Raw genomic sequence first — 72,089 nt, 5'->3', positions numbered from 1 at the left:
GCCATCAAACCTGAAGTAAATAATTGACAAAGCAACTCAAGCAACCACTTTCTCATCAGAATGCTCCAGTGCTGACCTTGGCAAGAAATCAAGAGGACCCATCCAGAATAATGCCTGTTTCACATGCACCATAGTTTGGAATCTACAAAGAAGCCGTGTCCTCTAACGCCTGTGCTGAGTTTTCATCTTTGAAGTGGAGCATTCAGTATTGTTCCCTCCTTTCCATGCCACAACTTCCCCTTAAAATGCAAAGATAGGATGGAAGAAAAGGCTTCCACGTGAAGGCTTGGCTCTAAAGATCACGCCTTCAGGAACAAATGTCCCTCAACAGAGGAGTCATACATACTGAGATGGAGAAGAGCTGTGTTAAGGCTGGAAGAGCACTTCAGAACGAAAGGTGGTACATTTAATGGGTTGGTTACTAAGAGCTCTTTCCCACTGCCTTGTTTGGAGTTTACTGGGCCTTTTGCATATGTGAGAAATGCGAGAATTGGATGTGGAGGTGTGTGCAGGCTGGTGGGTAGCATCCATCCAGGCTCTTCTGCAGTAGGATGCAAACCCAGGTGTGGAACTTTGCCCAACAGAAGGTGGGACAGCAGAGTCACTCTGCTGCTTCAAGGACACACGACCTCCTCCTGGCTGTCCGCTCAATCCAGCCTTCACATTAGTCACCTCTGCATTTGGTTCTTTACAGCTTGCAGAGATGACATTCACATATTTTGCAACTGCATTTTCTCAGAGAGACTGCAAAGCTTTTGTTTCATTAGCACTGTATCAATTGTCTCACACTTCTCTACTGCTCCTTTAATGAGCAGGGTTATCGGTGTTTCAACACTGTGAATTAACAGAATCAGAAAATTAAATGATTCAATATCCACAAATGTTTTTTCAGGCCCGTGGTAGTCGTGTTCATTCAAGTAAAGCCAATCCTGGAACATATTTGGGCAATGGCATTGCTACTGTAGCAGAATAATTACTGTAATTGTCACAAATTGTTAACTCAGTGGGTGACACAGTGAAGTGCAGTTCATTCAAAACGTACGTGAACCAAGCAGCCACAGAAAACAATATCCTCCTCTGAATAAATGTCACAGGAAGCTTTACACTTCATCCTGCTCACAGCACCTTCGAATGGTTTTAATTTCTACTCATTTGCATACAATTAGCAAGTCAGCCTCCTTGCTGCAGATGACTGTGCAGTCAGTCATCCTGTCTGCCACGCTGCTGAGATCTGGGCTGGAGCTACCTTTGCTTATGTGCTTTTACTGTATCTACATCTGTGCTCACTTAAGTACAGAAGCTGCTGAAAATGTCACTCAGGCTCTGCTATGATTGCTGTGCTCATCAGTGATGTCTTGATAATGCTGATAACCTTCCTTCCCCCGCTTTGTGTGTGCCTGCATCTCTATAATAGAGAACACCAGAACAGCTGTCACTACCTGCATTTCTCATTCGGTCAACTCATCTTATGCACTTCAAGATTGGTAAAGTCATTCAGCAAAACTAAATGAGAAGAAATCTGGAAACAAAATCTCTACATCTAAAAGCCTTTTCTCTAAGGAAGGTCAGACCTGAGCCTAGGCAGACAGAGCCCTTTTTCAGCAGAGTAGTAAATAGATAAGGATAGCAGCACATAGCTGACTTAACATCTGTGTGCACGTACCTAACAGTGAGCAAAGGATTTCCTGCAAACTCCTTCATCAGGCAGCTACAGAAGGTTGAAACTTGTCAAGGTGATTTTCCCAATCGTAAATGGTATATTTTTTTCCTCCTTAAGTAAGACATTTCCATTCTGATGGATATTTTCTCATTTTCTGATATCTTTCTTAGATACTGCTTTCTGCTGTTTCTGTCTTTTCTGTCTTCACTTTTTCCAAAAGGCGAAGGGGACGGAGGACTAAAACCAAATGAATCGTTCTTTTTATCTCACTGCCTACAAAAGGAAGATAATTTTCTGTCACTAAGATTTAATGCCCCTAAAGAAAAACAAACTTTTTTACCCCTAAAACATTATTGTTTTAACTGCTTCATACGACAAAGAGATCTTCAAAATAAACGTGACATGCAATGTGACACACAACTGAAAATCACCTTTCCCCCTTTTTTTCTCCTATGATGCCTCCAGAGCTGCAGACCTTTTGTTGCCAGGATTGCACAGGGATCACATGAGACAGAAGCCTATCTGCTCAGTGAGGCTGTAAGCCCTGTGCAGAATGCTGGAGCCAGTCAGAAAGGATTGGGGGGAAGGCAGCATAAGACTCAGCTCTAAGGCGGGGGGAATTCCTCCTCATCCTTTATAGCTTTGCTGGAAATAAGGCAATGCCCCTCCTCCAAAAGCAGTCTACTTTTAAGACAATAGGCTCATCAGAGCTAATCCTGTTCCACTGCACATGACAATCTAAAGGCCAAATTCTCACTCCTCTCATGCTGGGGTAAAAGGGTGGCATGCCATAGCCAGGCACTAATGAGACATAGCTCTGGGTTTGGGGCTTGCTTCAGGCGTCACCCGTAAGATTCTTACAGACACTCTGTCTGATAATTGTAGGGATGATGTTTTACAGTAATGATGAAATATTGCTTCTGAGAGTAGTGCTTTCAAAAATAACAGCAATTGCATTCAAAAGAGCAATTCAGAGGCTGGCTGTGCAGGTAAATTACCCGCAATACCTGTAAAGATAGTCAGATAAAATAACTGGAACGACACTAGGGCTAGTATGGTGCTCCAGAGGCAGCTAAAATACTTTTCCCATAAATCCTTTGAGTAAGACCAACCTAATAACTTCCTCAGGGAGTGACAGCCCTCCCCACAAGGATGCGTTCTTTAAATTTCTTAATGTGCAAAGGAAAACACTTGATTTCATTTGACAGTAGCAAGACAGATGTTTTACTTAAGGATGCGAGTGAGCCAGGTTCTTCCCTGCCTTCCTTGCAACCCATCCTTGGATACTGAACACAGAAGCACACACTTGGAGGTCAGTCTGGGGTTGAAGATAAAAGGAGTGCAACTGAAGCCTGTTTGAGCAGCTCTTCTCTCACGTTCCAGGCACTTTAGCGCATGAAAAGGAGTCAACACAAGATGTCCAAGGAAGAAGGATGAACTGTATGTAAACAGCTGAAAGCCTGTTTGATTTCTATTGCCCAAAGCTTCATTTCAATTGGCTGTAAGCCTTCAGAGCTGCCCAGCCACCACAAAATGAAATAAGGCTCCGGCCTTCCAGACTGGAACAGTTGCTTCCAGTGCTTGAAAGGTGTGACTGCATGAGCAGGGAGTACGGATGCTCTGCTTTTCAAAGAGAAGTAGAAAAGCAGTAGAAACATCAAGAAAAATGAAAGGTTAGGCACAGTATAACTGCTCCCTGTGCCCTGATGGGTGCACAGCAAACCTCGTGTGAGAGGACTTTACGGGTAAAATTCAGATGAAGTCTGTAATTAGTTTTTTACTTCTCAGTGTAGACTCTAAGAGAGCCTCTTCAGAGTAATAGAGTGTGGGCTGTCAGATGCATTTATGGGCAGATTTATGTAACACAGCTGCTTGCAACAGCTGGGGTTGGTCAGCACTACCCAGGACGACTCCTTTCGTCTTACTGCTTACTATGACAGTGGGAGGGAGCCCAGAGAGACTGTTTAAACACAGACTCTGGATCTTCTGTGATGATTTGCTTGGGGAACAGGCTGACAATTGCCTCTTTCACCTACATTTCTGAGATCAGAGGAAAATTAACAATGTCATTATAAAGACAGCAAAACAAAGACAAAGCAGTTATCAGCTACCTTTATTCTCTGTGCACTGCACTTCTTGCCTTATATTTGAGCCTACATGAGACACTCAAGACAGGGAGAGGTAATGGAGTCTCTGCTGTGCTCACGCTCAACTCTGTTTTTTCTTCCTGACTTATTCTTTTTCATTCAGGAGCAGAAAGAATTTGCGCTCTCTGCACATTTCTGGGACGTACACTTTGTTCAGACTGCAGCCACCCTCAAATACTGGTGCTCCCCCAAATCAGTGCTATTTTGGGAGAGAGTCCATTTTGGTTTGGACTTTGCTTTTGTTTCTCTTGGAGCTGCATGACATTGCACAGCTTTACTAAGGATAAGATCACAGACTGTGCACCGTGAAGATTAAGGGAGCTTGTTCATGGGGATACTGTGGTTTTGTTAATGGACAAAAAAGGAGATTTTTGTGAGCTCAACTTACATACAAAATAAATGTACATCACTCTGTTCTAATTGCAAATAGCTTGGCTGAAGCTTTAAAAGCCTTTCATTCCAAGTCCACTGTTTGTCAAATGTCTTTTAAAAACTAACCATGGTTATAAAGAGCACATTATTATTGTTAATACTTACAGGAGCCCTTTCAGCAATTGCCCTGCTCCCACTCAGTCCAGTACAAATACTCTCTCCTAGCACGGATTGGAAAGAACATGAATTAAAAGGGGCCCAGATAAGAGGAAAATATCTGGTTTCAAAGAGGCTGTGAAGCCTGACAAGACTCTTGAAAGGCTGAAGATCCAGAGCTGCTTAATCTGTATGCAGAGACCCCCTGCACCCCTTGAGCCAGCAGTACTGAGCTTAGAGAACTTCACTCTTGCCATGATTTCTCCCTCTCTGATCTGCTGTGTTGCGTACTTTGGGTTTAATTTCCCTAGGATGAACTAAACTTTTTCACTTCACTCACTGGGTTTCAGGCACCAGAACTGCAGGGGAGCATTTACCTTTTCAGTGCTGCCAGGGAAGCTCTGCCTCTCTCATTCTGGCCAAGGGTGGACAGATGAGCCTGGATGAGCATCTCACAGCTATCCTTTCCTGCCCACAGCAACACAGTGAAGCACAGAACCACCTTTAGCCTTGCTCTACGAGCCCCTGTGTGACTTGGACAGGGAGATCTCTACATTGAAACAGAAATCTGGATAACTGGAAGCATTTAAATTTCCATTGAAATCAGTGCAATTCAAATGTCTCTGCCTTTGAAAGATTAGGAGTTAGGACAATGAATCCCATTGATTTCCAGTGAGAATCCAGTGAACATCATCGACATCACTTTTGAAAGCACTCCCAAGTTGCTGCAGGACTTCATAGTTCAAGTGACTTCACCAAGGCTATAAGGAAAAACCTGCTACAGCTAGGCATTAGCTCAGGTCCTCTAAATCTGTGTAGTTCTGTTGGTTCTAAAGAGCCTGGTTAATTCCATGCCCCATGTAATTTTACAGCTCCTTACTTAAAGCCATGTTACACTTCACCCCACTAAGCCCATCTCTTTAAGAGGTATTTTACAGCAGCCAAGCAGTAACATGAAGGAAAAGAACAAATCCCCTTTGTTGTTATGTGGTTTAATTGGCTGTGAAACAATTGAATAAGAAGCCTCATTTAGACAAAGAACATTGATTAACAAATATTTACCTGGAGATAGCTGTGTGGACACAGGAGAAATAGTGGAGTTGGGGAGATACAAAGGATGAACTAGAAGCTATTCAGAGCACTACAAACACAGCAGACCACAGCCTCATTTGGTCATGTAACTCCACCACAGCAAGATTAGAAATTGAGTCAAAATTAAATATAAATCACATGTAATGCTATTCAGTAAGCACGATACAATGCAGTGTAATAGCCTGATATTGTATATTAGCCCTGGGAATTAGTAATTAAATTGCCCACACTGGCAAGCAAACAAATATCTGGCTGAGGGCTGAGAAGCCACATTTTTGCTATGCAGAGTCATAATCTGATCATTCTGTAAGCTACTTTGGAGATAAACAGTCCAGAAAAAAATGTCAGTCCTATCTACATACATTAAGTGCAATTTGCATAAATTATCATCCTGCAAAGGATCAATATGCGATGTTGTTCATGACTCATCTGTCATCTTCTTTCACCCCATGGAAGCTGGGGGGTGATCTGTGTGTCAACGCATGACCTTGTCTGATGCCAGCCCCCAACTCTGCTCCTGACAAAGACACTTTGAATGTGTGCTAATTGGCCAGGCTCCAATCTAGCCTTTTCCCTGGGCATTTAACACAATCTTCTAACCAAATTAAAAAGTATAAATTTCTGCTTATGCTACACTCAGACGCTGTGTCTGAAATCACTGCAGCTGACAATGTCAGCTGTGACCTCTTTCCTCAGCTGTACAAGGCCACTGAGAGCAGACTGAATTTTTAAGCTGTTTGGTTTAAGTTCGCATAAAAACAATTGTCTGGGAAATGTGAGATGTTGCAAGAAACTGTGTGATAAGATTATGAATGTCACAAACTGTTTACATGAAGCATTCGCAAGAAATTCTGCTTTATTGTTTCTCAGGCTGAGAATTCCTCCTAATTGGACATAGACTCTCCCAGGCTTGTCCAAACCCTAATGAGAACTGATGAATCCAACAGCAGCATGGGGAAATTTCCTCCTTTCACAGTAGCCTTATTCATAACCATAAGAAACTCTACCTTAAAGCATGTGAGGTTGTGAGTCCAGAGGGACTTCATACTTCCTTCTAGTCCTTAAAATGGACCACCTCATTTGTCTGAATATTTCTTGGCCCCTAGAGAGATGAATAAAACAGTAGCTTCGGATCTGCAACTCCTGGGCTGGCTACCACCGTGCCTCATTGCTGTAACAGCCATTGTGGAGATTGCATCTAGCTGTACCAGAACCAAACATCTTTCAGACACGTAGAGATGTCCTCTCCTTTCCACAAGGCATAAAACCCCTCCTCAGGACCTCATTTCCCTTGTTGAAGTATTGCAGCGTGGGCTCCCTCATTCACTTTCTTGACTGCTGGTCTAGTAACATGGGTCTCTTGTTTTACCCTTGGTTTTAATTCCTCCAGTCCCTTAAAAATATACCAAAAAAACAGATGGCACAGAAATGTCACTGCTAGTTTAATGGTAAATGTGACAAGTAAAACAGAAGAGGGAAAAGCAAAGAAATTTGTAAGCACTCCTCCTCCATCCAAAGCAACCCAAGGAAGCAGGCTCTCTGGAGTCATCATTCTCTTGGAATCGAACATATGGCAAATAGATTTTCTAATTTAAATTCACAAGTGAATGTTAGAACTTCAGAGCCAAAACCAATATACTATTTTTTTCCTCCCACTAAGCAGTAGTTAGGGTCCTGTACTGCGTTTTGCTTCAGAAACTGAAAGGCCCAAAAACCTCACTGAAATCAATGGCCAAAATCCTTCAAGTTTAACAGAGGCAGGATTTCAAGCTGACCCTGTCAGACTTTCACATGCAGGGTAGCAGCTCAGCATCAGCATCCAGAAAGCACCAGAAGCCTACATAAGCTCCTGATGACACTCTAAAATCCCATGTGCTCTGCTGGCAAGCAAGAAATGACAGGTTACTCTAATTTTAGAAGTTTGCTGAATGGCCATTCTTGGGCTTTGAGTACAAAATCTTCACACTTCTGGTAAAAACTCTCCTCCTGATCACCACACGTGATCCTCATCTGTGCTGTATTCCTAGTGTTTACCAAAAACACCTCATCACAGGCTTGTTTAGAGTAGCCACACTGCTAACATATCCCACAAACAGAACATCAGCAAAGTGCAGGGCCCTTCTTCTGTCCCAGAAGCCCAAGGAACTCAACCACGCTTCTTTTGCTTGAAGTTTTTCCTTCCCTTCAGACTTCTTCCAAGCTGGCTCCTATCACCTGGCTTCAAAATGTCAGGGGTGAGCTGCTGCTCTCTTTCCCAGCAGGAGCTGCACTTTGACCTCAGGAAAAGGCATTAACCTCTGCTGGTCTGAATCTGACAGAATTCTTACTAAAACTGCTAAGAATTTACCTGCTCTGAGGAGTGAGCTGGAAGTTATACTGCATTCCTGGGTCCTTAAGGAAGAGATGAGCATTTTAAACGTAGGACAGTGTTATTAATGATAAAGGAGGAATTATAGGATGTAAAATGCTGGAGACATCTACCTTCTGTTTCTTATACAGTGAGACACTCCTATGTGTTTCTGCACTTATCTACAGAGAATGTATTTCATTAGTAAACTGAAAAATCCATCTCTCCCAATCATTTATTATTTCTTATAGCTCCAGGTAACTGAGAAATTCAAAAATTGACTCAGTAAAACAACAGCTGGGGCTCCCAGAGAACAACTTCCCTCCTGTATGCCCGTTTCATTGCTGCAACAGCACTAAGACTTGGGCATGCTGTGACCTGAGAACATCCTGCTGTCAACCAAAATCTCAACCTTAATTTTGAAGCCACAGCAGAACGGCCACCTCAGCAAATCCCAGCCCTATGCAGGTGTCCCCTGAGCATGCTGCAAAGCTATTTCCAAGGAGGGCAGATGCTGATGAAGACAGAGGCAGGGTCAGGCTGATGTAGGGCACTGGGGACATGAGTTGGGTCGGTGCAACAGGAGCAAAATATTGCTGGCAGCTTTGGGTTAGAGAAAAGTAAGGAACTAGTGCCTGATCACACAAGATAACCATTTGCTTCTGACCAAGCAGTGAAGCAACAGGTCCAAACTGTGCCAGAAGATAACAGAAGCTTAATGATTTGTTTTTACTGCAAGAAAGAAATGAGCTAGTGGAGCAAGAGACAGAATTATGTTCCTCTATAACATTATGGACAGACAGCACAAAGTTCATTGCTAATGGGGTTAATCCTTCAATTGGGAAAAAAATCAGATGGTAGCACCTTTAAATTGGTTCTTGGCAAGTACTCAATTATTGTTAGACACCAATTAAATCAAAGCAGGGTCGTAATGTTTCAGAGTGGGGAGAAACAGTTCTCAGGCTCATCTGGCTGATCAGATGATGAGGTTAGGAGTCTGCAGTGACTGAAGTTCAAGTCAATACACTCCTTGTAATTAGATGAACTCTGGTGTTTTGTTGTCCTTACAATACATATAATTAAGTGGAAAAAGAAAAAAAAGAAATGTGAAAAGACAAGAACATCCCATGCAAGTAGGTATGAGGAAGGCACAGCACTGCACTTCATGCTGCTGCTTTCCCCAGGTCTCACCATGAGTCGCTGATGGTCTTATCTGGGAATGAGACTGGAGGCCCCTCTACCACATGAGAACCATTTAAATCCTCATGCTAAGGCTTTACAAAGGTTTTAAAGAATACAGTGATCTTTGGATTTCCTGCCTGCACTGGGGAATGCAATTGAGTCTTCCCTATGAGATGCATTCAAAGGCTGCCTGTTATTAAAGACTCACTAAAACCCTTAAACACTTGAGATAAAACGAAACCTAAGTAGGATTCTCATTACACTGAGAAACATGATTAACTGTCTATCTGTCTTTGGAGGAATTTAACTGCTGCTCATGGAAGTCTGCACCTGGGTCACTGTCTGGACAGGGTTGACTCACTATAATCAAAGTGCCAATGAGTTTTGCTCCAGATAAGGACAACTATAGACCATTGACTGGTGACACAGGGACTTGAGCATCAGTATGCTCAGGTCTCATCTCATACTTAAATACTTAAACAGTTGCAAGTGCATAACAAAAGAAGACCAAAACAGATCTCAAGCCTTTTGAGAATGGCTTGGTTTCATGTACTCTGAGTCAGACTTTCTACTTGCCCTCAGCGAGCTGAAACTACAGTCACCAATTGATTTGGATTTTATTCTCTAATAGCTCCAAAAGATTTCTCCTGCATTGACTTGACAAGAGCCTCTTCATCATGCCAGTTGGATCAATTGAATCTGGCTGATAACACTGTGGTCTTTGTTCCTTCTTTCATTCCTTACATCTTAGTGTAAAGAAAATGTGCAATAGGATGCTCTCATGATATTGGGAAGAAAGAGATAGCCACTATGAGTACGCCTAGATTTTATCACAGCATCTCTCCCTCATTCTTCATTTAGTACTTTAATACTTTTCCAGATCAAGTTGCATAATTACATAGATTCACTGTGTTGCAGATAATTTGATTGCACTAAAGAATATCACAGTCTGCCATCTCTATTTCTTTTAATATAAGTCCTCAACAAAAAAACACCACCCTTCAATAGTGGAGTGGTGCTCATATAGCCTGTGTAGGATTGTGAAGGAAAGGCAGTGGCAGAGAACCAGTTTTAAATCACCCAAAAAAGCAACAGTCACAACACCCAGTTAAAGAAGGAAAAAGTTGCTTACCTGTCCAAAGATCAGGGTTCACCAAGCACTCCAAAAAGAGAGACCTTCAGTTAAAGAACCTTCTCTTAAGGCAGCCAGCCCCTAAATGAGGCTTAGGGAGGGGTGAAACCAGCTTCCACCCCTTTTGGTCTCACAGGTGAATTGCTTCCACCTGGGCTGGCTGTGTTCCCTCACCAGGTGCTCATGCATTGGTTCAGGCCACAGCTTAGCAATTCCCATATAGACTGTTAAATATCTCTTATCCTATCAAAGATACTTGGAGTCAGTGTATATGCAATTCATAACTGTATGGAAAAGCAGGTAGTAGGAGACTCTCCATTTTCTGAACATAAATATAAATATGTATATATATAAATATATATGAATTTTAAACAAAGTGGCAAAAGATAAAATGATCTGAGACTTAGAAAGGCATTAGATAGCAGCTTTGTGATGGGAAGAGCCATACATACTTACATACCCAACATATTTTCAGGACAAATTCTACATGTTGTTTTAATAAATAGTTAATCAGTGATTGCCATTCGTATACACTTCTGAAGTAACATCACTGTTGCTTTCCACCTTTTTAACGTTTACTGCATCTTCATAGAATGATTTGTGATCTCCGGGTCTAAGGAGAAATAAGTCATTACGTGGATTTTGTTTGTTTGTTTGTTTGTCTGTTTTAATTTATGCAATTTATTTACCAACACTGAACATTTATTTCTGCTTATTATGTTTATTAAAACCCTGATATGACATACGACCTTCCTTGTTCTCTGCTCTCTTGCAGAACAGAAGTAAGGATGCATATCACATTTCTTGTTTCACTTTTCACTTGCAACAAAAAGCAGCAGCTTCTTGTTGGGCGTTTCTACCACCACCTTTCTAAAATGGCCTTCAGTGTTTGCAACCATTGACATGAACTGGTGACTTTCTACCAAAGATCGATTGGTACTGGCGCACTGTTCATTAGTGCAATGATAGTCACTCAACCAATCAATTCAAACTTGGACTTTCTGTTCCTTTTTTAAGAGATAATTTTTTTTTTTTTCATATACCCAAGGCAGGATGGCTCATCTGTGCATGCTGTCCCAACCTCCTGCCATTATAAGCCCTGTTTTGAGGCAATGACAGAGCAGCATATTGAGGTTACAGGCATCTCTAGTTTTTGAGTATTTGCCTAGTGTGATTATAATCTTTGAAATTAACTTTGGAGCCATCATGCTGCAGAGATGGTTTTAGGATTGTCTAGCCTTTCTGGCCTTTGGAACCAGATGCAAAGAGACAACAGCTCTTGGCAACAGATCACCCCACTGATGGCTACAATCTTCAACCCAGATGTACTCGAAGCAATTGAATGGGATTATGATGAAGTTAAATTGGCAAAGGCTTGTCCTCTATTTCATCAGAAGATGAGAATGCAAACAGCCATGCCTGGCATCACCCTGCACAATAACCTGGATCTTTCATGAGTTTTTCACTCCTGCAACCTGGAAATGTTTGTTTTGCTCAGACAAATAACCCTGTCAAACTACTGGTGGTAACAACCTAACAAGTTTTCTATGGCCATGTTTTCTCTGGAAGTTTTTTTCCCATGTTATCTGTGTTCTATAAATTTTAGTGGTCTCCATCAGGGGCTGCTCTGAGCCTCCCAAATCTTGGGCAGAGACAGCATGTCCCATGAGCTGTCTTTCTGTCTCACTGCTGCAGTTCCATTACAGATGAAGTGTTGATCTGTTTTAATATCTTCATCCCCATGCTCTTTTTTTTTTTTCTTACACTGCAAAGCTGTGTTCTTTAAGAACCAGAACAACTGGGCATGCTGTATCTGAGAGCTTTCATTTACCTTGGAAAATGTGCATATAGCTCTTTTGTATATCAGTGGGAGGTTGGAATGCATATGTAATACCAAAGGCTCGTATTTAAAAAACTGACTGATGATTCTTGCTGCCCAGCTTTGAGGCACATGAAAGGAACATGATTTGAAGCCGTGCTGTGCTCTGACAATCAGGCCAGCCAGTTACACACCCAGCACTTGTTTCTTTTTATAATCCCAGCTGAAAAATGCCAAAAAAAAAAAAAAAAGAAAAAAAAAAAAAAAGGGAAGCAAAAACACAGACTACTTGTTATCTATGTAATGTTTACAGTGGCAGTCCTCTGCTTTCCCTAATTTCTTTGCAATTTACATGTAAATGACACATTGTATCACTGGGTAGTTTTATTTCCCCAAAACATTGCCAAGTATGTTGACAAAATTTTAAAAGATTTAGATTAAATATTTGCACGAGTGCCATAGTTCTTCATTCAGCTTAAGAAGGAACTGATTTAAAGATGAATGCTTGCAGAGCAGGCAGCACCACAGAGCCCGAGCCTGGGACATTCCCACTGCAAGCACTGCCTGAGAGCAGTGGTAACCTTTCTCCATTGCTTCCCTAAATGTGAGAGAGCAGAGCCTCCTCTCTGATACAGTAATCCAGACAGGAGTCCTGTTGAGGTTTTGAAATGGAAGGACAAACTATTGCAGGGTCATTTGATGTTTGAAAGGTCCCAGGTGAAACCTGGGCTCTGCAGCAGTCCATGCCCAGCCCATGACTAAGCCAGGAGAAGGTAGCTTTGCCAGCTGCAGTACTAGTGGAGGCTAATTTAAAGCCATTTAGCATCTACTGCTTAGTGTTCAGTAACAAATGTTGCCATTTAGCTGCTATGTAACGAATGCAGGAAAAACAGCTCACTGCTACATCTCAAGGACGTCTTTGAGGTAACTTACATAAGATGAAGTTTTGTAGGACAAGATTCTTTTTAACAGCTGCAGATTGAATGCTTTCATGTTCTCTCTTTCACAGGCTTGCAGCTAGGGAGGTGAGCGGGGAAAGGCTGGCAAGGGGCTGTGTGTTGCTGTTGGTCTGTCTGTATCAGCTGTGCCTCTCCATCTCTCTGCCCTGATCGTTGCTCCTGCTGGAATTAGTCCCCTCCATCCGACATGGTGTTGTGACTGTGCTTCACATTCTTGAGATCATGGGCTGTGGGATCAGATCTTCCCTGTGTCCACAGAGGAGAGGAGTATCACCTCCAGGGCTGCTCTTCATGCGCAGTGGAACAGATGGAGACCATGCAAAAGAGTTACAGTCTGCCGAGGACCCAGCACATCCCTACACAGAGTACAGTAAATCCCTGTGTAATGCTTACTTGCAGAAGAAAGACTGTCAGATCATGCTTACGCTTTGAAGAGATCCTAAAACCAGAACACAACCAGCAGCATTTGCATTGTAGGCTTTGTTTTGATGCAGAGGATGTGCATCCAAGCAGACCGTTAGTCACCAAACCTTTCTGAGAGCTCCACAGGCAGAAGGAGGAACAAAGGAGCATGGGATCCATTAAAAGCAAATGATAGGAGAAAAGCAGTCAGTTGTGGTATTAATAAGGCATTGCTTGCCATCAAAGCTGGATTATTTCAACAGCTAATCAGCTTCTGAGCATAAAGAGACTCTGGAGCAAGTATGATTGATGACTCAGATTCTACTAGAGCTGTTGTAATGAGAAGGGAAATCTGTAATCCTTTTCTGTAGCGTTACCCTAAAGCTCAAAGGCAGTGGGAACAAGCTTGGACATATGGCAACTATGAATCTGAGCAACAGGCATCTCTGCTGACCTAAGGATCCTTTTATTTTGGTAGGATCTATGGATTTTTAAAGCATAAGTAATCCTCCAAAGCAATCCCTGCCAGGCAACACTATAACCCAGGAATGGGTACTGAACAGACAGATGCTTTCCAAATTCACACTGAGCTTCTATCACCAGTGCCTGCGTGGTTCAGAAATCCTACTCACAAACCTGCAGTAACATCACCTGCACTTATGCTGCCTAACTTCAGCCATCTGTAGCTCAAGTCTTTTTCTTGCTACTCATAAGTTTTTTCTTGTAGTCTTGAGTTACTTAAATGCTTTCCTTTCTGTGTACATAAATTTCCTGCTAGATGTCACAGAATGACAGCTATATTCAAACCAGAGGGACACAACAAAGTGTTAGAATGCACAGACAAGGCCACTAGCTGATGCATTCCGGCTGATTTATTACCTACAGTCAGATTTACACATTCAAAATTATGTTAAAACAATTTGCAGTGACACTTAGAGCTATGAAAGAGAAATCAGAGGTGCTCGGCCAAATCTATGTACCATCATCTATCAGTCTGATGCCATCAGTCATCTAACTTAATTCACTGCCTTTGTAAAGGCAACTGCTATCTTAAGGTCTAAATGTCACATCTGTGTAGACTTGATACCCATGCCTCAGTGTTTGACTGGCATGGGTAAGCAATTGCATGCCAGGAGGACTGGCTTTTCTTTTATTGGTGACACTATCATCTTCCATCAGTTTTTCATCTGAACTAATTGTAAATAAATTAGATCAGTGTACATAACATTTAGAGGGAGTGTGAGTCTGCAAGCCACTGCAAATTAAGCAAAAATACATACCAAGATAGAAAGTGTTTTTCCAGGCAGTCTGGTGGGAAATTATGCATACACGTATTAATAAATTGTGACTGTAGGCACCAAGCTATAACATGAGAGCTGGAATAGCTTAAATATTCACAGCTAAGCTTCCTGGGGCACAGAGATTCCACTCTTCGATGGAGTTTTGACAGAGAGGGAAAGGAAAGCATCTAATTTTATACAAATGAGGGCTCTGAAGTACTTCACTGGTGTTTGTTGCTTCATTACTGTGGATACACAGCAAATCACTGCCCAAATCAGGCCCCTTAAAATCCAGATTTGAACTGGTTTTACTTCTTGCACAATTATGGTTCCAGGGTACCTGACAAGAAGCAGGACCCTTGTGCTCAGTGCTGTCCATCCCCTAGCAGTTTGTGGCAGACACATTATCAGATCTCAAAATATTAGATTTGATGCACAGTTACCACGGAGAGATCCAGCTGAGTGCGAGGTATTGAAGATGTGCATGGCAGACCAATCCTTTCCATGAAGATTTCCTTGTCTAAATAGAGATGACGAAGAAGAAAACATAGAAAACATGTCCAAAAGGAAATGTGAATTAGCAGCAACAGAAAGAAGACCACATTGAAAATGCAGCTGCCCCTGAAAGCATGACTCCCTCATTCTTCACAGATGTCTCCACCCACACTGAGGAGGCAAAGCCTGACATTTTTAAGAAGTATTTTGTTGTATGTTTTTGCCAAAAACACTAGATCTGCCTGGAGAGGTAACAGGTAGAAAGGTCAACTGTTTTCAAAGGACTGGATTTGCTTGTCCTATCCAAAAATCAAAAAGGCCAAGGTGCAAACAAATATCACCTGGATTTCTTGGCAGCACTGAAGCTAGAATATGACATTCTTAATGGAACCCCATATGCTGCATCATCCCACCAAGACCAAAATGAAGGCTCATGTTTGTTCCTTGGGTATTTGCTGCATAGGCCCTATTCCAGCCTCCATTCCCAACCATGAGAAGGGCTCCTAGGCATGCACAAGGGAATTGCAACCAAGACTTGCAAGGATAATGCTGCCATTGTGCTCTTGCACTAGGAGAAAATACACAACACTTCACCAATGTTTTCCACCTGCTCATTATATCTTGACTAGCTTGCAATACTGTCTTTACAGCCCTTTGGTTGCTAGAGGGAATAGCTGGAGGATGTCAAATATTAACTCAATGCTACTTAGCAGCAGTGTCTGGCAAGAGCTTCAGGGCACCAAAGGAAAGCTGAGCTTTTTCAGAGCTCATGCAGTGCACTAAGTAATATTTTCAAAGTGTGATTTTTTTGGTTTTGTTTTTACATGTCCTGCATAGATATACGGCATTCATTTTAAAAGGATTCACTTTTTCTGGAAGATTTCCAAACATTTGTTGCTGGCTTTGTGAAGGTCAGCCATATTACATGGTATTGTAAGTAATCACTTTGGCCTAAAGTCCTGTGCTTAATCACAAAGCAGCAGGTGAACTGCATGGCCAGATGAGCATTTTTAACTAGGTGTTTCATTGCACCTAAACCACAGTCTTGGTAATGAAGCTTTATTTCCTTCCTCACTGCCTGGAGTGGTCTTGTATAGTTCTCCACCATCCCTGGATGCAAAGGCTGGGATGGACCGACTGTCCTTGGGCTTTTCAGGGATAAAGGCTGAGGAGCAAGGACTTACACCTTAGGGTTTCTGGGAAAAGCCCTGTATAATAGAGGAGAGATTTTTCTGAGTGCCTGTAAAGGAGAAGTCCCAAATTCTTCTAGATCATGAAGCGCAGGGGAAATTAGCTAGCATAAACTAATTGGACAGTGTTTGGCAACCTGAAGGCATGACACAGTCACAGAGTCATCCAAAAATTTGATGTGCCACATGCAGAAGAAATCCATAGCATAATAAAGACAGTGCTGACCTTCCTGGGCAGCTTAGCAGAGCCACTCTTGCAAGGCATATTCAGGCCCTGTGTAACTGTGGCCGATGGGAGCTCATGATCCACGCATGTGATTCAGAGAGGGCACTCAGCACAGCCACTGCTCCTGTTTGGCAAATGGTCAGGAATTGTACTTGATTTGATGTGGTGCCGGAGAGATAAATGTCCTTTTGCCTTTCAATACAGCCGTAGCAGATGCTGGTGTGCCAGGATCCCCAGCCCGGTGCCTTCCTGTTTGGAGCTGGGCTGAGCTATTGCTCGTGGTAATGCTCTGCTGAACAGGGGCTGTCACCTTTTCAGTCACTCTGTGTGGCTCGTGGCAGATATGCAAGGACAGGATCTGAGGAGCTGCTCTTCTTCGTGCCAGGAAACTAATGAAATTCACTGTGTTGAAATGATATCTTGCTGAGAGCTTTTTATTTCATCAGCTTTGTGCCACTATTTCCTGTAGATAGATGAATGCTAGTTGTCATAAAAATGCTCTCAGTTTATATTATCACCTCACATGCTAGCAGAAGACCTCCATAGGCCCCCAATTCATTTCCTTTCTCTCCTAAGACTGAAGGGGACCAATATTGGCATTGGACTGGACGATCTCTAGAGGTCCCTCCAGACCATAGCATTCTGTGACTCTGTGATGTGCAGCTCGTAGTCTTTGGTTCCTCAGACACAACACTGTGCAGAGTTTTCTACCATGATGCTTTATATATATGATACCTATTGAGGAAATAACTTGTCTGTTATTTCCATACATCGTCATTGTCTGTGCGTTAATGAGTGAAACTCCACTAGAACAATTTTGAAATGTCCAAAAAACAGTAAAGGTACTACTGCAATTTAATGCAAATAGATTACTCTTAGTTGCTTAGTTGCTTAGTTGCTGGTAATTATTATTTGTTGTAACAATTTCATGTTATAATCATAATAGTAGTATCTTTCATTTATTGAGAAACCTGCATAGCACAGCAAATATTCAGCTCCTCCATCACATGAATCCCCTTTGCCTTGCTGTAACTGTCAGTATTGCTGAATATCTGGCAACCATCTTCTTCCACAGCATCCCCTCTTTTGTGTTGTTACTTATTGAATGAGACATCCTGCACTAAGACTGCTGTGTCAGATACACCCAGGATGCTGGGTGAGTGCCGGGATGGATGTCATACTCACTAAGATGACTAAATTATCTTGTCAGGAACATTAAGGGATAAAGTTGAAGCCACAGTTTTGGGAATGCAGGATGCTTTGTAAGGCACTTCTGCAGGGTTACAACACCTTGTGTGTGCCTTTGTGCTTTCAGTTTGCACTTTCCTACAAGCCCACATGACCTCTAGGCAGGATGACTGCAAAGTGATGGCAGAACCAGATGCAAGCAATGGACACAGAAGGGCTGTGTGTCTGCATGGGTCGTTGAGCCCCAAGACCACTCTGATGGCACAGCTCAGCCCAACTGCACTTACAGTCATGCCCAGGGAACTGATTCGGTGATCTGGAGGCTTTAAGAGGATTTCAGAGACTATGAGAAATCTCCTCAGAGTGCTTGCCACAGTCATATTTGTGCACTTAAATATGTAGAAGGGTTTCCCTTGCTAATAATCTGGGGAGCTAATTTGCATATGCTGTTGGTTATGTCTTTAAAATATAATGAGGGTAAGAAAAGCAAAAGTCTTGTCTGGAATTTTAATTGAATAATTATCTGTCTCTCCTGTAACCTGCATCTGCTATCCTCATTTGGACAGGATTAAATCTATATCACTTAAGGAATCTGAACAGAAGTGGACTGGAAAGTAATAGCTGCTTACTTCCCAGCAGCTGATAGTTTCTCCCCCCAGAATTGACTGGCAGTGATTTGCAGTAGAGATCACACCCTGCTCCTTGGAAGTGATGGTGAACAACACGATGCTGCGTTATTGCCCTCCTGCAATAATGCAAGGACATGTCTAAATTGATCTCTGTTCACACCCATTTGAGAAAGTGCCTGATCCAACCCTGTAGAAGCTAGAGAAGCTGTCTGACTGCAGACTGACATGTTCCCGGTAAAAGAATTTACGCTGTAGACATGAATGCATTTTGCTAATGGAGATTACCCTTGAACATGAGTGAAATTGCAGCATATCTGAGTGTGGGCCAGCAGGTACAGCTGTCACCAACTGAGCTGTTTGGGGGAAAGTCGCTCATCACATGTCTCTTTAGAGCACTCTACCTGGTTACCTCTGTTAGCAGTGGTGTATTGCACTTCATTTGTGAACAGAATTAGATTTATGAGAGGTGTGCCAGAGACAAATTGGAGTCTGTACTGTCTAGCCAGGCATCAGCGTCCAGCCAGCATCAGACAGCAAAATAGTTGAAAGTGTCTAGTGGATGAAAACAGCCAACCAAACCTACTCTGCAGCTTCACTGGCACATGCCATGACCCTGCCCTCATCACACAGCCCATGCTGGCATCCCCAGAACTGATTCTGGAGCACACCTCATAGCAGGCAGTACGCAGATGGATCTGGAGAAAGGAGAGGGCTGATGGTGTCACAGAGGTGCTCATAAGGAGTGAGCATGGCTAAGTCAGACCTAAAGACTAGCAGCTGATGAGAAAATACCTCCTGTACTGTGGGCTCATTTCCATCCATCCTCACAGCAAAAGAAGCCTGCTGGAAGGACTGATGGATGGAGGGCTGGGTACCGGCTGCTTCTGCAGAGAGGACTGTGTGCTAAATGCATTTGGAAAGAGACACTGGAGAGGTGGTGTGAGCGCACACAGCTGGAGATGTGAGATTGCTGGAGGAGTTGTCTTTGAGATCATCTGAGCTTCAGATGGGTGGTTTGTCCACTCATTATTATTCAGTGTGACAATTGGACTTGATGATCTTAGCGGCCTTTTCCAACCACAATGATTTACATGAATAGGCACATGGGATGCAAGAGAAGAGGAGGAAGTGAAGCAGAAGTGGCTCCAAGCCACCATTGCTCCCTTTTGAGCTCTGAGCTCCCAGATCTGCCACAGAAATACAGGTGACACTTTTTTTTTGAAAATCCATGGGTTTTTTTTTTCCATTCCATGAGTTACGAGCTATGAGTTAAAGCATGTGGACTCTGGGCAGGATCAGAAATGGAAGAATGTGCACTGGCCTGACTCACTGCCTCTCCTCCTCACACTGAACTTTGGGGTGTACAGTGAGCATCTCTGTGCCTGCTCTGCAATGGGTCTGTATGTTCTACCTTGCCAACACTTCATTCTGCATTGCTCACAGCAGGGAACTTGCTGATTACTCTCCCCTAATTGAATTTGGGTAATGAAAGTCACTAAAATTGTCTTTCATGTCATATGTTGTCATACGTCTCATTAAACCATTAGGTTTGTTCAAGACCCCTTTCAAAAGAGGCCGGATGGAGAAAAAAAAAAAAAGCAATTTGCTAATATTTTTTAAACGTTTCCAGAGAAATGGCACAGCATAATTACAGCAGCTTTTGCATTATTTAACCTGCCTACACACCCCTGGGGCTTTGAAGAGAGAAAGTCAGGCAAGATCCCAAAAAGCTCTTTTGTCACATACAGGTATGGGGTTACGGGGTTACTGGAGGGGGCAGAGATGTCAGAAATGCTCACAAAGACAAGGTTCCCTGATTTAGCTCCATGCTGTCTGGGTATAGGATGGGGCAAAATGTGTCAACAACAAAATCAGAGCAGACTGAGACCCCTCCAAGGGGACACTGTATCCAGCTGTCCCCATAGAACTTCACTGCTTTCCCTAGCTCACCTTTCTCTCCACATTTTCCATCTTTCTGTGCTTCTGTTTGTAATTATGCTATTTACCATAAAAACTACTGTAGCAATGGAAGGGAGCCGATTTGTTAAGGAGGAAAGATGCTGCGTTGGACTTGGTGATCCTTATGGGTCCCTTCCAACTCAGGATATTCTGTGATTCTATGATTCCAGTGTCCACAACTACCCCCACCAGCCCACACAGGTGCTCTCTGCTGCTCAGACCCGTGCTTTCCCACAGCTGGAGAGCAGCACATCAGTTGTCTGCAATGTGACCTGCTTGGGTTGCAGCTATCCGGGATGCTCAGAGCCATCCAGCACTGCTGCAAAATGACTGCAGCTGAGACCAAGCCTGGGAGATGCATCCCAGATCTCTTCTGAGCTGAGCAGTGCTGGCTGCAGAGCAGGGATGTCAGGCTCATCCACAACCAGGGACAGCTTTCACAACCTCATTGCCGGGGCTGGCCCTTGGCTTTGGGAATCCCACATTGCCAGGCACTGTGCTGAGCTTCTGCAGGAAGCCCCCAAGACTCACAGCAGTGCTCTTCTGTGCACAGAACCCCAGCAGGAAGAAGCAGGAGAGTCTTTGGAATTTAACTTTCCCTAATATCACCCCATTTACTTTATGTCAGACTGTGTTTATCTTCCACTGCTCACATTTAAATGTCAGAGTATCAGCATGTCTAAATTCCTCTTCTCACAGATGGAAACTGTCGATTTTTGAACACAAAAGGCACTGGGGAATGAGATATACATATTACCCTGGCACAGAGTTTAACCTTTAGAGCCTGTTCGTTAAGAACCTGCTTTGGGATAAAGCCAATCACTTCAATAAAATGATAATTTGCTCCTATACAGCTCCTGGATCTTAAAGAAATCCTAAGTACTTTGCAAAGGATAAAAGCAGCATGGAGCAGGATCTTAATAATATTAATTAACGTGCAAGGTAACGGAGGACTGAAAGTTTATGCTTCCTTTGTGCCCCAGGGTCTTCCTGGCACAGGTACTACATGGCAATAAGCAGGAGGATGGCTCAGGCACCTAGGGGGTGGCCTGTGGCACTGCTGCTTTTCTCAAACTATGAAAAACATGTGTATGTAAAAGAAAAAAAAGCCCTCTGAGGGCACTTGCTGGAATGTGGCACCTCACCACCACTCTCTGGATGCTGCCCTTGCATCTGCAGTTCCTTTGGAGTCCCTCAGCTGGGAGAGGCACAGGGCAGAGCCAGAAAAGGTGGGAGCAGAACCACAGTGGGGAAAGTATTTCCACGCAGGTTTGGCCCTTGCTGCATTGCTGTGGGCTCACAGCCCTCCTTGCCAAGAAGCAAATACCAGGGATGTTTTGTCAGGCAGCTTCAGAGCGATTAAAAGCCAACGCTCAAAGGAACAAGGTTTCACTTGCTTGGACATGAGGTAGAAATCGATATGGATTCCTTTAATTTGGGTAATACCTTGCTTTCTTCTCTAGAAAAATGTGCCTCTCTTCTATTTCATGTTGGGAAAATCTCCCTCTTGCTTTCACTGATGGAGCCCAGGAGATATCTCCACCAATTACCTTGTTATTAGCTCTTTTAAAGGACAAAAACAAATGGGCAATTGAAGTGTGATTGCATTACAGAATAGTCTTTTTTTCCCCTCTGTTTATTTTTGTCAGCTAAGCCTAGGTAATACATTCCAGGAAATGAGACAGCAGTGCTATCCAGGGGCAAGTTTAGCCCACATGGGTCTGTACAGGCATTTTGTCTCAGCTCTGCCAATACCCTGCAGAGCTTCATCCTCAGCCCTAGTGGCTGCCCGACTCACCCCTGCTTCCATCTCTGCCAACGCCATCACGAAACTGTACTGAGATGCAATTTCCCAAGGTGTGGCAAAAGGGCTGCTCATAAGCAAGAGTGAAAATGAGGGCTGGGGTCAGTCCCAAGCTCTCTGCATTACAGTGGGCAAATAGCTTCAGTGTTTCAGCAATGTGGCTCCTGTCCTTATTGCTCCTGTGTAACTGTGGGTCTCAGAAAGCTGAAGGAAAGGCTGTGTTATCACCTGTGCTGCTGTATTTTATACAGGCTGAGGGATGCAGGGCATACCAATGCTCTTACAGACAAGCAGGTATTTGAGGCGAGACTGGCACAATCCATCCCTTGCAGATTTGTATGCTAATCCAGCATGCTGCCTTCTCCACTGATCCCTAAAAAGCATTCCCATAACTGTTCATTGATGTCTGCGTGTCACAAGGAACCGCTCAATTAAATCACAATGAAATGCTTGTTTGATACCCTTCATTAGAACAAAGCTATTTGGCAGGAAAAGGTGAAAAATGGGTAAAATACTCTACTAATTGCATTACATTTCATCCTCCGGCACTGTAACCTCCCCATTACAATTACAACAACTCTGAGGGTTTGTGGGATGAATGGGACGAGTAGCAGAGCGTAACAGTGCTGAGGAAGCAGTGAGTTGGTGGTGGAGTAGGACACGTGCCCAGGGTGGCACTGAAATGTGGCTGTCAGCACACAGAGCTCTGCCTGCACGCAGCTGCGGCCACCAGATGTGATGTAAGCTGATTTGCTGGGTAATTTTACGGCTCGTCTTTAAAATATGGCTGTTGGGCAGCGATAAGCCGACAACTTTATCTGCAAAAGAGAGTTGTTATTTATCTAGATTGATTGGATTATAAAGTCAAGACCTTTAATTAAAGAGTCCCGTAATCCAAAAGCAAAATAATACGAGTCGCTGCCCAGCAGCCGGGCTGGGTCCCCTTAAGCAGTTGGGCTCTGCCTGCTGCTGTCAGCCTGCTCCTGCAGGCAACAATTTCTGGTCAGCTCCATCCACTGACTGTGTTTTTAATAAGATCTATGATATTGAATTCACCAGCTCACAACCGATGTGCTCAGCTTCCTGAAGAAGCGATGGCAGCTGTTCCACCATTGCCAAGCATTTCCAGTTGGAAGTCACCCCCAAAAGAAGGATTCCCCCCTTGCTAAGTGCTTTCACATGCAGTGCAGCTGCACCCCAACACAAATTGAAGCTCACATCAGGATTTGAAATCTGGACTTTTCACAGCAAAGCACACCGTTGCCTTACTTTTCAAATGAGGAATATGAAGAAATTTTACCCTCTATTCCCCCTTTTTTTTTTTTGAGCAGCTGGAATGTTTTGGAGAAAATTTCAGGCTGATTACTTAAAGTCTGTTAAAGCAATAAAGGAGCTGAGAGCAGAGTATGAAAGCAGAATTCCTCAACTGCTGCTGAAACACTGTGAGGTCCCAACCGGAGGGAGCACTGCTGTGGGCTGAGCTGGCAGGGACAGGTCAGAGCTGTGCTGCAGAGATGAGCTGCAATCCGGGCTGAGGGCACTGCAAAGAACTCCGGCTTCCAGCACCACTAAGCAGTACAAAGCCCATGGAGCCCAGCTGATCCTGGCTGAAGAAACAGAGGTCCAAACCTCTTCTGTAAGATGCAGTCAGAACCCACTGCTCTGTCTGCCAGGCTGCAGTCTTTCCATCTCCCCCCATTTCACTTCTCTTTCAGCCCTAAGTTTTCTTTGCCTTTCCTCACTTTTTTTTTTCTTTTTTTTTTTTTTCTGTGGGTACAGGCTCTGGCAGAGGTGGTGCTGCCTTCCAGATGTGACACAAATTATTGCATTAACTCTGTGGCTGGAGATGGGGGACGCTGAGAATCCCCAGCCTTCTCCATTTGCAATTCATGAAGGGGCTGGAGCTATGGACTTAGTAGATTCAGTGGGATCTTGCAGCCATATTCTGTAGGCAATAAATCAATATACTACTTCTGATGTCTCTTGTTATCAAATGAAAAAAAGAAACATATGCCATATTACAGATACGTATATGTGCCAAGGGAAAAAAAATGCAGCAAGTGTGAGATGGTGGAGCCTTGCCAACAACAGCGTGCCAGCTTTGGGACTACTGCCTGTGAGCCAGGTGAGCGCAGTGCTCGTGGTGATGGAGAACAGCTCTCAGCCATATGGGACACCCCAGGCCCTGCAGGAGGTAGTGGCCAGGAGCTGGCTCTGTGCTCAGCCCCCACTGTGCTCCCTGCCTCCTCCAAGCCAAGAGGATACACAGGGCCCGTGCCTGTGACAAATGCAACAGCTGCACATGGGTAGCTGCCTGGCAATCGACGGAGGGCAAAACATTAAAGGTTTCAAGCAAGTGATGCTGCAAGGGAATCCAGGCAGAAGGACAAGCCTATCTGCATTGGCTCGGAGAAAATCAGGTTTCCTACACTCCTGTGTGCTGCAGCAGCCACCTTCAGCCTTTGTGCTTCACAGGACTTGGAAAGGACCCATGAGCAGCACAAGGAGCATCATTTCCATGTAAAGATCACACACCGTGGAGATCATGCACAGCAGAAGCCACTCTGCTGGTGCAGCATCTGAACAAAAGGAACATGAACGCGGTGATGTTTTCCTCCCCTCCTGATGAGCCACTGCCAGGCCATTGCCAGCCCTTGGGCATCACAAGTCTGCGAGCTGTTCTAGCTTGTAGAGCAGCCTGAGCCATTCCCAGGAAGTGTGAGCACCAGGAGACACCTTGAATCACACGGATGGTGAGAGCTTGATTACAGCTCAGTACTGGCAACGCTTTGCAGTTTTACACTGCATTTCCTCCACTAGAGGAGAGCGGTGAGATACCCTCTTGATACCTCTTTGTGGAACACAATTCTTCAGCGCTCTTCCTTTAGATACTTACGCCATTGCTAGGAAACACTAACAAATAACTACCTTTTCATAGCTCCAAATAGACGTATTCTTGTGGGAGGCAGACTCTTCTGAAGATGAAATACTTCCAGATGTAGTCTTTTGGCTTTCAAGGAGATGGGATGGACAGTGTCTCCTGGAGACAATAGTTTCTGTGTATCTGGAATTTAGCTGTAACGTGAACTTTATTGCCATACAATCCAGGGCAGAAGAGCTGACCTCTATTCCTACGAGCACACAAACAAAGGAGGCTGCACGAACAGCTTCCAGCCCCTCAAAGACAAAGCATTCAGTAGATACAGGTCCAGATACCTTGGATGTGTTTGTTCTGGGCTATGAATTGCATGGAACTGTGCTGATGGGGAAGCAGTTGGTTTCATAAAGTGACATCCTCACAGGCTGCTCACCAGCTCCTGAAATGCAAATTGCTGTTAGCAAAAAGCACCATCTTAAGCTTAGCTAACAATAAGAATGTGCATTTTTTACTTGTTCCTTGTCCTCAGTCTAGACAGATTGTTAAATGTCATTTTTTTTATTCTTGTATTTCTAGTATTGCCTATGTGGCAACATGAATCAACTGGCTATAAATAAAGATGGAAATCAGAAATGTAATTCTAGCCATCAGAGGCACGAGGTTTGGGAACAACCTCACAACGTGATTAACGAAGTAAAAATCTCACTAGTTTGAAGACAGAAGCTGATAAATATAAACGAGCTATGCGACACACTCACATATGGAGCATCCTGGGAGTCTCCTTCTGATCCAGTGCTGCTTTGTAATCAGTAAATACAGAGTTTGTGCAATACATTCAGGGAAGCCAATTGTTCAGGCTTGTTTTTTTTTTTTTAAATAAAGGAATTCTGCACAAGAACATATAAAACATGATATGGGGAGCAATGCTTATTCTGGCTCAGAGCTCCTCCAAAGAAAATTGGTTTTGGGGAACCAAGCTAATAGGTCTGGGACAACTGATGATGCCCTGGGAAAAGACTACCAGGTGCATTCCATGTGAGCTTCAGCTCTGCATCTTCCTAAGCACCTCTAAAACCCACACATCTCATGATAATTCCTGCTTTAAGTTTTGGCTGAGAGTGGGCAAAATTTGAATAGTATGAGATTTCTTGGGCACCCTTTGAAAATGTATTTCTCTTAACAATCCTCAGGGAACAGGTTTTGGCCAGAGAGCTGATCCCTAATAAGGATTTAAGGCTGCAAACTGAGTTGCTGCATCCTTACAAGAATGTTCTCCTCTTGGTGTTGTTTGGCAGCATTCTTCCTCCAAAATACTATGATATCAAACGATGTAATAACAGTTTGTGTTTGCTATCAAATTTTGTAAGGCTTTACCTTGCCCATGAACACCCATAAGCTATGGACTGACTGCAGGCAGGAGCACAACATGAGGCTACAGACCTCTCCTCCAACCATGCAGGCTCCCCCAGAGCAGAGGCAATCGCAGGAGGCGGACACAGCAGCTCATCAGCAATCAAGCACAAGATAAGAGAGTCCATGTAACACTTCTGTATGCCAAGGCAGAGATAGAAGAAGAAACAAAGAGTATCGGGGTCCCAGATGCAGGCAGAGGATGGTAGGCAAGAAGAAGGAAAGGTGGTGCAGCAGGCAGGGTTTGGGTGGCAGGCTGAGGTCTAGAGGCACAGTGTTGAGAATCCAATGAAAAAGATAAATTGGGCACACAAAGAGTTAAAGTGCCTTTCTTGCATGCACTTGACAACTAAAACCCAATTGCTACCTCCGACATGATCCAAGACCATTTTCCAATAAGTAAACTCAAGGCTTAGAAAAATGCACACACACAAAGCAGCAGAAACTTAAAAGCATTTTCCCAGCACAGATGTTGAAAAAAAGTGACCTTTAAAGAAAGCTCATCGGCAGCACAAATAAATAAATAAATAAATGATCTGCTGAGTTAATACAAAAAGCCCGACCTCCCAGGCAGTCTTCTGCCATGGTTTAGTATATTTTTTTTATTCATCGTTTCAGCATTTTTATTTTTATTTTCTCCAATGCTGGAATAAGTGGCAGTCAAGGGCTAAAGCATCCTCTTCTTTCCAGCCTCCCCCCAGTGGAGCACAGCCAGACCCAGTGGCTGCTCCTGGCCCTTTCTCTACAGTGATTTCCTTGCAGATGAAATCTCAGCTCTCACTGGCTTCCTGGGAGTATCACTGGAGAGGTGGAACCTTTCTCTCTCTCTCTCTCTTCCCTCTCCCAAATGTCAGCCCTGGAGATGAGAAAAGAGCATTAATTCTGTCCAGAAGTTATTTAAATTGGAAAAGAAATGCCTTTGCTAAATTGCTGAGAGCCCAGAGCTATGCTACATGCAGGGCAGTGCCCTGAGCACATGCTGAAGCATTACAGAGGGAAAATTCTCCATCTTTATTTCTTTCAGCATTGTTGATTAACTCAGCTTGAAATGCTTGAGCTGCCGGAAGCACCTCCTGCCCTGATGGTCCCATCATTAGAAAACAGCTGACCAAACCACTGCCACCTGACCAAAGCAGAAGAGAACACACAGCCCAGGTGAGTGATTGAGCTAGGAATCACACTCGTGTCACCTGATGGGACAGGAATTACAGCAGAGGAACCTAACCTCACACTGCTATGGGGAAAGCACAGGTTCCAAGTCCTGTCAGTGACTTCAGCCTGCATGTGCTTTAAATACAATCATCCTTGGTGTGCATTACAGGTTTTATTAACTTCAAAAGCTTTCTGATCTCTTTCAGTTAAGCTTTAATTACTGATCTTCCATTTCCAGCCATAGAAAGATTAAAACTAGTTTAAAGGAAGGGGCTTTTTATTCCTTACTAGTCCTGCTCTCTGCCTTCACCAGGGGTGACATTTCTCCATCACTCAGAAGAATGCACCACGCTCCCTGTGCCTGTGGCAGGGTGCCAGGTGCAGTAAATACTACTGTAGGGCTATGCAGTTGGTCCTCTGAGCTTTAGAGTCTCTAGCTGGAGGGAAAAAGAAACAACAAGAGAGCAGCTGGTGCAGTAACTCTAGTTTTCAAATGCTCATTATGCAACAGGCACGTACATGAATACAGATTGGACCTTCCATGCTTGGTGTGAAGGCCACTGCCACCCTCATCTCCAACAGCAAAAAGCAGCAGAAGGGCATCTGTGCAATCAGTGAATATACAAATGTTATAATTAAGAAATATACAGAATAGTTAGGCTGAAGAGGTTATCACACTAAAGAAGAATGGATGGAAAGTTTACCTTTGTCCTGGGCTCACTGAGAAAACTCCAAGAGGAGCAATCTCTAAAAGAGATCCTTCCCTCCTGGTAGTCAGTTCTTAGGAGAGCTGCATCCATGCTCCACCCCTTCCAGTAGCACAGGAGAATTTTCTTCACCTGTGCTCCCAGGGCTGAATTATTGCTTGCCTCAGGTGCTCAATCAGAGTTTCAGGCCATGATTCAGCAGTTCCCATACAGGTGCCCCAATGTGTGGACCTTTGTGCTTGCTTCACTTGAAATGCAGTACCATTTCAAAGGGTTGGGTTTGTCTTTGCATCTTCCTGCAGTCCATATATTCACCAGCTCTATGGAAACTCTGCCTGCCAGGAACTACTTGCTGCTGCCTGTGTTGGTCCCTGCCTCGCTGACCAACCAAGGTGACCCATAGTTATGGCTGTGGTACTTAAAGCCTGAGCACTAAACACAAAATCTAGCACCTTCCCAGTTTGCCTCACAAGCCATAACTTGGAGAAGTAATGTGCTGACCCACCAGCTTTCCCAGTCCTTACCAGTGCACCACAGTCCTTGCAGGGCACCACAACCAAAGGGCAACAGTCCCAACCATTTGCATGCATAAAATTGTGCAATGGGACTTTCAAATGTAGGAGCCTCAATTTACACTGATATCCATGAAGGTGAGGTGCCGTGCTACTTTTAAGTCAGGCCCATGCTGCCTGCATAGGGAACTAAATGATATTTTCTCTAATGGGATGTGGTTGCGGGTGCTGGAGGCTCTTATGTTACACCTTAGAAATGAAGGTTTTCCTGCTGGAGGATCAGTGCACGTTCATCACTCCTCCTTCTTCCCTTCTGAGGTTGGACAGTAAAATATGCAGAGCAAGAGCTACATTTCTCAAGTGTGATTTCCACAGTGACTTGTCTGGGATGCAGAAATTTTCTCTCTGTTCTTTGGCTGCCATAAGATCTCTTGACACGGAGTCACAACTCTCTCCTCTAGCTTTCACCTCAGTCCAACAACAACTGCAATAAAGGGAAAAACAAACAAGCTGAGAAGTGTTCTGAGCAGCCAGTGAACAAATGCAGGGGAAATATTTTTCACAGAAAGTCTAAGCAGTTTTGCAGAGCTCTTTTCAAGTGCATTTACTGAAATTTCCCCAGAGCCTTCCTAATGTAAGTACAGTTGGAAAGATCCTAACTAAGAGAAACAGCTCCTGCTGAGTGATAGTCCATAGCTTTATTAGTGGAGATCAAAGAGAATAAAACAATTACTATAATTTCCAAGGAGCTGTTTTTCCAGGGGCAGAGGAGATGAAGGCTATGAAAATGGGTCCGTGTGTGCTTAAGTAATGGGTAGGCATTTCAGCTTTTTATTTTTTTATCTGGCAGAGGGAGTCACCTCCACTATAAAGTTCACTGCTTCTATCTGGGGATGTACTAATGCAAAGATGAAGTAACATTCTGGGCTTTTGCAGAGTGCCCCTGGTTTTAGAGCTGTGTGCATGGGAGCACTGCGTGACCCCATGGTTCTGACGATGGACCAAAGGATGTGGGATGTGGGATGCAGCTCCAAAACAGCACTTGGTACCTCACAGCTTGGTGGGGACTGGACCCTCACATGTCTCTGGGTTGGGTCTGATTCAATATTGTGCTCATTTTTAGAGTCCTGAGTGACAAAGCCTCACAAATCGAACACTGCCACCAGTGAATTTGCTGGGTGAGAGCTGTGGCAGACCCTTCGGCTGGGCAGTGCATAGAAGTTTCTCTCCAGCAAAACAATTGTCCTTTATCCTATTATATCTTAACATGTGATTTAGAGATGATTCATCCCTTTTATTTGAGCCTGGACTTCGCTATTATCTTGCATTCCAGCCAAATATTATTAGGAATGTTGATGTGTCTGCACAGGGACATTTTCTGCAAAATTAATTAAAGAACTTTTAAAACGAATGAGCACACATCACATATTTCTTTGGAACAACAGCAACAAACGAACTTAATTTGGTTTATCTTAGTGCATTTTGGAGGCAAATCACAACAAAACAAATAAAGGTCTCTAATTCTGTTCACACAGAGGCTGAATGCAGTTTGACGAATCCACTTTAAGTTCAAGTCCTTAATTAGCACAGGTTAATTTGCCTGATTTTCCCATGTAAACATGCAATAGATTAAAAAACTCAAAAAGGGGCACTCATGGGCACAAATGGGCTCTCACTTCCACTTCCATCACTTGATCCAGTGCCGTCTGTCACTGGGCAAATCATGCAAGATGCTCAACCATGTCAATATATTCCCTATCCACTGTAAAAGGCATCAATTCTTTGGTAAGATGGAAGAGAATGCGACAATCAAGAAGAGAGTAAACTCATTGCAATGTTCTTTCACTAAAATTTCTCCTTTTGCATAAGCAAAAGTTTTCATGGAATGTGCTGGCAGTTCCCTGAATGTCAATTGTTATAGGACAATCAAGATCAAAAAAGAAGAGTTTGTCTGAGGGACAGTTAGCAAGGAAACATGGGTTTCTGTTATCAACAACCAAAGGTCTTGAAATTGTGTTTGCTGTATCTTTTTAAGAACGAAAGCTTGTTTGTTCATTATCTTCACAGTTAATTTCTATTAAATTTTAATTTCCCTCATATTCCCACTTATTGAGCCACTCTTGTGTAGTTTTTTGAGGGGTCAGGAGTCTCTCTCAACCATTTTCAGACAGAACATTCATTATTTAGCTGAGGGAACCGAGTGACCAAGCCTCCCCATCACGCCATGCCACACCACACCATGCAGGCACGCAGCTGGGAGCGATCCACACCGAACTCCCGGCGCCGCGGGGACAGGAACTGCCTTGGAAAGCAGAAGGGGAAATGAAAGTGATTGTAGGACAGTCTCCAGGGCACAATCACAGGATAAATAGGCTTTGTTTATGTAGACGGCTTTCTAAAAGTCAAACCATTGATAATGGGGGATCTTAACATCAAGCTGTTGTCTGGGAGAACCGCAGCCGACTCGCTGGGGACTGTGCTTGGAGGGTGTACAGCATGCTGTGTTTACACAAATACTCCAGCAGTCAAGATCAGAAGCAGTTTTGGACTCAGTCCTAGGAAAGGAGCCAGGTATGATAACTAAGATATATTCTGGGGAATATGTAAGGCCAGGGAATTACAGTGGTGGGCTTGGTGTCAGGCTGTCTCACACTGGGAGCACAGCCCATGTCTGTAAATCCCACAGCAGCACACTGGCCTCTCCAGAGCATCCAAGGCTTGGGTTCATTTTTTCTGCCACCCAAAACAGCTTCCTGAGCGGCCGAGCCAGCTTGAGACAGAGCCGGGTGTCATCAGCAGAGAGACAGAAGCAAACAGCCTCCTGCTAGGTTAGGTCATGGATGCGTGACTTGTTGTTTGAAAAAAAAAGAGACCTTGAGCTTTGCTGAACCCAATGTACTCATCTTTAATTTTCACTTTCCCAGCAGAGATACACCCACATTTCTCCAAAGAATTATAGTCAGTTTGGTCCAGGCATTTGTTGAATAACTTCACTTCTCATTGCCTCTGCTTTAGAGTGTCTGAGAGAATAAGCCAATTTTTTTTGTTTACTCTTTCCTAAGGGAATATTATATTACTAATTTTTTTGTCATATTTGGAAGTTACAGAAAATGTTCACCATCTACTGCCTTCAGGGCTTCTAGAACCAATGTTTTATCACCCAAAACAATGTGTCAGGAAGTCAACTGCTGAGCTGGTGTCTGACAGGGAACAGAGACAGTGTTGGCAATTTAGGGGACCGATCGGGCAATAAGAATAATAATAGGATGATATTAAGAGCAAATGATTCATGCAAAAAGAAATAAGATGATGCTGCTAAGTAAATATTTACCAACGACTAATAGCTTTGCAGGAGATCTGTTAGTGTCACATTTGCTATTAGTAAGAAGAGAGTAATATATACCATGCATATTACTCAAACGTACAGATTTGATTAAGTTAGCTCCTAAGACAAGGATATTACTTTTCCATTTTCTCCCTAGTTTATGAAGATTTACTCAGTGGCTGATACTGGGAGGCTGTCAGAACAGAACAACACTCCACAGCATCCATATCACTGTGAAATGCTGTACTTAATATCTCCTAGCAAGGGAAGCGTGTCCTGAAGAATCAGTAACCCTTGGCTCCTCAAAAGGAAACCTGGTTGTAGGCTTCCCTATGTATTAAAGACAGTCACATTCAGATCCTTTCTCATGTTCACATTCTGGATTTTAATTCTTCATTACTCATCCCTCTGCCCAGGCCTGGTTTTAGGGAACATCTGAGGGTTTCATTCCCTACACTGGTAAATGTTCATTTATATACATAATTTTTTCTCAGAAAGGGAGCACGAGCAGTTAAGAGCTCACAGAGCTGAGCTGCTTTGTTTAGTCCAAGTCCTGGATTGTGGAAAAAGCACTGGTCACAGCATGAAGCTGTGAGTTGGAAGGACCTTAAAGGTCATCTAGTCCAACTCCCCCGCAACAAAGAAGGAAAATGTCCTGTTGTAAGCATGCGATCAAATTTTCTATCGGTGTCATTTCATTGACCTACTGAACTAAACTAGTTTGCCAATGAACTGTGGCTCACCAAGAAGGTGTCACACAGGTGAGACAAACTTGCCCTCTCCCTCGTGTCTTCCCAGTGTTTTAATCAAACCTGCTGGCACAGAAATCCTGACCTTCTGACAAGGCTCCCATTCCCTGTGCTATAAAGAAACTGATTTGATTGATGTTGTCCCATCAAGATGGATTTCAGGAAGTGCAAACTCTCCAAGCTGGTGGGAAATAAAAATAAAAACAGTGTTGTCCTGGCACAGATAGCTGTCCCTCAAACAGCCTACCCGCTGTAAGGCTCTCATCAAACACAGGCTGCCTCCGAGATATCAGGCTGGGAAATGAAGCTTTAAATGGGGTTTTCATCCATGCTGGAATGGCTCCATTTACGCTTCATTTTGTTTGTAAAATAACTGCTTTTTAGAAGCAGTGCTAATACTGCTACAAATAATTAACGTTATCTGAAACTATCATATTATAGGAGGGGGTGATTAGGTTCAAATCAGCAGAGACACGTCAAATTTCAGCAATATGACATGGTATAAAAACAATGCCTATGTTCTTAGATAACCTTTGGTCTCCGTCTTTTGCTAAACATCAGTGCTCCCAAGGCTAGCACATGTTTATTTCTAGAGCTGAAATGTAATGTTTTGCCCATATGTTGATACTAAAACAAAAATTTCACTTCTGAACTCTTTCATCTTTTTATTCATGTGTTCTGTTGCTCTCAGGCAGAGATTGTGAGTACCAGACTCTGCCTTATGTAAAATAATTGACTGTATTTTCTCTCCTCTGAACTAATTCACCACATTGTCTTCCTATCTATCATCTAGACGAATGCACTATGCTCTCTATCCATCACCCTGCTATGGTACTCATCACTGGGGTATGCAGCCAGCAGATAAAAAGTATAATGATGCTATATTAAATAAAGAAAATCAATGTTCCACTCACAGTCAAACTGAGTCAAATTGTGACAAGTGGGTTGCCATGAGGAGAATTAGGCCCTGGCTCAAGCAGTGGGCTTTTCTGAAGCAGTGCTCCCAGCCCCCAGTATTTATAGACCTTGCCTTGCAATGCTGAGAAGGCATCTCCTGTCCTGCCTCTGCCGCACAAATCCTCACCAGTCCTAGGACTTCTAATCCTGGTCAGTGTACATGTGGAAAACCATCTGCTCAAGATGACTCAAGAAACTGGAGTGTTCAAACAGCAGCAAATGTGACAAGATTCAATGTAAATTGAAGAGGTTTTGTGAATGCCTGTCTGATTCACAGGATCCTTGGCTGCAGCATTTCATGTATGTAAAACAGTGAGCTGCTTACGGTCCTTGGTGTGAATTGTGATGTGGTGGTAGCACCAATACAAACAGCAGGACTGGGGTCTGGCATCAAGCAGGCAGTGAAAGCCACCTTTCATTGCTCTGCAGACAATTCAGCACAAGAATGTCCATTGTGAACACAAAAAGGGAGACTAAATTTTCAAGCCAGTCTGTCCTGAGAACAGGCAGCTCAGGTCAATGCGCCTTTAACATCCCATATGAACTTCAATGTACTAACCGTCCATCTCAGATATGTTTTTTTCTCCTCATTGCAAAATGCTGAATTACAGTTAAATGCTAGATGGTATTTCCTGACTGTGTGTGACTGATTGCTTGCCTTTGTGCATGACTGGTTATTTGTCAGCAGTGAGCACTTCAAAGCCCATCAGCCAGTCCAATTGCCCAGGGAAGCTGCTCAGCTTTCTTTGCCCACTCCACTACATTAGTTGAGAGGGGGTAAACACCTTCTGGCACTTCACAACAGAGATATGAAAGTGACGGTACTGCTTTTATGCAAAGGAACCACATCTCCCTGCCAACCACATTTTCTCTCCACAGGAATTGGGACAGAGCTGGGAGGGGATCTGCATCTCTCTCCTGAAGCACAGACACAGCTGGTGCTGGGTGCTGGGAGCAGAAAGCCCATTCCCAAGACAAAGGACACACTTGTAGACAGCACGGTATCTCTGCTGCCTCCCTAAAGCCTGCAAATCAAGGCTTTGCAATCCAGAATTTGTTGGCCCTGCATTCTTCTTTGCCTCAGCAGCAGTTTCCCCTGAGTTCTTTTGTCTGCCAAGGCAAAGCAACACACGCAGCTTTGCATCAGCTCAGATTTTGGTTCTACATTTCTTAGCAAATTATGTTTATGCCAGGAAAACAGTCTATAGCTTATATGCAGTAGATCTCTTTATAGCTGGCAAAGTAAAGGTTTGTGATGTGCTCTCCAATATTTAGCAAGGTTTCAGCATTGTACATGAGAACAAAGATCCTTCTCCCATGAAAACATATGGCAAAAGATGGAGGTGTGCTCTTGGTTTTGATTCTGATTTCTTTGCTGACATGACTGCATTAAATTAGCAATTAAACTTATTTACTCCAAGAAAGAGACCACGGTAAAGCCCCCATGTGCTGACATTCTGTTGCGTGAATAACAAAGGAAGTCGGGTTCTTCTCTTCAGCAGGTCCCCTGCACTCAAGGCGCTGATATTTGCAGAACAGATTCTGAGAAGCAGCCTCCAAAGCATCATCATCACTTGAAAATCAGATTTTCAGAATACTACATAATGTATTGGCCCCTGCTTGGAGAGGTGTGACAGTGGAAGTGGGTCACATTTTCAAGCTCTTCTGAATGCCTTTGCGAAGAAAAGGAAAGGATTCAGACCAACTTCCTTTGGACAAGTTATTTCTTCCATGCTGTAGACAAGAAATGAACTTCTCTGCTATTAGGATGCAAGGGAAATTTCCCTTCTGCATTTGCAAGAACTGTACTCCTCTCCCACTAATTTAATAAATCAAATAAACAAACAAACAAAAAAAGACAGGGAAAAGCAACAGCAGCAGTCAGCAAACCTCGTGAAGGGGAAACTGTTCCCCTTAGAAAGGATTCTGGCCAAGAGAAATCTTAATCTATTGCACATCAAAATATTTGAGCTGGAAAACATTCCCGTTCTTCTCTTCCAGTATATTTTGTCATCTTGTGATCCGGAAACATCTTGGATAACGGTTAATAATTTATATGTTACAGTGGCATACTAAATCACATGGCTGTTGAAGAGCCTTGAAACACAGGGTCCCTGGGTCTGCCCTGGATAATTATGGGAACACCTGAATCTGTCAGGTGCCAATAGGTTTTGCTTTTCTTTCTTGCAGTGATGTGATATACAGCCTGTTAGGACAAGATGTGTCTGTGAAGATTTGAAAGCAGGCTTGGACTGACAGAAAACAAGAAAACAAAAAACAAAACCAAAACAACAACAAAAACCTAGCCTGACAGTAACACTCTCCATTTCCATCTGTTCCTTGAAGCAGTGTCCATTTGGGATAACAACCATAAGACTGCTCACTGAAGTAATGCTTGCAGTGGATCAGGAAGAGTTTACTTTTTTTTTTTTTTTTTTTCCTTTATTTTTTTTTTATATGTGTACATTTGTGTTTCTCTGCTGTTGAAGATTAAAACTTACCAGTCACATCAAGTCACACAGCACAGTTTGCTGCTAAATTTCCAATCTTAGACACATCCCACTGTGGCCCTAGTGGGCAGTTCTGCAGAACTGCCTGGGTGACACTGAACGGGCTATGATCAAAAGCCACTAATAAAAGCTCCTTTGAAATCTTCAGAGAAAAACACTTTCTCATCTCTGCTGGAATTCAGTCTCCTTTACAACACTGCTGGATGGCAGGGAAGCTGTGCTATGGCCGTGCTGCCAGCCCACAGATGCACACTGTGTTTTGCCCACAGATGCACACTGTGTTTTCCAGATTCAAGCTCCCTATCAGAAGCAACCAACCAACTGACCTCTTTATAAAGAGCACAAGATCTTGTAGGAAGAATGACTGGATTTTCTGTGGGCTCAGAGCACACTCATCTGCTATTTTATGCAGCCGAGGTACAGTCCAGGCATCCCTCTCCTGGACTCCAAGGAGCCCGCTGGCCTGGGTGGCACTGGGCAGACCGCACGGCTTTTTCTTTTCTACTTTCTACCTCTAAAAGACATTGAAGGAGAGATGCGCCCAGCCCAAGGACGAGAGTGCCCTCTGTTGTCACGGCGCTCTCCAGCATCCTCCCATTGCACTGAGCCTTGCCTTCCCCTCCTGCTCAGTGATGGCAAACGCCCTGAAATTAAATTAAATTCGAGCATAAGCTGTCCGTGTGCCTTCAGGTGAGAATTACACGGGGGGCTGCCGCAGCAGACGGATTTCACAGCACCTGACATGGCCACCAACAGCCTCAGGGGTGAGCATTTGGGGTTGCAGTGATGCAGTAGGCCTGGAAGCAGATCTTTAAGGTCCCTTCTAATCCAAGCCATCCGACGACGCTAGGATTTGGGAATAAGCCCCCCTCCCACGGGCACCAAGGGCCAGAATCCTGTCAGGCTCCTCTCTTATTTCAAAAAAATCTCCATTGCACAGAGAAGTTCTTCAGCACAAAAAGAGGAGCCAGAAAGCAATGTGGACGTTTCAGCATATCTTTATTTTTACAAGCACGGGAAAGCTACAGCAGTTACACCGCACGGCCTACGCAGGGAAACCCTGCCACCGCCTCAGGGGCGCCGCCATGACACCAGCAGCTCTCCCCGCAGGCCTTGCTGCGTCCCGATTGGGTGTCCCCGTCACCACGGCAACAAGCAGCTTGGAGGCGGGGCCGGCCGGCGCTCACCCTATCGACGGGGCCCTCATGGCGAAGCGACGCTCTGATTGGCGGTTGGGGTAACAAGGGGCGGGCCGTTCTTCCGTCACCGCCTCGGGTTTCCCTTCGCAGTGGGGGGACCCGCCTCTTCATTGGCTGCTGTCGTTGCCATGGCAACGAGAGGACGCGGCGCGGCCTAGAGGAGACCCGGCCGCCATGGAGCATCCCGAGGGAAGCCCCAGCGGCCCGGCGCCCGCCCGGGTGCCGCTGACTAAAGAACCAGCACCGCAGTCAGTGCCCGCCACCCAGCTACCCATGAAGGTTTATGAGGCAGCGTTGAAGACGGGACCCGATTCCTCCAGCGGCCTAGCCACAGCCGGCTTCCGCACTGCCAAGTACCTGCCTCCGGAGTGGCACCAGAGCAACTACAACCTGTACCACAAGGCCTTCGCCAGCTGCGAGGAGTCCGAGCGCAACAGGGATGAAGCCAAAGAGCTGTCTGAGAGCACCGCAGCTGCCACCCAGCGTGCCCAGAAGGATTCCACGGCTGCCCTGGGCCAGCGGCTGCAGGACATCCACTTCTGGAAGACAGAGCTTCAGAAGGAGATTGAGGAGCTGGACGCAGAGACCAACCTGCTGGCAGCCCAGAAGCTGAGGTTGGAAAGGGCTCTCGATGCCACCGAGGTGCCCTATGCCATTGCAACTGATAATCTGCAGTGTCGGGAGAGGAGGCAGCCCCCAGACTTGGTCTGTGATGAGGTGGAGAGGGAGATGCTGAAGGTGAGAGCAAGGCTGAGGGTGTTGGTGGCCCTTTGGCAGTGCTGCCCTGATCTATGAGCAGCTTGGTTAGTAGATGGAAAGTGCAGCTCATGAAGGTGCTCTCTGGATATTAACAAAGGTCTGTTTCTACTTCTAGGCAGCCTGAACTCAGTCCTAAATTGAGGACGGATTACTTAAAAATTCTTCCTTCTTTAAAAAAAAAAAAAAGTTAAAAATCACATGAGTACACCCAGAGGAGACCAGGTCCCTTCCCTCAGACCAAATCCAAGCAAATTCAGAGCTTAAGTTCCCAATATGAGACTCAGCATTTTATTCTGGCATTGAACATTTTCCAGATTCTTATTGGATTGAAATCTCCTCATCTGTACAGGTTACATTTAAAAATGCAGTACCCCATGAGCAGCCTACTCAGAACCAGGGAAATGCTGCTTGCCCATTTTCCATGCTCAAGTGAGCAGTCTCTGCCTTTTACCTGTATTACAGTCTGAAGCTGTAGCCCTGCCAAGGCAGTGATCTAACATCGAACTTACTGTGTCTCAGCACAAGCCATCACTGTAATTGTACTGCAGAACAGCAGCATGGCTCTCTCCAAACAGTACAATATAGTTTTGTGACACCTGCATGAGATGACAGCTCCAGACACGCTGGGAGGCACAGACAGATGGTATTTCTGACAGCGTGACTTAAGCAAACCTTGTGCTTTCTTGAAATTTGCTTGATCCTTCCCTCCCCTAGAGGTCTCTACTCCAGCTGACACTTTGTTAACTGTCACCAAAATCCAGCACAGCATGTAGATTGCCTCCAAACTGATGTAATTATTCTGATTGCTTATGGTACGGGGAAGAGATTCTGGGTCATTTTTCATTCTTGAATGATACATTTTCTAGTGTCCCATCAATAAGTGAATGATCACTTATTGGCCTGCAGCTTCCATTATACTGTGGAAGTATATTCATGATTAGTTACTGATTAACACAGTTGATTAATGTTTGTTGTTAGAAAAATACTTAAGAGGATTACAGAGCTGATGAGGTGACAGTATCTAATAATATTTTTGATAGGAATAATGCTCAGTGGTGATCAATATTTGGAGGTTGTTCTAGTCAAAAATAGAAAAATGAGAGAATTAGTGTATAGAAGAACATTTTAGCAGCATACTGGTCTGCTTTGTGAATTGTAGTTACAAGATTCACATAACAAAAAAACAAACAAACAAACAAAAAAAAAACCAACAAAAAAAACCCACTATTTTCATCAGCTGCTGCTGTTTTAGAGAAATGTGTGAAATGTAAGACCTACCCCTCCAAAAATTCAACTTTCTGGAAGGATTTCTCTCCTGCATTTATTTTCTCCTGATCTCTGTGCCAGAGAATAGTTTGTTCATTGCTAAGAAGTCCATCTGCTGCTGCTAATTCTTCACCTGAAATTGTGGTTCTCTGCTTGTGACGGCAGTGTCCACAGCCAAGTGGGATGTCATCAAAAAAGAATGATGTGAGTTCAGCTGAGGCGTGTGTACCAGCAGCAGATGGACTCCTGAGAAATGAAGATTTTGTTGCCATGCCAATGACCTTTGCAGTACAGAAGGAAGAGGAGTATATAATATGAGAGGAAACCCTTCCCATTTTCACGGACGGATAGATTTTATGGCATAAATATTTGCAAATAGATTTTTTTTTTTTCAAGTGTACCCTCTGTGGTTTTGCTGGCTCTTTAAGCTACTGCTGTACTCTGTACCTCTTTCACTGCAAAAAAAGAATGCAGTACCTTTTATTTCTTACTGTCTTTAAAACTGAATTCTTCACACTTCAAGTTGCCCTTCCATGAATTCTGGCTGTTCACTGTGCAGATTTCAGAGTTAATGACTCACTTCACTGGTAGCTCTGTGTTCATTTGCTTACTTAGAGGAGCTAGGCAGATTTTATTACTAAAGTACTGACATACATTTATGAATCTTGCTTTCTTGTCCAGCCTTTTTCTAATCTTAACTTAAATGGTAATTAACTCACAGGAGATCAGGTGCCATTCACTCTCTTCCATGCAAAAAAAATGAGAAAAAGAAGAAACATTTTCCCTAAAGTCAGCTGTGTGAGGGAACAGACATTCTTCTCCTTCCACAAGGAATTTTAACTTCACAGTTAACTATATTATAACTATATTCTAGAGCATTTTCCTCTATTTGAAATTTTCCCTCCTCTACTAGTAGCCCAGGCTTATATTGGCTTCACTGGACAGCATCTTCACTGTGATCCTCCCAGCTCCTGCGGATAAGTGGAGAATCTGCATGCTCAGGGGAAGAACACCTCTGGACAAAGGATTGCCTTTCACATGGTCTTGGAAAAGCTTTGCACAGGTCATGGGTTTTGTTGCTGCTTTCAACTTTCTGCAGCAGTGTGGAATATTCTCAGAGCATCCTGCTGAGACAACCACCTTTCAGCAGCCCCTAGGCAGGTGACATTTAACGAGGGAACACCAAATGCACTAAACAAGCAGTTTTGAAACCCAGCATTTAATTGGACTTTCACTATCTGTTGAGCAGGAATCATTTCAGATGACTCACAAATAAAACAGAAATATCTCTGCTGAAAGTTTTGCATACCCATATAAGATTTCAGTTTTTCCTATTTCTTTGGCACACAGTCCATTTCTTTACAGCTTTCGGTTCTAGCTCATCTCTCCTATTTGTTCTGCAGGATAGAGTCATATTTAGATTACCTAGAGTGAGACATACCCCAATTAAATAGCAGCTGCTGGAATGAGGGATTAAGGTATTTAAGTGAAAGCGCCTCAGACGCATAATAAAATCATCTGTTACTCAGAACTTCATCGATTCCACTCAGCAGCATACTAATCTTTCCTCAATATAGTTCTGGTTAAGAAGAATCTGAAGGACAATTCTTTTCCCCGTAAAGAGTGATCTCTAGTGACTAAAAAGCTAACAAAATCTCTCAGTAGTTAGGAATAGTTATTTCTTTGAGCTGCAGCATTGGAAGTAGCAGAATTCAGTAAAAGCAATACATGCATCTGTTTTCCATGAGGTTTTTCCTTCCATAGCCCATATGATATCTCTGAAACCCCTTTGCATCAGTTTAATCATGGTGTAGTGTTTTTGTGTACACACATTTAATACTGACGTGGTATGCTCTAGCACAGGGCTTGCCACAGAGTGGTATACTGCCAATAAATCATGCTTCAGCTGCATTCATTCTGTGTTTCAAGGTTATTCCTGTATATCCAGTGTCCAGACTCATTAAGTGACTGCCAGATATGACTGTGGTCTAAGCAGATGCAGTTACATTTGGTGGGGTTTTTTTTGTTTGTTTTTTTTAATCCAAGGACTGTATTAGACTCAGAATGTTGATCAGTTGTCCATTTATTTCAATGATGAAATCAGCCCCAATATTCCCTGGTGCTAAAGACAAAGGCATTAGCCAAGATCCTGTCAGCTACATAAAATTAAAAAAGTGGAGGAATGATACAGTTGTGTGCATGCCTGCCAAATGCAATCATGGGGCAAGGAAATCAACAGAAACCTCTTTCCAAACAGCATTATCTGTAGCTTTGCCAAGCAAGCCAGCAGTCCTCCACATAGACAACTCCATAAAAGCAGTGTGTTTTGTTTCAATGTCTGCAGGCAGCAGATTCTCAGCTGACTCTGGCAGACCTGATATTTATGCAGAGTTGACCTGTGGCCTTCCTCCCATGAGCTAGCCACAGCTACACTTGTCAACTGGCTGGGTTGCTCTGTGATAGCTGGCAGCACAGCCAGGGCTGTATGACCTGCATCAATGGATCGCCACCTTCAGCACAGTGCCACAGCTCCTCTCAGCCATGCAGTAGGACTTTTCAACTGCTTTAAAAGCTAGGAGAAACCCTTGATTAGATAAGTTGAAAACTCATCATTGTTCACATCTGCTTATTCACTCCGAGTAGTCTTAGGTTGCCATTAATTATGAGAACAATACCTTGCTTGAGTGCATATCTCCTCAAAAGGAAATCTATTTCTTAATTTCATTTTAGGTCATTCAACAAGGGAGTTCTTTATTTTGAGGCTATTTCACTTTTCCCATATGAGAGGCCATAATTGCCAAAGGAAAGCTTTTCTCATTAAGATTGTGCATGTTACACACAGGAAAATGATTGCCTCTTTATTTACATGGAGACTGACTGCCCAACACAAACAGTATCAATTATTGTAAGAGTAATTTCAAGTGCTGGCTCTTTATAACACTTTAAAATCCTATTTTTTTTTTTTTCTTTTTGACAATTCAGCCACTGTAATAGTTCTTTTTTGCAGAAAGCAAGTCTTTGTGTTCTCAGTTTGTAAACTGATACCTTCAGCTATGTATTTATTTTAACTGTGCTCTTTCAGACCCTTAGAAATAATATTTTCTCCCCAGTCTCGGTTGCCCTTCTGTGTTTGGAATAAAATGATCTCTCCTACACTCCCCATTGGTTTCTTGTGATGGAGAAACTGACAATGCAGGGACACATGCACTCATTTGTTTGTCAAGAACACTGAGGATCAATGTGTGCCAGCAATGTTCTGGCTATAACTCATTAGTTAGTGTATACTCCCTTAATTGTCACTGGATGACTGTCACTAATACACACATTACATTAATTAGAAGCTCACCATATGAAAAAAAAGCTCTTTAAGATACCAATTTCAGGTATTAAATGCCTTTATGTAATAAACAAAACCATCCGTTGGTCTGGCCTTTATGCAGTGTATAACCACCAGTTCAGTAAAGTACTTCACAGAGCACTGATGGTTAATCCCTAAAGCAACACCATTGCCATCAAAGACGAGCACCACTACTTCTTGTTCTGTAAGAGAATATCACAAACAATGGTCTTTTTTGTCCTGATAGCGTTTATGCTGCAGTGAACATTCCTGCTACAAGCAGCACAAGCTCTAAGTTCAGACTTTGGATCTGTTCTCAAGGTGAGGCAGGGCTTTGTGCAATCACCTCTCATAGCTGAAGGCGTTTAGCCTCTCCAACCATGCTGCATAGCTCAGGTAATTCGGTAGTCCTCCATACTACCCCTCACCAGACACAAAAGCACTTGGTCTAATAGTAAGAGTCAAGCTGCAGGCATGTGTCACCAGGTTTACCTTGGGCTGGCTTTCCTGTACCTGCCAAAGTAGACAATAACTGCCTAAACTACAGAACAGTAACTGCTATTTTTAGTTAATGCAGAGCATTCAAAGCAAGGAGGCCAATGAAAGATTATGATACTGCCACTCCTTTAAGTAGCTCCTTATCACCACAATTCAGACAAATGGTATTTTTGGAGATCTGCTGGAAATGCACGAGGCAGCAGCTTCCAAGATAAGTGCTTGTTGCAGAGCAAGGCAGATTCCGGCTGCCAGCGTCCTGCCAGAGAAGCTGGTCTGCTGCATCACACCCTGCTGCAAGACAGCAGCTCCTGGCAGCAGAATTTATGCTGCCACTGTTCTGCCCAGCTCCAAAGTGACACCTTGGTTTCATGCAAGGCAGTGACTCACGCTGAGCACAGCGCTGCTGCCCTATCTGTTCCCTGTTTCAAGGCTGTGCAGGTAACTCAAGCGTTCTGTTTAATCTGACAGAACATATGCTTTCTCATAGAATACACATGCAATATAAAAATAGCGAATCCCCAGGCTTTAGAAGTACTTCAAATATTGCTGTCTTTGTAAACTTAAAGCTGAGCTACTCAGTGTTTGCTAACTCCAGAGAGGATCTTGTCTTCTAATAATATGGTAAGAGTAGGTAATGAGTGGGAGATTTAAGTATATATCCACAACCATTAAAATGGAATTGCTCTGCAGGATGGTATGTACTGCACTGAATATCATAGAAGTCTTCCTATTTTTATCTAGGAAGCTGAGCTTATCAGAAATATCCAGGAGCTTTTGAAAAGAACTTTGATGCAAGCTAGTAACCAGATGCGGTAAGAAAGTTCTTGTAATATCTCAATCATTATTAATATAGTCAAAAAAACCTGAGAAGAGGAACTCAGTGATGAAAGTTAAGGATTACCAGCTAAAGTAAGGCACAGGAAGAGCCATTCCCTTCCATAACTTCCAGTATGCGTATTCACTTCTCCAATTTCCCAATACTAAATGTAAATATTACAAAATATTATCTAGACATCACTGTCTTGTTACAGCATGTGATGTATTTGTACTGTAAGATCTTTTACAATTATTTACCTGATCAAATGGCCTTTTCAAGATGAGTTTCTTGCCACCAGATGTCAGTGTGAACTTGCAATACAATAACTGAGCTCTGCCTTCCCTGCCAATATGAACATCCATTGCTCTTCAAAAGGAATATTTGCCTTTAATTTATATCAAATCCTTTGGAAAGAAGTTATTATCCAAATCCTCGGGTTAACTCCATATCATGGAGTTAATTGCTAGAAACCTTGATACTTTGCTAATTAAAATAATAATAATAATAATAATTCAATTTGTTCTGTTCTACCAGATAAAATGAATTTATTTTTTTAAAAAAGAATGCTTATAGAGGCAGAAAAACTTAAGTTGCTCTGTTACATCAGTTACAATCTCAGAGGAATCTGTTGAATTTAACCTTTGCTTGTTATAACTGTTTCAAGATTGTTTTAAGTACTGTGGTTGGCCAGCAGGATCTTTTTTAATTCTTTAGCTAAGAGTGACATCTGGTGTCAGCAGTTGATAAAGGCACACTGTCTTTTGTACTCTGAAGTCATTCTAATTAATAATGTACAATACAATTCTGAAATTAAGAACAACATATCAGTTCCCACCCTGAATGGCATTCCTCCTGTATTTCCTGAGGAGGAATTACACTGCCTAAGTGTTACAGTCTAGCAAGGAGAGCTCACAGGATAATACAGGGTCACTTTTTGGAGGTCTTAGAGTCAGGTTCAGTGTGCTAGCACAAGAGAGGGTTAAGCATCCTGTAAGCAATGCTTGATGTCTTGGGAAGAATATTCTGTTGTTATACCCTCCACCTGAAGCTGCTATTGAAAAAAATCCATGTTGCTTTAGGATTGAGATATAAAATCCAAAGTCTAACAACTGCTTTGCCACAGGCTACAGAAACCTTAAGCCTTCAGTGGGCACAGAACAGTGCTGAACGTCTAGGGAAGTGGTTAACACATCAAGCTCACTGCCCTCACAGATGGCTGGGAGAGAAAATTCAGCTAGGCAAGTCTGCTTTCCCATTTTCATTTGACAGGCAAAGGATCAGAGTCTAATTTCATTAATGTTTGTGTCAGTTTTGCTGAGCTGTATTGTTTTTCACTACCCATATATGATAACAGTGATGAGCTTTCCAGATTAAATCGGGACCACAAAGAGGTTTGTGAAATGGACTGGTCAGACAAAGTTGAAACATACAACATTGATGACAAGTGTGGAAGATACAAGAACCAGAGCACCAACATTCAGTTCCATCCTAGTTCAGTGAAGTTTGAAGAGAGGTAAGCAGTTCTCATTATGCTCCATAATTACACTGTTAAAGTGCAATACATCCTTTGCATCACTGAAAGCTGCAGTGCTCCCGTGAATTAATGATGTTATTGCTGTTACTTTGAGTGGGAGACATCATACCTTCAAAAGCAGCTACTCCAAGAGTAAATGGTAGTGCTACCATCTCAGCATGCCATGCCACTGATGGCAAAGTAGATTACATACAAAGTAGGTTTGTTAAAGCTTTTCTCAGAAATAATTGCCTTTATACTTCTAAAGTCCTATCTAACTCCTATACATACTTCCTGTGAACACCATCAGACATGCCACTCTTTTGGGAAAGCTTCCTGTACACAAAGTGGCTTAATACAACTAATTGCAATAAATCTTGTAAGGTCCCCCTTTCAGATAACACTCAGATAATTTTCACATGGGTTACAGATACTGTATCAATAGAATTCACAGTAATAATAACAGCAAAGCAGCAAGGCCCTAGGCTGCAGCAAGCTTGCTCAAGTGCAACAATCAGATTCACAGAAATAAAGGGGAGGGAGAAAAAAAGAAAAAAAAAAAATCCAAAAAAAAACCCCAAACCAAATGAAAAAACTGCTTATCTTCAGAAGACCTCAAGTATACAGGGATCTCCAGTAACTCACCCTTACCTCCACTGCCAACCCTTAACTGAGGTCTGAAAAGGGATTGATCCTGGCTCCAACCCTTCTGGTCACTCAGGAGCATTGTATACACCTGAGTTTCCCTGGGTTGGCCCTAACTTCCTACCAGGTGCTCAATCACTGTTTCAAGTCATGACTTAGCATTTCTGCTACAGTGACCTAAGTACTGCAGTGTCTTCTGCTGCTCAACGTGGCAAAGTATAAGCAGACATCATGTTGTCTTTGTTTTGAAGTGTACAGAGTCTGCAGTGCATGCATATATTCATGTGTTTATTTGGTGGTGACTTAACTGCTTCTGCTTGCAATTACTGTGCAGAAGATTGCTGGCAAGTTGGTTTTTTTTTGGTCACACGTTATTCCCACAGAAGCAATGAAGTGGATGAGGGATTAATTTTATAAAGGACTCTTAATCTTCCTTGTTGGTAAGTCTAGACTGCATGCAACATAGCAAACACAAACAGAAGTATCCAAAGCTTTTGCAGGGGGAAAACCAATTTCAGATTGTATTTCTAAATGCAACCTGAACAAAGAGCAAGCTTCCAAGCCCTACAATTCTATGATTCTGTTTATATACTATTCCCTTCTTCCAGTGCATCAACACCAGAGACATGGGCCAAGTTCAGTCATGACAACATCTATAGGGCAGAACGAGAAAGATTGGCTTCAGTTAATCTTCGCACTTTGATTGATAATATTCTTCACGATGTATCTGAGGACCTGAGGATGCAATGTGCTGCTGTTAATGAGGCTTTTGCCAAACGTTGTTTGGAGCTGGATGATACAAAACACAAACTAGAGCATCATTTGAAAGGAGTAAGTGTCATTTTTTGAATGCTGGATACAGGCATGACAGCATCTTCTGAGAAGATCACAGTGGGCTTATCCTCTAGGAAAAAATTCTTAGTCCATGTCAGGTATAAAACACTGCTGTGTCAGCTGAGTATCTGATAAGAGTCTTCAGTGCTGGATTATGGCTCCAGTTCAGCTTGTGCTGCTGTCTGCAGTGCTTCTTCTGTAGTGTCTTCATTAAGCAGTTCCTGTCAAATGGAAAGAGTATCTTTGGCCTCTGCATCCTCGCCAATGTGGAGCAGGTCCTACTTCTGTATTAGGCCACTGGGTAGCATAGAAAGAACAAGTCATTCCTTAGTACTGGTGGGTAATGACAGCTGCCAGACTATTTTCTGCTTGTGTCTGTGGTTATGAGGGAGAAAGGATTCAGAATTTCCTGTCTTTTTCTATTTTCTTCACTAGAAATCTACACAGTTCCAAGCTGTGCAGCAGTTCTTAATTTCGCTCAAAATAAATCGAACTTTTCTGGGATAATTTACAGTAAAAAATTTACCATTAAAAGCAATTCAAGGGGGTGGGATGTGTTGTCAGGGAAGCTTTTAAACAGGCTACAGAATATTTTCTGCCTCTTTTTAGACCAGAGTTCAGATTCTCAGTGTAGAAGTAGAAATAAAGACGTCAAAACCACCTTTGCACTTTCATTTCTTCTATTTTCTGGCCAAATATGAGATCAAAACTGTGACTCAGTGGGACCATGAACAAATGTGTAGCATGCACAGAGACAATGTGCTTTTTTTCTTCTTCTTTTTTAATAAACAGTTTTTCTTGGGTATCTTTTTCAGACCCTTAAGGAAATAGGAGATCAAGAAGCTAACATTGTTGCTCTCAAACAAGCTATCAGAGACAAAGAAGCCCCAATGAAAGTGGCTCAAACCAGGCTGTATGACAGGTCTTTTAGGCCCAATGTTGAGCTCTGCAGAGATGCAGCACAATTCAGGTAAAAGCTGCTAAACAAGTCCTCCAAGGTGTCCATTCTATCCAAAGGTGATGTAAGACAGCATTTGCACCTTTTTTTTTTTTTTTAGAAATGTGTGGTCTTTCTCTTTTACTACTAGGTTTGATTCTGATATGTCAGAAATAATTCAATTGTCTGAAATCACTGCAAGGAAGACATTATTTTAATCTAATGTATTAGCAAATAGAAAATCCATGCACACCATTCTGCTATTTGTCTTTATGCTTTTTTCTCTGAACTGTGTGTTTTCATTTTTGATTTAGATGATCCAAAAAAAAAAAAAAAAAAAAAGTCTGACAACTTGTGAATAATTTGCAACCCTTTTGCTATTAGCAAAAGTTCACCACAAGGTGGACTCTGTGCTGAAAGAAATACGTTTCAAGCGCTGAGAATGTAAATGGGCTGCACATATCCATAGCCTGAGATATGTCCTTAGTACTCAGAAGAATTGGGCTGGTGGCATTTGATTTTCAGTAATAATCCATTTTAGAACTGGAGGTCAATAAATCCTTCCAATTTAAAGGTCTGAACATCGCATTTGTCACTTTTGATCTCATTATAAGCCTTGTAATTGATTTTCCTCCTTCACATGTTTCTGCCCTTAGGAGAAGTGGAGGATCAGCTTTTGCAGGCTTCCATGTACTTGCAGCAAAGATGCCTGCCATTCAAAGCTGATATGCTGTTCTTTATACAGCGAGGAAGAAATTACAGTTAATCTGAATGCTTTATGCCATTGCAGGCACAGTCATTGAAGTCCTGATTCAGCAAATAATTCTTGTGCAAGCCTCTCAGTGTGTAAATTGCCTTTAATGCGATTTAAGGAACATGCAAGCCCTTTGCTGAATCGGCATGTGTTTAATTGCCATGCTGACACTGTTTATATTTACTCAGTTCCCATAGCATACAGGGATTTTGTTGTCCCAGGAAGTAAACATGAGCAGACAGAGAGTGCAGAAGGAAGCTACCCACCGACATTCAGTTGAAGTGATGTGTTTTTTTAAAAATGGTTTACTGCTGTTCTGCCACTTAAAGTCATGCATTTAAAGATCGTTTCCTCATCTCTGGTACAAGTATCATCTTTAATACTTGAGCTTTATGCTAGTGAACAGACATCAAAATCCAGGCTTAAGGAAGTGCAGGTGCAATCAAACTGATGACTCATCCAACAAGTTTTGTCTGATGTTTCTTGGTACAAGTGTCCTACACAATGGGATACTTGTGAAGTGAGGATGGATAGTTCGTCTGCAGTGGCAAAAGACATTCTTAGTACTATCTAAATAAAGGGAAACTCGAATACAAAAGCTATGAGAGCGAGTTCCGTTTTTCACTAAGTGCACAGAACCATCAAGAGGATCAACATTTCTGAGTCTGTAGTCCACAGTCTCCAACACTTACCAGGTCCTCTTCAAAGTGTTGGGATCAATACCTCCTGCCCTTGTTGTTGAGTGTTATGCTTCTATAACCATTGATTTTTGTTCCTGTTACAGTTCGTGTGTCCTTAGGAACACACACAAGTTTCTGCTCACTTTAATATTGCTTATGTCATTCTGTTCAGGTTGATCGGCGAAGTTGAGGAACTAACAGAATCCATTGAATCTCTGAAGAAAAAACTGCGGGAAGCTGAACAGTCTCTGAGGAACTTGGAAGACACGCGGATGAATTTAGAAAAAGAAATAGCTGTGAAAACAAACAGTATTTTTATAGATAGGCAAAAGTGCATGGCCCATCGCACTCGCTACCCGACTGTTCTGAAACTAGCAGGTTACAGGTAGTAATCTCTGTACTGGCTGTGCAAAGTCTGGAAGAAAAGTGTCACCTAGCATCTTTCATAGAAAATGCGTGGACACTGTTATACACAGAAGTACTGTGCTCATTTCTGTCTTGTATTTGGATTAAAATGCATTGGAATGTGATGGCTGCCTTTGAGCCTTCCCTCTAAAAATTTGGTCTGAGTGCAGACATACACAGTGAGTTTAAAATGCAGCTTAAAGACAATTCCTTGCATCTGATGTGTATCTATCACATTCACATAACTTTCACAGTATGGCTTTGAACCTAAGAAGCAAATATTTTGAGTAATTATAATATACACAGATGTGAACCCATAAAATTTATAGCTTTCTAGCATTTTACGGCTGCATGAAATAAGAGCAATAAAAGTGCGTGCCTGATAGAAGATCGCCTGATCAGCGAGGAAACAGATGACGGACTTTTCAGCTCTTCAAACATTATTAGTTAAAGTTTGCACAGGTTAGATGACAATCTGACTATTGGCAAAAACGCTGCCAGTCCATGACACCCGCGTATCTAATCTGAAAATGAGATCAAGGATCTTTAACTTTCAAGTCAATTCAATTTGATTTTTTTCAGGGAAAAAAAAAAAGAAAAAGAGCCTAAACAGAGCCTGAATAGCAATCGTGCCTTTCAGCTTAAGTAGTTGGATGTTTAATTGAGCTCTTGATCTGTTCCACCTATTCCCTGAAAGCAAGGCGTGTGTTTGAACTATTACCCTTAATGGAGAGCACATCAGATTCATCTACTCCAGTAGAGCAATGTAACAAATGTCATTCACGCATTAGCTTAGTAGGCCACTCAGTTGAAAATGCGACGTGACAAAGAAGAGAAATGATGACACAGAGCACAATTACATTATGGTTTCCTGCATTACAGGTTTTTACTTTTAAAAAGCAGCTGACCAAAGAGAGAAAAAACATCAACCCTTCCCCCTCATCTGCCCTGAAACCTAGACAGCGTGCTTTTCTGAACAGTCCTGCTTTGTTAACCAGAGCCGGAGAAGCCATCTATCTGTTTGGCACACAGGTAGCAATCTGTATGATCTTGACACGGGTTGTGCAGAGCAGTATTCAGCCATTGCCCTCCTGTTGAAAGATGCTACCATGTACTTCACTGAAAACCAGCTGTGTCGGTGAGGGCTTTTGACCCATAAAGGGCCGGTTGGCCCCTTCTTCCCCACTCCTTCCACCTCTGAGTCAGTACAGCTCCTGTGAAGGCTTATTTTCAGTGGGCATCACAGGAGCAGAGAGAATCTGAGCTATAGGTTACATGGCTGAAAAAACAATCTCTGTTGGTTTCATTTATGCTGACCTGATTGTCTCAAAAACTGTAGTCCTGCAGAAAAGTACTGAACAAGTGTGAACAATTGTCATTTCCTCAGTCCGACATCTGTTACAGCAGAGGAAAAGGGATCTAAATCTCAGATAGGAGAAAACTGAGGCAGCTGGGGTCAAAGTGAACTTTTACCTTTCAATTATGGCCAATGAGACCATGAGAGTATGCAATCCAGGCCCCAAAAGTGTTATTTTGATTCAAGAGTTTTGCACTGAAGAGAGGAAAAGTGCTGTCACATTCTCTGAGTCTGCCTTGAGTACTAATAACCCTGTGCCCCATATTGGGCTGTAAATGGATCTTTCCCTAATTAAAGCCTAGTTTAATTTACCTTTGTGAACTAAATTACTCTGCCCTTGCTTTAGGCCAATCAAGGGAAATCTTGGCCTGGCAAACCCAATACATTAGCAGGGTGTAATCACTGCCCTATTCAGATGGTAATAGAGGGATACAAGCAAAGCAAGGGTGTGAATCACATGGAAGAGCTTCAAGCTTCTGTAATTATTCTTCCTTTAATTACTGATTAGTTAAAAATCATAGCTAAAGACACTGCTCTAGTATGTAAACCTGTTTCTATATTATTTTTTCAGAATGTGTTTTACGAATGTGTTTTCCCAAGGAAGGATTAAAAAGATGCAGTAGCTGGCTCTCATGTGAGCTAGTGTCACAGGTGAGCTGTAGCTCCCTGTTGTTGTGAGCTCCACCTGCTAATCTATATGAAAAGTACTACCATTTTTTCTTAATGTACACATTAAAAACTGTTGTTTTTTTTTAACTTACAAGCAGACAACACCGCACAAGGGGAGCAACGAAGGATACAGAAAAACAGGAGCTCGTATCTGTGCAGTGTTTTTAACCAAAGGTAGTTTATTTTCTCTAAGACTGAAGCTTAGAACAACCACCTCATAATTTCAGCCTTGTACCATGTCACAGGTCACTCAAAATTTAATACCGAAGTGGCAGACAGCAGCACTGGGATGTGCAGGTAGGATGTTTCAGACATCCCTGTTTCCACTTTGGACCCCTGACACATGACATCAGCAGCACCTGCTTAGAATACTGATCCGTAAATCCAGTTTGCTTGGCAGAAGGGCACAAGGACAGCCAGTAACATCAGCTGCGTCTTGCAGAGAAGATCTGAGTTTATTTCTGTTCTTCAGGATTCTTTTCGTGGTGATTTGCAGTGTAATTATAAAAACAACCTGCAGAGAGTGGGAATTTATTTTAAAATCTTTTCCTGAGCAATTTCTCTAAATAATTCTTGAGTAGTCTCTTAGACCTGCTGGCCTCTCTAAGCAAACTGTGTCCCAACATTAGTCTCGGCAGCAATAAAAGTCACAATAACAACTTTATGGCCATGTACGTGCTCGTTAGTGCCCCTTGTGATTCCTGGGATGTAGATGCTGATAGCCAGGCTGTTTGCAGCACTGTTTGCTGAGCTCTCAGGGCAAGCAGGATGCACTGAACTCTGTGCTGTCACACAGGGGACATTTCTCAGTGTGCAAAGTCCTGCTCTGGGCTTGGACAAGCTTCAGCATCTCAAGCACACCCAGACTGTGAAAGCCACACCAGCGCCTGTGCCACATGAGAACAGGAGCAATCAGGGATCCTTGTAGCAGATCCAACACTGCCTCACACAAGAGTTGTTTGCAGAGTTGCTGCAGGGTTTTTGCATGGGTTGTTTCTTTGGGGAAAGAGCCACAGAGGGTAAAGAAATTCTTTCTTTTTAAAAGCAACAGGAAGATAAAGTATTTTATTGCTGCTTCTTGGAGGATTTATATAAAAATGGCAAGGATGAAAAACAGAATGACCTTTTCACATAGTCATGCACGGTTAATCAAGACAACTGAAATGTCTGTCATAGGGTAATTCACAAGATTTGTAAAACAAAACTTCCAGAAAGGAAATAACTCTGAAAATAGGGAGAAAATCCAGACTTACTTCTTAGAAACCTACATTGTTTCATCTTTTAAAAATTTAAAACACTGCCAGTAGCCTTCCATGCTAAGGGAGAGCTGTGCAGCTTCCCTCCTTGTGAGCCAGGCACAGGCTGCAGCTGGGAAACAGCTCTCAAGTTTCTGCAAATGTATTTCAAGAGCTGTAAACATCATGCCAGTTAAACCACCCTGTTCTGCAAATCATCTGTTGCCAAAGGATGAGCAGCAAAAAAGTGGAAAATTGTTCTCTCTCAGCTTTCTGGATCAAAGCTTTGAACCTCCCAAGGGCTGAAGGACTCCAATGTGCCCAACTTCATCCATCACTGCAGTTCCCAAAGGAGGAAGCTGGTCAGCAGCCTGCAGAGCAGGTTCACACAGCGGGTAAATTGAAATCCACCAAAGTCCTTGGCTGCATTTCCATTTCCCTCACTCAGCCCGTTATGATGGAGTGCCTCGTTCAGATATGGGCTCATGATTAAGGGTAGCCTTAGGGCCTTGTATATAGAAGATCATTTTTATGATTGCTGCAGTGTATGAGCTCTTCATAGAAGAGGCTTTTAAAATCTGAATGAGTTCAAGCATGCAAAAGATTAATGTGGGCCTGCATGCATCTATGTCAGTCTGCAAAGTCCAATTTATTTCCATGAAGGCCATTGTGGTTGCAAAACTCTCTGTGATTTCTACAAAAGTCCAGGAGACACAAGTGCAATGGTTGCTTGTCTAGATATCTGGCAGTGGGGACCATTAAAAACCATGCTGCCATGGGCACAGGGATCAATGCTGACCCAGAGGAGGTGCAGAGTTGAGGGGCACTGCACCAAATGATGGACCAAGGCAGCCGAGGCTGAGAATACCTTAAGAGAACTTAATGAGAACTTTGCATAAAAACCTATAAAACCCACTATGAAATCCCTACCAGGAAGGCAGATCTTCACCTGCACAGCCCGACTTATGCTAAGCAATGGTAAAGCTGAGTGAGCAAGCTCAAACGTTTAGTTTGTTTCTGATTATTGCTTCCTGCATCATGAGATGTGTAGATCTTGAGTGGAAACTTCTTAAGATCTGCACTTCCTCCCCAGAGAACCCTGCTGGGAAGGATTCAACCTGCCATCCTCCTGCATTCCCCAAGCTGGCTGCCAACACGATTTGGTGACTGGAGCTGTTACACGCTCGATTTACTTTACAGGCAAGAGTGGCTTTTACAAGCTCTCTGTGTCTCTGGAGCTGGTGATGCAAACCCATACACAGCTGTCTCCTTCAATAAAATAAAGAAGCACAGGCAGGCAGACCCAGTGCTTCCCCCAGCCAAACATGTAGCAGAACAGGCAGGCACCAACAAGCAGAGCTCCAATGCTGCACCCTGAGCTCCTGGCGCCCCATCCCTGCCTCTCCTGCTCACACTCAGCTCAGGTCCCCCCTGACCCCACAGCATCCCCAGAGCAGCCTGCACCCATGCACCTCTGCCCTGAGTTCAGCCCTGAAGCATGAAGAGCCATCCTCCTTATAATTTGTGCTCCCTCTAGTGAGTACCTCTACTACTTTATGTGGCCTTATCTGCAGTATACTTAAACGTTGTCCTTCCCCACTGAAATCCCCTGGAACCAATTACTTTGCTAGGTGTTGGATAGCTGCTCCAGCTGATGCTGGGGAGGTGATGCCCTGCTGCAGCAGCATGGGATTATTTCAGTATCTTTATTCTAACCTGGACCCTGTAATGTGGAAACGGTCACAAAAAAATAAAACAAAACAAATCACAGACATTGAAAAAGTAGAAACATTCAGAAACTACATTTCCTAAGATTCTTTATCAAGAAGTAGCCAGACAGAATGTCCTAGCATGCACAGATTGGGCACGTCTCTGAAGGCGGATGGGAGAGAATTCTTCTAAGGTTGTATGGGTTTGTCACAGCTGTCACTTCTTTGCGACCCAAACGTCACCCCATAGAAGCATGCAGGGGACTGAGAAGGGAAGCATCATGAGGCAATGCCAGCAATGGAGCATCCTGCCAGAAACTGAGCATTGAGCCTCTGTGATTACACACGCACACACACTCTCCTAATTCCCAGTTTGCGTCACAGCACAAGATGTGTGTATGCACACAGAGGTAAATGCATTTCCATAGCTTCCCCCCAAACCAGCATTTAAATTAAACTAAGCAACCTCTATTTAAATGCTTTGCATCTGCTCCAAAATTCCCGCTGACAGTTTAATCAAAGCTCTCACAGATACATTTTCTGCTGCTTTTTTCCAGCTCTGATGACTGCTGTGTTCCATTGGTGCATCACATCCTGCAATGAACCAAGACTTTCGTGGGAATCATCCACTTTTGTCCCAGTTGCTGCTCTCCATCAGCCCAATGAGACCCTGAGACAGCACACGGAGAGGTGCTAGTGATGGAGAGCTCTTGTGCAGGTTGTGCAATTACACCATAGAGCAAACAGACTGCTTGGGGGCTGTGGGGGGTGGGGAGTCTTGTGGGGCATTGCACTGCTTCCCACCATCTGCAAAAAGATATAAAAAACACCTACAGGAAAGTATCATTTCCAGTGCAAAAAGCCAACAGCAAGGAGTGTGAGAGCTGCTCTGCACTGCTGAAGGAAGATCTATTGAGCTGTTGGAGGCACGCTGTAGCTAGCAGATCAGAACGCTCGGTGCGCTGAGAGCAGATTAAGGAAATTAATGGAAAGGGAAAAGCAGCCCAAACCAATCTTTCCCTTTTCACAGAAAGCAGATAGTCACGGTGCTGCTTTCATTAACATTAATGTCAGTTGATGCTTTTAATTGTTCTCTTCTGACATTTCAATTATATGTTTTATGTAAATAAATGGCAGCTCTGGGATTTCGCAGAACTGGATTTTTGCAGCGCCTGTTTTCAAGTCCCCATTAACCACCAGCACTGTGTGCCCACTCCAGCTCTCTACCCCTTGCACTGCATTTTACCATAGAAGAGGGAGACCTGCGCAGCTCCCATCTGTCTTTTCCTTTATGGTTCAAAACACTCATTTTGGCAGGAAAAAAGGTTGTGTTTTTTTAAACCCAGCTACTGCTAACACCTTTCATAGACTGACACGGTAAGCACAGAAAGCTGGAAATCATACTGCAAAACAAAGTGGGTTTTGTATAAACAGTATTCCTCCTTAGAAAATGGCTTTATAGGAAACAAAGAAAGCCAGAGCTGGATTTCCACCTTGAGTCTGAACCAAATAACTCCTGTGGCTCTGGGAAATGTAAACTCTAAAACAGGAGTGATGCTTTTGAAAGCATCTGGTTCTCAGTCCTGGCACCTGGCTCAGGTGATGAATCCAGATGTTACTTTTTGTGGTGATGAAAGCTCAGCTCTCTTCATACCCCAAATAACCACTTCCTTAGCTCTCAGAAAAACAGCAGTCTCCAGAGGTAGAATTCTGAGCACGTTGCTGAGGTTTGAAGCCTGAGGTCCCTATGGGGCATCCCCTGCACAGATAAGGCATCAAAAGTCACCAAAACCTCTGCTGTTCACTCTCCTGGGATGAGACTGGCCATAATTGGGCCTCCAGGAATCAGACCTTGGGCTGTTTGCCCACAGAGCCAGGGCTGAGCTCTGCAGAAAGGTGAAGAAGCAAGCTGGGGCATTTGCTGAGGGTTGGAGCCACCTGCAAAGCTCAAAACTGTGCAGTTTTCTACTTTCATCCTTGAGCTGCTGTACTGAAACCCACTCAACTCATTGGCAACACTTGGGAAAAATACAAGCTTAGTGAAGGGGAAAGAGAAGCCCAAAAGAAGCCTGGAAGTTGTTTTCATGCAGGAAAAGGAAGATGATCTGCCAGAAAGATTATCTTCTACAAATTGTTTGCCTGCAGACGGCACCGAACAAGAGTTCCATTTTTCTCCTTGGCAGTTCATGCAGGCGAGTGCTGAGCAGAAGAGCTTTGGTGGCATGGAGCAGCCAGGATGCTGCTGTCCCCATCTATCCACTATGGTTGCATTCAGTCCTGCTGGGTGGATGCACAGCCATTATGCTGGGAGAAAAACAAACCCCCAGCACTGCAACCATTTGCAAGTCCAGTTGTTGTTTGTCCTCCTGTATATTTGTTTTAATTAAAGAAAAGAGCTGCTTTAGAGCTTGAGAAGACCCCAGAATGCACTTCTTTTGTCTTCTTTTCAGGGAGCATTTTACACATTTTTCCATGAGGGGAGAGGAAAAACACTGCACGAGAAGAAGATGGAAAAATGGGTGGGGGAAAACATAATCCAAACACATTTGTCATCCTCTGCTGCTTTGAGACTTCTTTTTTGTGGCATATCTGTCTCACTGAAATGAAAGTTTGGGGAGGGAATACATTGCTTGACAACTCAATCAAGGCGTATTGCAGGACCTGCACTGAAGCACTTTGCTTTGCTTACTGATCCTGATCTTTTCTGACCTCACTACTTAAAAAATAATGCCTGGTAAATTTCAAGATAGAAATATTTCCTCTGGAAAATTCAGACTGAAACATCTCAGCAGCCGTCAGTGCTGCTCTGCTCACTTTGGTTGCCTGGGGAGCTGCAGCTTTGGTTGATTTAGCAGAAATTATTTGACCTCCCCACTTCAGCCCCCCAGAACATCTCCTGGTTTGAGAAACAGGAGGATTTTCTTATCGCTGGTGAAAGAGGAAAATTCCCAGATACACGAACAGAAAAACAGCACTGGAGATGGATCAGATTGCTTCCCCCCCGGCTTTTACATGGCTGGCAGCAGCTCTGTAATACATCAGATTCGGTTTCCCCTGGACCTGGATGGGAACTGATGTGAGCGCGACCCCCAGTGCTACGTTGGGCTCTCAGGGCTGAGGTTTTCAGAGGCAGTGACCCAAGTGATGCTGGATGACAAACCCACCGCAGCTCCCAAATCCCATGTTTGCACCTCAGGACCAGCAATGCAACCCTGCAGCCCTTCCTTCCTTCCATGAGAGATGGGCTTTGCTCAGAAATAAGGATTTATATAAATGTTGTTCTTTTATATAAAAGGAAAAAACAAACATAGGCTTGCAAACATCGCTGAATGGCATAATAGTATGTAATCTGCCAGAGTTTTCAACACAGTGCTACAGTGCCTATCTTAATTGTGATAAATTATTTCAAAATGAGTGGGCGTCAGATGAATTGATTGAAAGACTGCAGCGTTACCACTTGCAAAATCTCTTCTAATGAGGGACTTCTTAAGTTTTGGGTTTCATGAGGCTTTCAGTCCATGAGCTCCCCGCTGTTCTTTCGCTTGCTGTTCCCATTCACAGAGGAGCAGCTGCTGAACTGCTCGGCCCAGTCTGGCAATAGGAGCTTCCAGAAGGCTGAACAGCATCCTTCAAAATGAAGCAAACAGCCACATCCAGGAGATGCAGTCAGTTAGGAGGTTTTGTACACTGAGATGCCCTAAATGAACATATCAGGCCACAGCAGCACACTCTCTGCTTCAAGACAGTGGCAATTTGATTCTTCTTAACTGAAAGCAGCACTTAGAGGACCCACATGTCAATTTTGACTGAAGTAAAAACTTCCCAACTGTGGTTTATGGAGTCATTTGGATGTCATATCTCACTCAGGCTCTGGGCTGCTCTCCCTGAACCAGTTCCAGCGTTGCCCCTTCTGAGCCATGTGCAGCCCCAGCAGGGGATGGGCCCTGCAGAGCTGCTCCATCCTTTGGTTCTTCCCAACCCCATTTGCAAGCTACCAGATGCACACACCCAAATATTCTGACTTTGGGACCACTGCAATATGCTGACATTTCTGTGTGACCATCAGTGGCAGGAGGTTGTCTTCCCAGCAGAAAAAAAGCCAGCCATGGACCAAAGGAAACTAAGGAGCATCTCACCACATGTGGCCAAAAAGAGGATGTTCATCCCTTTCCACTTCTCTCGCCAAACCATTTCCGTCACCCTGTTGGAGGTGACAGTTGTTTTCCCAGCTGTCCCCTCAGGAGCCATGGTGTCAAGCCCTCTGATTGAATTACTACAGATAATTTATAGGGAGGTAAAATGGAATGAAAAGTAAAGTAACCAGAAATGAGATTATTTTTCAAGGTACATTTAACTTACTGTGACATTTGTGAGCAAGAACCTTTAACAGAAACAAGCAAGGCCCATTTGTCTGAGAGTTTAAATATTTAATTCCCAAGAAGACAGGCACAATTTCTCTGATCGTAATAATTATTTTAGACTAGATCAGAAGGAGAGAGAGAAGCTTCGAGCTGGTGTAATAAAAAGGTCTACCAGGACAAGCAATGACAAATGGGACATGTGCTGGAAAACCCCACAGCAACACAGGGGTGAGTGGCTCAGGGCAGCAGGGATGGTGCTCTGGGTACCAGCACTTACCTCCTCATCCCATCCATTGCCAGTTCTGCAGCCATTTGGCAAGCCAGGTTGTTTCCCCTTCCTTCTGTCCTTTCTTTTAGAGCACAAAACCTTTACAGCAAAAGCTGCAAAGCCTACATAAGCCCTATACCAGAGCAGTGCTCGAGTCCTTCATTTGGCCCCTGGTTTCCAAACATAACAAAAACAGGCACTCAGGAGGAAAGCATTTAGCCAAATTGGTTTTAATTACCGCAGAACTAGCTGGCTTAAGTCTGAAGTGGGTGTATGGGAGTTCCTCATCTAATCCACAAGGTTTTGCTGATGCTCTGCAGCTGGGCAGAGCTCGCAGCTGGTGCCTGAGGCAAGGCAAGGGCTGAAGAGTTCGTTACCAGCCCAGTCCTCCTCTGTCAGACCATTAAGAATAATATCCCCTCTGTCTCTTCAAGTGAGATTTATATAGATTATATTATTTGTGAGTAATTAGGAATAGGAATTAAGTTTGAATAGATTAACTATCTGCAATTATTCTCCCTGCGCTTACACCAGGCCTGAATGCTAATCTGAACGATGCTCTCCTTCCTAACAATGAAAAGGAAATGCGTTTGGCTTTTTTTTTATCATTGAGGTGGCCTAATCCAGGTTTCTGTGCCAAGGCCCATGGCTCATTGTGCAGAGCTCGTTACACAGGGCCCACTGCTGGGGCAGTTTTCATATCAGGGTTGTGGGGAACAGATTCAAAGTACGCAGATGGTGCCCAACCTGCAGAAGGTGACAGCAGGGCAGAGGAATTTTAGTGCTTCTGAGGAAAGAGGAAGTGCATTAATAAATTAAAGTTAAACGCAATGGATGGATGGCTGTGCTCTCTTCAGAAAAAAAAAAGTCACTTTATCTCTAAATCAACCAAATAGAATCAATTGTTCTTTCCACACTAAATGTGATCCTGCTCAGCTTCACTTTGTCCTTTGATCAGTTAAACTCAAAAGCTAAATAGCTAAATTAAACCCCTGAATTAAACAAGGGAGGTGCTTTCAGCAGCACACTCAGAGATGCACATCCTTGCTAATCTGAAATCAGACAGCTACAAGACAGACTTCCAGTGTTGCAGACCAATGCTATAGACTGACTTCCAAGAAGCAAAGCCATCCAGCCATGGATCAGACCCTGCACCTGTCTTAATTTTACCAGTTTTGCACAGTTAGAGACAGTTTCAAAGAGGAGACCCAATGGCAGTCCCACACTGCGTGGGGACCACAGAGCCCAGATCCAGCAGACCTGCCCATGCTGGCACTGGTGCACACATGGGCTCTTGCATCACCATGTAAAAATCCCAAAGGGTCCTGGGTGGGAGGATCAGCAGCACGCATAGTTGCTGCCCCAGCAAAATATTTTTGCCAGTTCTTTGGATTTGCAAGAGGATCAGAAGCAGTAGCATTGCCAGGAACTTAGCTCTGACAGCACTTCCAGGCAGTAATAATTATTCTGACCTGCTTACATGGGACCATCCCTTACGCATACAGATCAGGATGCTTGCAGCAGTTGGAAAGAAACTGTAGCTTTTTTTCCTTGACAGGCAACCAGAATGAATTCCACTGCAACAGCAAGGATAGCAGTCTGACTACATGTACAAAAGAACCCAGTCCATCAGACAAGTGGTTAGAGCAAAGGCTACCATGTTGTTCACTATCTAAAAGGTTAATAAAAACCACGCAGCAGGAAGATAATTTTTATGTTTTATTAATTGCCACATCTTGATTATTTTACTATTTATTTTTCAGATTGCCCCTAGAAGCGTTCTTTGATGCACTGAGGTTATTTGTGGGTTCTTTGTGAATATTCCCAGGCAGCTGCTGAAAAACAAGTACACTGAATGGAGCGAGCAGAAGGGTCGGTCCAAAATGGAGAACAATAGAGCAGAGAATCGAAAAGAATCAAAAAATCCAGGGGAATTTTAGTCCGTGCACAATAAAGAGGGCTTCTGGTTTAACACTATCATCAGTTCTTTTCTGGGTTAACACTGAAAATTCAGTCTAAAATAATTAATTGATTCAGTAGTAGCAAGAACTTGGCGTTAGGAAAGGAAGGATGCAGCGAAACAGAAATTTCTGTTGGGAGAATGCATTCGATACCTCCCAGCCATCCAGAAAGCTCTTGGGTGAGCTGTGAAGCCCCCAGGTGGGCTCTCTGCCACTGAGCACAGTGAAGCTGTTACTTGACAGGTGACACCTCCATGCTTAGTGGTAGCACGTGTCTCCAGCCCATTGCTCCACATATCAATCATCACAATGGTCTGCGCTGCTATTTGCATCCAGTTTGATTTATAACCCACTGAAGTCAAGGGAAAGACCTGCCTTCAATTTTAGTGATTGTAGATAAGCTCCTAATTTCACGCTTTGTCCGAGGAGCAGATAAAATGGATCTGAGAATCGTTTTTCCCTTTGAAAATTAATCTTCTTTAAACTACTTCAAGATGCAGAATTATTTCTAAAATGCCCCATAATAGAAGTAACTGGTGTACTTGAAATAAATGGATTTTACAGTAATCAGATTCGTCAGCCTGGCTTTTTATCCTGTTTATTGCCCTGTGAACTCCTCCATCACAAACAGCAGCTCGTACAAATACCAAAATAAGTCACTGTCAGCAAGCTCAGAGGACCTGAAAGATTTGCTGTAATCATACAGCTGGCGCTCAGCAGCACCTGAAAAATCACAGTGCCTTCCGTGTGTTTATCTGATTCAATTACAAGGTGCTCTGAGGAACTGAAAACACTTTCCAAACACACTCATGCAAGAGTGCCAGGATGCTCAGTGTTCCCCAGCCTGTGGTCCCAGCTCTCTCATCTGCGGGGTATGGTGGCTCCATGGAGATGGGATGGATCCCACATCTGCCAGGAATCCTATAGCAGCACTTGAATGGATTTATTAAAAGTAAGCATATAATTAACAGATCTTCACTGCAAAATGTGGTTTGCTAAGAGGCACAACGTGTCTGGAAGAATCTGTGTCCAAATATCCTATCTTGATCATTTTCCAAGGGACAGAATGGGAGTGAGCCGCCAAGCAGCCATCTTGACATCTGGGGAAGGAGGCAATGTTGGGCTCATGCTTTTCGGGCTGAATTCAATCTCCACTGTGAAACAGAAGTGATTTTCTAGGGAAATACAATTTAATCTCAATACAGAGTGTAAACTACACCAAAATCAGAAAGTTTTGTGACTGTATTTCACAAAAAAAAGAAGTTGAGATACTTTATTAATTACCTCTTGGGTGCAGGGTGGGAGATCTCTCGGAAATCCTGAAAGCTCCTTGGGGAAATAGGAGATGTGCATTTCTTTCCACTCTGCTGGAGATACATGCTTACACTGCGACTGAGGTTTACACCTGGAAGATGACAACATAGGTCAAAACAGGCTCTGCAGAACAGCTATAACCTTCACTAGGGGTGTGCACACTTCAGCTTAGTCTCTTTCTCTTCTTTCTGACTCATCCCAACACAGGGTATGGCTTTGGACCATGCTCTGTCTTTGCACAGGATCTACAGCACAGAGTCCATCTGTTTTTCACACCATCCTCCTGAAAATGTCACTGAAAGTTTATTTTTCCTCACCTGCCTTTTTTTTTTTTTAAATTTACTTTTTATTTAATGCATCTATGTTATCGTATCCATTGAGGAAGAAGAAGTAATATCACATGATAGGTGTGCTAACGAACAACTGGAATTCATCAAGTGGACAGCAATACATTTAGCAAGCATGTTTGTGAACAACCCAGAGATTGAAGCATGTTTGCCGAAAAGATCTATTGAACAACTAGGAACAAACAAATTAATAAAAATCTAAACCCAGACCTCGCATGTTAATGATGGAAGGAAAAGCTGTAAGCCCATCAATAAGCCATTAAACACGATGACATGGACTCATTCCCAGCATCTCAGCTGGCCTCTCTGCTGCTCGTGCTCTCACTCTGAGGTGGTGCATGTGGGATATCGTTGTCTTACCCCAGGGATCCCAGAGCCCTGCTACCTTGCACTGCTGCACATCAGGATGCCTTCCCCTGGCATTGCTTGCAAAGGAAGGCACTGAAATATCCTCTCCTCTTCCATCCTGGAAGGAATATTTTTATTATTATTATGATTGTTTTGAGATGAAGTGGTTTCATCTCATGCACCAATATTTCAGGGAACCAGAAAGTTGCATGCAGCATTGCTTTAGAGCCTCAACATTTGTGTGTGCAATTTCTTTTGCTTCAGAATGAGAAGAAAACGGAGGGAGAATTTCCTGCATGAGTGAATCCAGCTCACAGCCAAGTCCTAAGCATGCGGGCAGATACAAGGAGATTTGGAGAGGCTTTGACATTCTCATAACAAGAGCAGTATAAATCCCTAAAGATGACTGATTTCAGGAAAAGAATTCAAAGTATCCACTGGTGTGAATCCATCTGCTGTAATAGAGATTTTCTTCACTTAATAGCATGACCCAAAATGGCACCAGTCTGCACTCAGCATCCTGTGCAACAGAGATACAAAAAACCAAGAACTTCTTCCCAGTGTTGGCAAAAGGCTGACTGCTCTAATGAGGTGAGATTCTGTATTCTCCAGGGCAACCAAGAAATTATGTTTAATTACAAGAAGAAAGCATCTCTGCTCGTTGAATACAGTGCATCGCAAATGGGAATGATTCACTTTACTCGACTGACCTGAGTACAGAGCAGGGCAACCCAAGCTGTTATCCCAAGGCTGTTATTTCAAGCCAGAGGATAGAAATCCTCATTCATCCTAAGGCAGGTACCAACTACATGCCTCATCTGCAAACAAAACCATTTGCAAAGGGGTCAGACTACAAAAACAACATGAAAGGGGCTCTAATTCTCTTTCCAGGAAGGCCAGCGATGTTCATTGACCGAGACAAAAATTTAGAAGATGATACACTTCGTAGTAACTTCTGGTTTTCTCCTTTTCAGACATTCTCAGAAATGTCACAGAGACTCTTCAGAGCACATAGCAGTGAATGGTGCTCAATTTGCAATGCCTGGACAAGTGCTCCCTACCCCTAAACCAAGTGAAGGAGTTTTGACCCCAGCTCTGCCAGGGGACCACATCACCCTGGGCACAGCCTTCTTCCACAGTAACTGTGTTCTGGTTTCTTGTTCTGAATAAATGCACCCCTACATCAGGGCACTGCAGCACGTTACTGTAAATCCTCAGTGCCCATTCTTCAGTGGTACATGGGGAGGATGTCATGCTGGGAGCATTAAGCTGCTGAATTGCATGCCTGTGTCACGGAAAGGAAAGAAAATAGAATTGACAGCAGATCTGCTCTTCGTTGAAGCAATGAGGTTGCCCTAATTAGGGCTAATTGCAGCTTTCCATCACGTTAAATTGCTATGCAGAATGATTCAAGTTAGTCCATCAGCAAGTTGCACTGTCTCTCTCCCTTCTCCCTACCCGGAATGTTAGATGACACATGTTTTTTAATGTGTACAAAATGCAGAAAGCACTGCTCATGGGCAGTGGCAAAGACAGGACACACTGCGGTCTGGAATGGACAGCAGCTCATTAGGAGCTGGTTACGGGTGCAGACAGCTCCATTAGTGCTCAGCTGAGCTGCAGCATGCCTGGGAGGGAAGCAGAGCCCTGCAGGCTGGTGAGGGAAGAGTTTGGGGCAGGAGAAAGCAGTGCTGGCTCACCAGGACTTGGGGCTGGGGGAGTGCTGCTGTACAGCCTGCATCTCTCAGGTATTCATGGTAAGTATGTCTGCTTTTCAAGAGAATTGGGGTTTTGCTGAAACACATCAACATCTGAAACCTTCCTACCTTTTTTTTCCCAGAAGCACAGTGCTTTCCCAGGCTTCCTCGTGCAGAACAGAAAGGATGAGTCACTCTTCCATCATCCTCCAAAACTTCTCAGGAAGAGCTGACAACACCCCGCTGCTGGACACAGCAAAAGAAATTCCACCCACAGTCCATTTCCAGCTAGTTCTGACTAACACATACATGGCTAACAGGGGGACCTGAATATGCAAGGCCACAGAGCATCAAAGCACAGTTATTTATAAGACACTATCTTTTCTAGGCATGCAGACAATGTAATTTAAGACCAGGCAAACATCTGTTGGCAATTGCTGCTCATGGCCTGGGTCTGTTCTGGCTCAGCTCCACATGATACTCCTGGCAGGAACTTTCTCCTCTTTGCTCCTCTTTCCCATCAGCACTCATCATCCTGAGACAAGAACACAGCCTAATTATAGGTGTCAGCAAGAAGAGTTGTAGGCTTTGCTTTCTGGCAGGATGGCCAGCTTTGCCTTTGTCCTGTGCATTTGGTCTGTAGCCAAAAGTGAAATCAAGACAGAGAGACGTGATTTTTATTTAACAATGGATGATGTAGGTTCAGTACAAATGCATTTTGCCATGATTGCTCTCTTAATTTGTGATGGCTGTGCAGCAATAGGATTTTAAAATGCCCAGGCAGACCATGGGAGGCCTTCAGACTGCAATAACACCAGTGACTGCTGTCAGCAGCTTTGCTCTTATGCTACTGCCAAGGAGAAAATGAAATCAACCCCTACAATTGTTGCATTGACTCCATGTTAACCTTGCCACTCCCATAAACATTTTGTGGGACTGATTTCCTTTCAAAGACCAGCTTGTCAGTATTAAGACACCTGATTTAAACTCTTTGCTTTGCTTATTCTCAGTCCCCCAGCTATTAGTAGCCTCTCTCGATAGCCTTTGGAAATGAAAGAGCCCCAATTCCAGGCATTTCTTTGCCAAAAATTCAACTGATTCTACAAGTTGCTTATTCAGTTCGCTGCCTGCCATGTGGGGATTAACATCTCAGGTGGCTTTTTGTGTTCATGGAGGTGAGTGCAGAGGTGGATATGAGGTTGGACAGATTTTCATTCTGACAACACTGAGCCCCGGCCCATTTAGAAAAACAATTCCCAGACTCACACCCAACAGATCTATTAGCCCAACAGATCTGGTACAAGAGGCCCCAGTTCAGTCAGATTTGACCTCTGAGCATTTGTACTGTGGGCACTAAAAGTGCTGCTTGAGTGAGGTTTTTCTTGGAAAAAAAGTAGTGCAGATTCTTCTGAACAAGGAAAAAGAGGTTCAGATGGTGAACATACACGTGTCACCTTCACTTTGAAGTGTCCTTGATGCTCTCTGTCCCCTCACACCTTGGATAGCACTGAAATTGCTTCTATTGTGCGTGGAAGCTGTTCCAAGCCTCAGACAACAGCCACTTTTGGAACCATAGTGTTGAGATGGCACTTGATGATGGATGGGATCTGTGCAGGGCACACTGGGAAGGGCACCAGGAATACCATTGTTACTGAGAGGATGCATTGCCTGCCTTCATTGCAAAGGTTTGACTGCAAATTTGTCCTCCTAAGGAGGGTCAGCAGTGGCAGCAAGTCCTTGACCTGGTGATGACAGCCCCCATGGGGTGCAGCAGAGGGAGGTGTGGGCAGATCCTAAGATTTATTCCCAGGACTGCTACTGCCATGCTGCACAGATGGGAAGAAATCGTTTAACCTCTCTTCCTTCACTCTGCTGTTGTAAAATGATTACCCTCAGACTGATGCTGTAGGAGTAGTCTCAGGTGTCATGATGTGGTCAAGAAAAAGTGCACTCGGATGCTAAAAATACTTCTGATATGTGTCAATGTCAAGCTTTCCTGCAGATTTCTGCTAGATTCCGTCCTTCCTCCTCTTTTTGCTTAGAAATAGACAGAAAAAGGATGCTCTTGGTGTAATGCAATGGAAAGCACAGCAATGACATAAGAGTAGCAAGGTCCTAGGCTGCAGCAAGTAAGAATTTGCTCAAATACAACAGCCACAGAAATAAAGGGAAGAAGCTGCTTACCTTCAGAAGGCCTCAGGTACGCAGGGATCTCCAGCAAAATACTCTCACCTCCATTGTCAACACTTAAATGAGGTCTGGGAAAGAGCTTCCTCTCCACCTTCCAATCAATCAGGTACATCTCATACACCTGAGCTCCCCTGGGTTGGCCCTGCCTTACCACCAGGTGCTCAATTACTCTTTCAGATCATGACTTAGCATTTCTGCTATGTTTTGGCTGTTGCTGGCTATAGATACAAGGTGCTGTGCTGCAAAGCACGCCTATGTGTGGCTGTTTCTGGAGCTGCCCATCTGAGCCCATTCCTCCAGAATTTCTTCACTGTATCTGCCTGAATACAAGACACAAATCAGCACAATAAGCAGCAGTCTCCTAAGTTATACTGGACCAACCGAAATCACCACTCCCTGCCACCAAAAGCACGTGCCTTGGTGTCTGATGCATTCATGGCTTAACCAACAATGTGGCTGTGGAGGTGTATCAAGCTATCGGTGGAAGTGCTCCTGCCTTGGCTGGTAGGAAGGGCTGACAGAATGAACCCAAATGTCAGGGAGAAGAATTCAGGCCTGCATGCTTTGCTCTGCGCTCATTGTGAGGCAGGAGCATGCAAAGGTTACTGCAGTGAAACAAACACACTTGGGGACATCGTGCTTTGCTCAGGCTTTTCCTGCACACACTCCTGCCCTGACTCTCTGCAGGCTTTTCTTTTGCTGTTTTCTTCAGTGTCAACATACTCAAAGCAAGGACTTTCTTCTTGGTGTTTACAGCAACTCAGAAGTGGAAATGAGCAAAAGTTTAGGATGAAAGCTGTTCATAAGGCACGTTTTAAATTTTTTAATTTAACTATCTAATGACCTAATTTCTGATTTCTTCACCCAGATGTACATTTTTTGTTCCCACTTTTAAATGACAGTTCTTACAAAACTCACAGTCTGGGCGTCCTTTAAATATTAATAGCAAAACACCTCAACACAAGAAATGAAAAACTACTCTCAGAGGAATAGAAGGGACCATTTTAGTTCATGGATATCTCAGCCGGCTTCTCCTCACTGCTTCTGCTCCTGCCATCAGAAATTCAAAATGCACCAAATTCTACACAAATTGAGCACAGACATTCCGAGACCAGTGGATGCTCTCATCCTGTGTGGGAGAGAGTAGCACAGCCCAGCAAGCCAACAAGTAAACACCATTTTAAAGGTGAAAAGTAGCGATTCCAAAACAAATCCAGGAAGAAAACACTGTTCCATCATTTCCACTCTGTTGTCCACAGCCTGTCTCAGTCTCTGGAGTTTTAACTTCTTAAAGATTATCCTGAGGACATGCACACAAGCTCTGTGGAAAATAGCAATTATTATGTGCTATGGGGCTCTACCCATCATTACTTCCATATAAGTAGGCATGGTAAAGCTATTTCATTCAGCCTAGCAAATTAAATGAGCCCAGTTGCTGGAACGCAGAGTGGTGGTGTGATGAATGACATACCGGGTGAACCCTACCAAGGGATTAAAGCAAACTTCCAAGTCATTTACAAAAAGGTAGAGCACCATTTATTTGCTTGGCACCATATAATTACAAGTAATCTAAAAACTGGAAGGGAAATTAAAGTGAAAAATCAAAACTCTCTTTTGTTCTGGAAACAAAACAACAAAGAGAAATATTTCCCTTCTCTGCTCATTTTGGTTTCTGTACAAAAACAGTCAGTGTGACAAACCTATCTGAACACTGAACACTGGTGCTACATCAGGGACTCTCCCCTGGTCCGGAGTATTTGTGTTTGGATCTGTCACCAGTCTGGGTCATTAAATAACACATCTCTACCCGCACACTTCATTTGCTCACCCAGTTTCCTTAACTGCCTCTGAAAGTGGGGTGGAACAGCTTGTGGTGCTGCCAGGGGTGGTATTCTGCACACAGTGATAAACCCCCCGCCTTCCAGAAAACAGATTGAGTTTAATGCCAAGAGTCCAAGCAGGGTGGGAGGTGGAGTGTCTTAATAAGATCAGGGCTCATTGCCTAATTTTACTGTAAAAAATGAGCTTGAGGAGAAATTTCACAAAACAATGTGTGCCACTTTTCTTGTTACATGGTGTAGAAGTTCCATGGTGTGTGCACAGATCTGAAGAAACGCTTCCCACCATTGGGCAGAAGCTGTGAGAGCTGTTCCAAAAGCTTTGCTGGTGTCCCCAAGGGGAGGCCCCAAGGGTTGAGCAGCATTCCCAACACACATCTAAATCCTAGAAGATCAGCTAATGCTAATCATACCAAACCTATTGACTGAAATGAATTTTTGCCCTAAGTCCCGTCTCAGAGGTCATTCAGCCAAACAAAGCTGCTCTTTATGCAACAGGAAGACCGATGCAAGGGAAGATGGATATGTTATTTATGACCACTGCAAAGTTCCATTTCTATTTAACAAAGGCTTAACTCAAAATTGAGATTCAAATCTTTCAGGATTTCCTCAGTCAGACTTCAGAACAGGGCCTGAAGCACCTACAAGTCTGACAGCTTGCAGATGAGCTTTAATGATCAATGTCGCAGCTTGGAGCGGCTGTAGTGAATTTTAAGTGTTGCTTGGATATGCAGCAGCTTCCCAGCAAGACCCAGTTCACGGTGACCAGCCCTCGTTAGGCCGCACATCGTTACCACTGAGCTTGGACAGTGCGCTGCAGGCCTGCTTCCAGCCTTGCCATGTCAGCCCCGCTTAGCATCACTTTCATTTGTTAATTAAAAGGCTGTGAGTGGTGTTTGGCTGAAGACTGTGTACCAGAACTGAGTAAACTCAAACCAAGGCCAGCAATGGTGTCTGTGGGTTCCTTCCCTGTTGGCTGGTCTCGCTGCCCTCCATTAGCTCTTCATTAGAGACCATCAGCAGTGCTGGTGCTTGGGCAGCCTTGTGTAAGGCTAATTAAACAGCATGCCTCCAGCTTCCCATTGGCAAACACCGCTCTGTGAGAGCAGGGAAAGCCTCCCATGTACCCCTGACACCTTTTCTAATTGTAATTTCTTCTCATGCACAAAGCTTTCAGTTCCTCTCAGAAGCAGGCTCTGCCTGTAAATATTTTCTCCCTCTGTTGTGAAATCACTGCTTTCAGACTATTCAGCAACTTGTTCTTAAGCAGTCCCCAATTATCATTCACATGCTGATGTTTAAGTTCCAATTTACTCATAATTATTTTTGGCTTTGTGCAATTGGCCGCTTAAAAGCACCACGCATTCATGCACACATACATATGTACTTTATCCTATTAAATCCTATTGTCAGTTGGGGATTACTACTATATTAGAAGCTCTGAGAACTCTTCTCTGGCTGACATGGCAGTGCACACAGAGCTGCTCTTCACTTTTTCCACTTGCTGTTGGAGTTTGGCACAGTGGAGGCATTAATCCCAGCCCTGCACACAGCCTGCTGCTCCCCTCATGCAGTGCTGAACACATTTCAGGAGTGCCAGAGGGCTGCTGTGTTCCAGCATCACCCCCCAAGCAGAATGCTGGGAGGAACCTGAGTTTAATATTTAATGTTTCCATAGGAATCAGCTGTGTGTGCCTGCCACGTGATGCAGACGTTGTCATGGCACAGAGCCCCAGCCTTGGGAGGGAGGAAAGAAAGCAAACAGATGTCCCTCTCACCAAGTTCAGTGCTATGGAAAAATCCATACGAAACATGCCTTCTTATTTAGGGAGCTGGAGACAAGTCAAGAACTTGAGCCATTATATAGAAAAATTGAAAAAAATGTGCCTCCGCTTGCAGCACTTCTAGCACACCTCCTCAGGCATCTCCAGCATTCAGGTGGTACTTGGAACAAAGGTTCTCAGTGCACGTCCCTAACCACAAACAAAGTAATTAGAAAGAAAAATTAATTTCCTATAGGCCAGACCCATTTTGGCATGCCAATGCTGCAAAGAAAAGCATGGCTTTGCCAGCCAATCATTTGTGACCCTTACATTCTCCATGGGTATGTGCATTTCCTATCTGAGTACGGTTTAATCTTTTTGCCATGCTCTCTAGCAAGGTGCAGGCAGACGAATCGATGAGCCTTGACCTTCACACTGACTTTCTTAGTAATTTGCTGCAAAACTGGTTAGTTCTGTTTCCTTGCTCCCTGCACGGACAAAAGCCAAGCTTTATAAATCATGTGTGTAAACAGAAATATCCTCCTTCCTTGAATACGATTACTATTTAGAAAGAGGAGGTTGTCATTTTACGAGGCAGAGAACCTGTTTAATCTGGAGAGACTGGCTCTGATGCCAGACGCCGTTACCATAACAGTTTATGTCTGTCCTGAGTTTCAGAGTGAAAATTAAAATATCTCATATAAGCTGGTTTTGTACAGTTTTTTGTACAGTTTTTGCCCAGCTAAGGTCGTTTTCAGAGCCCCAAACACTCGTTCTGCTGGGTGACATCTAGGAGTTATTTTTGTACGCATGCAAATAAGCCATGTGGTGCTTCTACAATGACACAGTATGTAAATGTAGAATATTTGTTTCTGGAGCCCAGATGATTTTGTGGGACCAAGCAAGAAGGGAGAAGTCAGCAACAGCTGCCAGAAGTGGGGGGGCTGCAGGGGTTGCCAACACAGCCAAGTGGAGAACCAAGCTCCTTCCAGGGTTAATTTCAGACTCTGTTACTATGAGAAAAATAGGGAAAATCAACCTTTGTACTACAGTTACCAATTCACCACAAGAAAAAATAATAAACAAAATAAATAGAAAAGCAAGCTTTTGGTTGGCATACATGGGGCAAAGTTATTTCTTTTCTTAGAG

At 43.5% G+C, this 72,089-nt stretch overlaps 1 protein-coding gene and 2 long non-coding RNA genes across 4 annotated transcripts; 1 reads left to right on the top strand and 2 right to left on the bottom strand.

Moving 5' to 3' along the window:
* Positions 1-21,027: 21,027 nt before the first annotated feature.
* Positions 21,028-28,290, bottom strand: LOC125700774 (uncharacterized). The gene is made up of 3 exons (XR_007380056.1): positions 28,184-28,290; positions 27,999-28,082; positions 21,028-25,356 (listed from the first exon to the last, which is right to left on the bottom strand). It is a non-coding gene; the product is annotated as an uncharacterized LOC125700774 (long non-coding RNA).
* A 9,177-nt stretch (positions 28,291-37,467) lies between these two features.
* Positions 37,468-49,894, top strand: TEKT4 (tektin 4). The gene is made up of 6 exons (XM_048961918.1): positions 37,468-38,176; positions 44,040-44,110; positions 45,485-45,628; positions 46,882-47,104; positions 47,923-48,077; positions 49,651-49,894. Exons 1-6 carry the CDS (start codon positions 37,613-37,615, stop codon positions 49,865-49,867), a joined length of 1,374 nt encoding a protein of 457 aa, XP_048817875.1. The 5' UTR covers positions 37,468-37,612; the 3' UTR covers positions 49,868-49,894.
* Positions 49,895-62,025: 12,131 nt separating this feature from the next.
* LOC125700702 (uncharacterized) lies at positions 62,026-67,379 on the bottom strand. Of its 2 annotated transcripts, none has more exons than XR_007380025.1 (5): positions 67,334-67,379; positions 65,279-65,395; positions 63,465-63,570; positions 62,728-62,848; positions 62,026-62,618 (listed from the first exon to the last, which is right to left on the bottom strand). It is a non-coding gene; the product is annotated as an uncharacterized LOC125700702 (long non-coding RNA). The 2 variants fall into 2 exon arrangements; XR_007380026.1 differs by having other exon boundaries at positions 65,279-65,392; positions 67,334-67,367.
* Positions 67,380-72,089: the final 4,710 nt, after the last annotated feature.

The sequence above is a fragment of the Lagopus muta genome, chromosome 15 (genome assembly GCF_023343835.1).
Source record: "Lagopus muta isolate bLagMut1 chromosome 15, bLagMut1 primary, whole genome shotgun sequence".
NCBI lineage: Eukaryota > Metazoa > Chordata > Aves > Galliformes > Phasianidae > Lagopus > Lagopus muta.
This window is presented reverse-complemented; position numbering and strand designations above follow the sequence as displayed.

Coding starts and splice junctions, on each gene's coding strand:
- TEKT4 (XM_048961918.1), top strand. CDS start 37,613: ATGGAGCATCCCGAGGGAAGCCCCAGCGGCCCGGCGCCCGCCCGGGTG. Junction 47,105..47,922: donor TAGAGCATCATTTGAAAGGA/GTAAGTGTCATT, acceptor TATCTTTTTCAG/ACCCTTAAGGAAATAGGAGA. Junction 48,078..49,650: donor AGAGATGCAGCACAATTCAG/GTAAAAGCTGCT, acceptor CATTCTGTTCAG/GTTGATCGGCGAAGTTGAGG.